At 45.1% G+C, this 72,089-nt stretch overlaps 1 long non-coding RNA gene across 2 annotated transcripts; it reads left to right on the top strand.

Annotated features, from left to right (window-relative positions):
• The first annotated feature begins 12,887 nt into the window (after positions 1 to 12,887).
• Positions 12,888 to 43,631, top strand: LOC129386387 (uncharacterized). Of its 2 annotated transcripts, XR_011893631.1 has the most exons (4): positions 12,888 to 12,993; positions 37,989 to 38,055; positions 42,091 to 42,170; positions 43,477 to 43,631. It is a non-coding gene; the product is annotated as an uncharacterized lncRNA (long non-coding RNA). The 2 variants fall into 2 exon arrangements; XR_011893630.1 differs by lacking the exon at positions 43,477 to 43,631 and having other exon boundaries at positions 42,091 to 42,824.
• Positions 43,632 to 72,089: the final 28,458 nt, after the last annotated feature.

Raw genomic sequence — 72,089 nt, 5'->3', positions numbered from 1 at the left:
CAGCCTATTTGCGCATAGATCGTGGCCTGCCGCCTCAGTGTTATTGATGCGTTTACTATACATATCAGGCTAGGCTACTACTTATCATAGAATAGCCGTGCACTCAGAGTCTAAATGTATTCGAAAGAAAATATTACATACTAGACACCTACAAACCATGACACAAGTGCAGGAAAGCCATTAATCATGGGTACTGTTAAGCTATAACCCGCGAAAAAAATCTTGCAGAACTCATGTCCCGATGAATGTAGACGTCAATGCGATTAGCATTGACGCAATACATTGATACACCGTATTGTAGCCGCTGAGTGAGTGAGTGAGTGAGTGAGTGAGTGAGTGAGTGAGTGAGTGAGTGAGTGAGTGAGTGAGTGAGTGAGTGAGTGAGTGAGTGAGTGAGTGAGTGAGTGAGTGAGTAAAACTTCATTGAAAATAAATAAGGCACGATGGTTAGGGCCCCTATTGCAGGGCACCACTGGCACGAGCAGCTCGCTGGGCTTTGTCCAGAAGAGCCAATTACCTCTCCCGGCCCTCGTCCGCAAGCCATGCCTTCAAGTACCTATTCCTCATTAGTGGAGTTTTGTGTATTATGGGACTGTTTATGCGTGAAGGCCTCTTAGGACACTCCCAAGTGGTGCGTTTTAGTGTGGGTGTGTCAGTGCACCACAGGCACTCGTTAGTGAACCTCGTGGGGTGGATTCTGTGTAGGTGGTGCTGGTTGGAGTATGTATTCGTCTGAATACGATGTCAGTCCCTCTCCTTTTGGCTGTCTGAATTCGAGTGAGGATGTCCAAAACGTCTCCACTCTTGTTTTTGCTGTAAGAAGATGTCGCGAGACTTCGGTGGAAGGTTGTCACTGTTCTATGCCATTTCTCGGATGTTTAATTCTCGAACAATGCGCTCTGCCCTCGCGTTCCCTGCCAGTCCCTCGTGTTCCGGATCCACACGATAGTGTTTTGACCTTCTAGTTGATTGCCTATAATATTGATTATTGATTGGGGTGCCCCCCCCCCTTTTAGAAACAGGTAGCAAGCCACCTGTTACTCGGATAATACGACAGCCGAATTGGTGGGGCGCTGGGCGTCTTGAATGACCAAGGCGATGGATGCAGCTTCTGCCACGCATGCCGAGAAGAGTTTGAAGGATGACTTTATTATGTTGCTCTGACACGTAAAGACTAGAGTGAAAGTGGCGGCGCAGGTTCGACTAGCATCCATGTAATGCACTTCCGTTCCCATGCCAAAACTTTTGTGAAGAGTCTTTGCCCTTGCTTTGCGTCGTCCGGGAAGGTACTTGGGGCCACCGCAGTGTGTAATCGAATGTTGCGGTCTGCTGTGCATTTCCTCTCCGCAATACTGGGGTCTCCGGGTAAAGCCTAACCTCGCCAATACTTCCCTACCATGAGTTGAAGAACAAAGTCGTTCTATCTGAGCATATAACGTAGTGACTGCGTACTCGTCAACGGATTGTGCAGACCTACTCCCTCGCATCTATCCGTACTAGTGCCATTCGGGAAGACCAAGGGTGGCTTTGAAGGGTTCTATGATTATGGCGTTCGCTTGTATTATCGCTTGGTTCGTCAAAGCCTCATATAAAAGGGCGTATGTCAAACGGTAATTACGAATGCTGGACCAGCCTTATGTTCTCTCCCTCAGTTAGGCCATCCCTGCTTCTTGCCACTCTCCGTATCGTTCTGACCACGTTTCCTGTGACCTCTATTTTTTGAAGGATGTGGGATGTTCCAATTTTATGCTGTGTTTGCATCCCAATAGTCTGAGTGTCTCCACTTCTCGAATCTGCGCCCCGTCGAGAGTCGGAGTGATTGGCACTCAGTCATTCTTTTTTGAGTATTTCGCACGCACAAGTATGAGTACCGATTTCTCTGGTGCATACACCAGGACTGCATGTAGAGCCTTTTGAAGAGTTTCTTGGTTGTCGCCATAGGACCTGTGGTGAGCCCAGAGCGTAATGACATCGGAATATATCGCACAACCGAGATTAGGGTGCTCATCTAGCTTCAGGGCCAGCTTTATCATACCCACATTAAACAGCTGAGGCGCGAGTATAGCTCCATGAGGGGGCTGCCGAGGCACGCGCTGTATGAGACGTGTATGAAGACGAGCTGCTCTGTCGCGACTCCGAGCTGACACATTGAGCAACATGCGCAGCCGCATCGAAGTGCCCTGAACGAGCACGTGTGAATTTATATTCATACAAGATTCTCTGAATATACATGATGCGTGGTTGAGTCCGGCAAGCACCGCAAAGCGAGAGAGAGTCAACTTTTATTGGTGCCAGCAATCATGAGGGCGGATGCAGCCTCCCTCCGCCTAGCAGACGGCCGAGATCTCCTGGGTATTAGCGCCTGCTTCGGCTAGCTGGACGGCCTAGACCTGGTCCTACCGGTCTGAGCTGAGCAGCAGGGTCTCTCGCTGCTGCTGGTTTCAAATGTTGTGGCCCTCGAAAGGGGGCACCTTATAGGATGCCCATAGAATATGTGGCAGATACTCCCTATCCATACGTAATTTACATTGTTCAATTTATTGCCAGGGATAGAATCTGCTGCAGGCCACCGGGTTAGCATACATATTTGCTTGCAGGAGACGCTACGCTACCGCCTGTTTCTTCGTTAGCTCTGGATGAGATGGTGGGTAGTGGGCCCTTCCCAGCCCATATTAATCAGTGATTTCTTTGTAGCTTACCATGCAGTCTCCTCTCTTTCCCGGTTGGGCTGGCTCACTTGTTCGGCGAGTAAGTCCTCGAGCTACGTTGTGAGCCGCCTGTTTGCCGGGGAGAGAGAAGTGCATGAGCACCCAAATAATTTGGATCGTCCCGCGATGATGATCGCTGTTATTATGCAGAATTTGTAGCGCCTCTGGTGAAATTGCATCCTTTTCGAAATTATGAACTGCGATTTTTGAGTCGCTTATGACAATGCTAGCTAAGGTGGAGGCCACCGATAAGGCTATTGCTGATTACACTGCAACTTTGGGATGGTCCGTGTTAACGGTTCTGCTCGCTGGGGGTTCTCCGCCCACATCTAGAGCTATGACGGTCATCCCTTTGCGTTCTCTATATTCCGCGGCGTCTACGCACGTCATGCCCTCTACATCACGATATTTGCGCTCAATGGGGTGCGCCTTCGCCCATCATCGCTCCTTGTGGTGCCCCGGGTACATGATTTCGGCAGTGGTGGAATTTTAAAGCTATTCCCCGTCTCTAATGGAATGCTCGGTTTCTAGCCATGTTGTGCTTTCTAGTGAATATTTAGCAGCCGTAGAATGTGTTGCCTCGTGGGGCTGTGTGAGTTCTTTTGTATTGGGCGGTGGTGTGCGCCTCGAATAGTTCGTCAAGCGTGCTTGTATCCCCAATTGTAAGAATTTGGCGTTATCTGTTGTGACTTGGATGTCAGTTGCAGTTCGAACACTCGTCTGCTGATGTATCCTCTTTTTTATGCCACGCCAAATGTTAGGTACGGTGCCACATAAACGACATGGCTGATGACGAAGGCCTGCACTAAACAAATTTGGCCGACTTCCCTCGTGACGTAGAGTTTATTTACAATCCGTTTGATTAGCTTTAGTATCTTCTGTACGTTGTTTTCTAGCGCATTGATGGTATCGAGGTTTCTGCCTTCCGAATGCAAGCACAGTCTCAAGACTTTGATCTGATCTAGGTGCCGGGCGCCCGTTCGCTTTGATGTTAATGTTCGGTGTTCCTTCGTATTGTTTCTTGGTTGGAGGCTACACCAGCAGGAGTTCGGATTTTTGCAAGGAGATACTGAGCCCCCTTTCTGCCGTGTAGCGTTCGACGGCCTCCGTAGCCTGCTGGAGAGTTTCCTCGATTTGGCCCTCGCTGCTGCCGGTCACCCACAACGCTACGTCACCGGTGTACAGGCTGTGGTTCAGGCCGCGGATCTTGCTGAGGATTTTCGGCACACCATTCATAGCCTCACTTAAGAGAAAGGGTGACAATACCGAGCCCTGCAGCGCTCCTCTACTACCCTGTTCTATTTCGTTCGAATTGGTTAGTCGCTTAGGTTTCGGAGAACTTTATTCGTCATGTCATCCGGGCCTGGCGCCGATCTTGTGCCTAGCCTGAGTATTTCGACCCTCACCTCGGCCTCTATGATTTGCTCGACCGTCGGGTCACAGGGCTTTCCCTGCCATGTACGCGTTCTGCAGTTCTCGCGTAATGCTTCCTATGTATCTGTTCTGTATGTCGCGAATAAGTTGCTCGTCGGATCTCGCGTAAGTGTAGGTGATCCTGCTGAGGCTCTGCTTCTTTGTCGTTTTGCTGCCCTCAGGGTCTAAGAGACATCGCAGGATTCTCAACGTTTTGCCCAGCCCGAGCTGGCTCTCCATGCTGTTACATGTGGAATCCAATTGCTGTCGGGATAAATGGCTCGCGTGATCCTCAATCTCCCTGTTTAAGCGTGTTATTCGCCGCCGGAGGGCCTGATTCAGCCTCCACCGCCTCCAGCGTCGCTGTAGGCTGCTGCGCGCCTTCCACAAGTGGAGGAGTTGGCTGCCGGCTGCTTCAAACCCTGCTTCCACGGGAATTTTTCGAGTAGTCTACTTTACTAACCTGTGTATCTGTTGTGTCCCTTTATCAATGTCTGTAATAATGTCGGCGCTATCGACGTCTGCCAATGAGTTGTGTGCATGCGCCCATCTGAATATATCCCAATTCACCGTCGCCAATTTTCTACCCTTTATTTTTGTTGGTCCCGCGTGTACTGTTGTAGCTATAATGAATAGGTTGCTGCCCAGATCGTTTTGTCTGTTCGCCCCCATGTGAACCTGTATATTCTTTGTAACCGTGAGCTTGGGTGTGGTGCCCAGGCTCATGCTGTTAGCTGTGCACGTGGGTTGTTGAGGATTCGTAATGAGTGTGAGGCCCTCCCGTTGCGCGTATATCCAGAGATTCCGTCCTTTGATGGTTCCACTGTGATAGCACCACGTGGGGAGCGGGGCTTTAAAGCCCCCAACTACCACTACCCTTGGAGAGCTGTAGATATTTAGGATAAACAGGCTGCCATGGTTCTTGCGTGCCTTTTCGCTAGAAGAACTGCTCCAGCTTTCTCGGCAGTTCCTCGGCAATCGGCAAATCCTCGGCAGTTCCATTGACAGATCAGATATTCAGTGCTATTGTTATTCGGGACCATGTTTGTTCATAATTGATGGTCCCCACGGTGGCCATACTGCTTTCGCTACGGTAGACCTCTGATATGGTTTCATATTCTTTATAGGTCCCACCGGCGTGGGCCGATTCGTCGCCAGGGTGTTTTCTAGTGCTGTACTTCTGATTTCGAACCTCTCCATTCTGTTTTCGATTGCTTCCATGCGTTGCCCTAGTCTTTCCATATGCGTATTGAGCATTTCAAGTTGCTTCTCGATTAGGTCTGCTAGTCTCAAGATTTGTTCCTCCATGCTCAGTGGATGTTCCTCCGCCTTCCGCTTCTGCGGAAGGGTTGGTGCCGGAGCGCTTACCTTTATAAGTGTAGGGTTGTGTATGGCTGCTCTACCGTCGACAGATGGAGTGCTGCTCCAATCTCGTGTCTTTGCTGCTTCTAGCTGTACTGTTTTGGCCCTGTGCCATCTATTTTGTTGCAGTACCTGGGAAAGAGTTGCCTGAATTTTAGCTAATTGTCGCTCTAGGGTGGATCTGCCACCATCTAGTTGTTGTTGGGTGGGCGAGGGGACCCTGTCTGCCGACCTCACCTTGTTTTGGTCTTGATGCGGCAAGCCAGGACCCTGCTGCGGCGCTGCGATGGTGCTGCCGCCGACGGCCCGGTCCGGGGCCTGGACTTGCAACGGGTCCGGGATCTCCATCACCTACCACCACCTCCGCCACCCTCGAGCAGCCTCGGGTGGGAGTGGGAGCTGCTCGTGCTGCTGCTGTCGAAGCCGTTTCCTCCGTTTCCGCCATAGTCTCGGTTACCTCCTTGGTTGTTGTAACCGCTGGTGTCGGTGCTGTTGTGGTGCGGCGGCTCTCTCGGGCGGCTCGTCTTGTCTTCGACGCGTAGTCTCTGCAGCTGTTTCTGAGTTCTATCCTACTGTGGTTTCTCTAGTATGTATGGAGTCCTGAAGATCTCCGTGCACGTCTTGTCTTCCGGGATGTGTTACTTGCCGTATAATTGGCAGTTTCGTGTACATCGCTGTTCTTCTGTCGGGTTGGGTTCACCACATCCGCGGCATTTCTCGTGGTTGGGATTGGGGCACACGTCCGGGGCATGCCCCGGAGAAGTTTAAAAAGATTTCTTTTGTCATTGAAGAGTAAAACATACCCAGAGGTTCATATTCAGATGTGATGCATGTTAGCGTCAAAGTGTTCGTCGGAGAGCTACAGATACCGAGTGTCACATACCCAATGACCCAAGTTATTGCAGAGGTTTTTTGAAGAGTGGTACATGCCCAGTTGCACGTTCCTAGTGGCCCAAATCGACAGGAAATATGTTAACTAAGTGTGGCACATACCTAGCCTCTCAGATACCGGTGACCCAAGTTGCGGTGAAAATAGGGTCATTGCATAACGTCACATAAGCACTGGCACATGCCAAGTACCCCAAGTCAACGTGAAACGGGTTAACTGATGTCATTGAAGTGCGCCACATACACAACGACATAGGCTCAGTTACCCAAGTTGGCCGCAAGGACATTCATCGAAGAGCTGCACATATCCAGTTGGCCAAGTTGCACTGAGGTTTATTGAAGAGTGCCACAGACGAAGTAGCACGTACCCAGTGCTTCAAATTGGCACCAAACATGTTCATTGTACTGATAGATAGATAGATAGATAGATAGATAGATAGATAGATAGATAGATAGATAGATAGATAGATAGATAGATAGATAGATAGATAGATAGATAGATAGATAGATAGATAGATAGATAGATAGATAGATAGATAGATAGATAGATAGATAGATAGATAGATACAGCGTGAGGTGCCCTAAGAATGAAAATAGCATCACTAGCAGAAAGCTGCATAGTTGTCCCGTAGCGCTGCTGCATTTTGCCAAATGTAATGCATTGTACGCTCAGGCTGGTCAGGGCGCTGTGATGAGAGAAACTTGGAGTAATGAAAACCGCACAAACAGCAGTAATGCTGCGCATGATTAATCGCGAGAGGCATTCCGGAAGGAGCAGAAAGTCACTAGGGTGCGGCACCATTTACTATTCCTCCAGTGGCGCCAAGCGACGTCTAACGAGCTCGTTAAAACGTATCGTTGCAAAATTCGAGCAGGGAAAAGCCACATCGCACTTCACTGCTTCCAGTGACTCACTGCGTCCCCCGAGCCAGTGTCAGGATCGCATACGCTTGATTAACTGCCCCAAGCGCTACTATACGACACAGCATAATTTTCCAAGCTTTCTGTCTCTGTAAAAATGAGCAAACGATAGCCCAGTAGGCGTATTTCGCATTAGCATACAGAACAAATTACGTAGAGCGGGAAGTGATAAGGATGGTTTCAGTTGAGGATGGCGCAGCGTTTTAAAAAGCGTAAACTAAGAACGCTTATGCTCTTAGGCTAGCGAGAGTGAGTGCGTTACATTCCACGAAAGTTCTATGAAACAAATGCCAGGATAAATGATTTGAGAGCTGCCTCTGAGAGTGACGTTAATCAATGCAGTAAATGACTAACTCTGAGAAGTTCACCGCCGAGATTTTATCTCCTTGGGCGGGGCACCAGTGGCAACGTCCCATGATTATTGATGTATCAAGCTGACGTTCACGAACTTCTAAGTGTACTTGCTGTTACTGAGTCTATACATTTTCCTTGTGAAGTTCCACAGGGGTGTTGAAAAGTCAGCAAAGATAAGAAAGAGTGCGGAACTTGCCGACCACAACTTGTAGCAGTCAGTGTTTCAACATCCACCACTGAAAACGCACTACTCATTGATGATTAACTTTTTCGTGCCAGGATCCCCGTCGATGTCGAAGAAAGTGGATACGGTAGAGAAACCTATACGACCAGATGTCCGTTACAACTGCAGCTTCAATGTCTACTTGTACATACCTATGCACGTGCTGCTAAAATGCAGTTTCAGGTTTCAGCGTTTGCATGCTACGATGTCGAAAATGAAGGGAAGGTGATCGACCAACAACGTCAAGGCTTCGATTTATGAGCAGCTTTCCTTAATGTTGTCGGTGATGAACCATGAGTGATTGGGGCATCTTCCTAACTCAGGCCGATTGCTCTTAAGTCGTGGGTGCTGTAAGCATTGGGGGCTCAGTCCCATCGCTCGTAATAAGTTGTCAAGATTGGAGTCGGGCATGAATTAGATGGTAGCTGGCCTATGCCGTAGTCCAACTTATCCACGCTGAGGACGTTGTGGTAGGGAAGGACTGCTTCTCATCGAGAACGAGGAATATGGGTTTATTTACAGTATCTACATAAGGACGTTGCAGTTCATCAGTCTAGCATGACTGCGAGAGAAAGTACACTGAGCAGCTGCAAAACAGCAGTTTATAAACACTCGGTCCTCCCTCGATCCCAAGGTGAGGGAAACGTTCGACCAGGCACCGTAGACGAGCTGACTAGGCACCGTAGGCGAGCCGACCAGGCACCGTAGGCGAGATAACCAGGCGCCGTAGGTGAGACACACACACATTTCCGCACAGGTTCATGGGCCCCAACCGAGGTCAGATGGTCTTCGCAGAACTCGGGGCTAACGTCAATAAAGGCACATTTATTCCCCGAGCTGACCCCCGCAGAGCGCCTGCCGGTTGCGCATTGTCTTGCGTCTTGAACGGCGCGTGGGAAGGGGCCTCGAACTACGTTCCCTCGGGGACTCCCTCGTTCACAGCAGACCAGGATGGCGGTGGCGGGTTCAGGCACAAAGCCTGCTTCGTCGCACTCATCTTGGCTCCAGCGACGGAGAGTCGAGGACGCGCGTATTGTGCTCCACACACAGTCGACTTAGTGACGCCGTGGCTAGAGGTTGGCGGTGGCATTCCAGGAAAAGTTGACGCCTGCTGTTGCAACTGGCTGGCAAAACTTGCACGTCAGCGGGCCGTTCTTAACAGTGCCCGACCATCTGCCATAAGGTAGGGTCGTTACACATTTGAAGTTTGATGAAGTTCAATAAAACTGGCAACTATCCTTTCCTGCGACGAAGCAACGTTGCTGTGGCACTTGTGGCTAGGAGTGGCGTTTACTAACACTTACACCTACCGTATGGATATGGCCGATAGCCGGACGTGCGACTCCCGTAGGTGCGCGGAAGCACCTATCGAGCACATATTGTGTATCTACCCTCGCAAAGACATCCAACGCATTTATATCCAGACAACCTTACAGTGACTGGACTCAGTCCATTCCTAGAGCCACAAGTTAGTCGGGTCGTGGGTGCTTCCATGACTGGCACAAAAAAGCGATGTGCGCACCAGTGCAGTACGTTAACTACACCGCCATGAGGGACCGCTTATAGACATACTGCGCATCCTCCCACGTGCGCTGACTGATCATTTTCTTCCTATTTACTTCTTCCTACTCACTCTTTCTCTTACCCCACCTTAGGGAAGCAGAGTGCAGGCTCATCTTGTTCACCTCCTGCCTTCCATCTGTTAGCTTTCTCGCTGTATCTGACAATAACTGAAAATTGGGCGAACTTGAATGGCCTCATCGTCACGGCCGCCCAAACTACGAGGACCCAGGAACAAATAATTCAAACAGAATAAGCACTGCACTTATAATAGGGTACATACGACTGGTTGATTTTCTGAGTTCTCGAGCACACCACAATTTCCTTGTGCGTTCAGAGGTCCGTGTTCTATTTAGAATGGTCAGATGCGCTCACACCGTATGGCTTGTAGCGCGACCGAGATGAGATAGAATTCCGATCATAGGGCTTAGCTAGGGCATACATTATCCTAGGGCATACTTAGAGCCTCCGTATTACTACGAAACAATTCTGAGCGTAGTGGGACTCATTAGAACATCGCATACTTTTTGCTGACGGAAACTCTCCGTTTAATTAAGACAGACATTACGATTGCTCCCCAGTGACACATCATTAGGACAGTACATAGGGTATTTGCGTCATTAAAATTTAGCTGAAATCCAGCACTCGTCCTGCTAAAACTCTTTCTTCCTATTGCCACGTGTATTTGTCTTTTACGGTAACTGTCCTTCACCGGCTAACAAATGTTGAAAGTTATCGCCACGCTCAAAACGTGCCTTTCTGTATCGAAAGCATCTCGAATGTGGTCGCTGGTTCTATCTGCTGCGTATACGTTGTCGCCGAGCCTCGCGTAATCTGATTGCGTGCACGGCGGGAATAGTGGTGTACATTCGAGAAGTTTCGTGATGAATAGCGATTATGCAGGAAGGTTCGATGGGTCATGTATAAATAGCTGATGCGTTTCTTCCGCACATCAGATATCCAACGATGGAAAAGTGTGCTCGCCGCTATCATTCTGCGGATTTTTACTCGTTTTTCTGGGCGCAGGTTTGCCCCATAAGGGGTTAGTTCCGTGAATCGCGTTGTGTCAAAGGCCAATCCATATAGGTCGCGAAGCTTCGGGCGAAAAGCGGTTCAGAACCAATTCAGCAAGTGGGGTTCTGGCAGCAATGACTGAAGGGCGATTATGTGAAGTGGGAAGAAACTTTAGGAAAGGAAAAGCGTTTTTTTATAATTTAGGCGAGAGAGCGTTCGATAAGTTCCATGAAACTATCATTCCTGATCAATTTTATACGCGCTTAGCGAGGAAGAAAACAATGACTCTCTTTTGCTCTATCTTTAATAAACACAATATTTTCGGTGCCCATTGACGTTCCTATCACTTGCAATGCAATGCAGCTCTTGAAGTTTGTAGAGAGGCGCGCTCGCAAACTTCACCTGTTACAATACTCCCTCCTCACACGTTGCGTTCTTTTGTTCACCGACGATTGCCTGAATTCTCGTGGTGCTGGTGGTTTCATTGTTTCTTGACCTGTTCAGTGAACAGTAGTGATTTACGACGTCCGGATAATTGTATAATTTATCTGCTTTCTCTGTGCCTTGGCTGACTGAGGGATTTGGAGTCTGAAGATGCGGCCAGCACTCTACACGCAAAGCTTTCCTCGGCGCGCAAAGAAACGATGTTCGGGAAGGCGTGCGATCTCGACATCTTTCAGGCTGACCTATTGCTGCATCGCGTCCCGCGCTGAAAGCTCGAAATACCCATTCGAATCGAATGGCGAGGCATTAGACGATAAGTCTCTAGTAGCAGGCCACAATAACTAATTCCGTGCCTATGAGAAGAAAACCGACGTCACTTCTGCGTTAAACGTATATGGCGTAACTTTTTCTTTTCACGCCGGACGTGTTCCCTCGTCACACAGATGGCGCTAAGCTCCACAAACTGTCCATGAACCGCCATGTTTTGTACATGTGGACTTCTATAGAAGTCTCGCTTTCAGGTACATTAAGCATGTGCCGCTGTGGCTGCTCACCGTCACTACAAGGTGACGTTTCGATGTCGCAGTTTACACTGCCCGTAATCATAAAGCTTTATATATGCGGGTTCTGGTGACCACAGTAATTACGCACGCTTGCCCTCGACCTTTTGCAACGTAGCAGTTGCCCGATTGTATGTTTAAGACGAGAAAATGTTCCTATGCATTCCCTGTGCCCCAAAGCTCTGTGTTATATTAATGCAAACATTTCTTTCGCATTGCGCACTTCTGTTCCATTTTACCAGTGCGAAAAAGACTGAAAGTAGACAAGGGACCTAAACACCACAAACACAGTACTTCAAGTGAAATTTACTACAGAAAAGGCTACTCGAGCAAGAACGTAAACTGTAGAGAATATTTATCGAGCATTCATGCCACACATCCTTTGATAAGGTATTCCATTTCTCTTTTTTGTGAAACCCACAGAACAGCTTCTTTCGCGCTGGTTTTCGTCTCTACTATCTAGCGTGCAACCTATTTCAGATTCTCTTAGTCACTGGTGATGTCATGAACGGCGGCCGTTCTTTCAGCTCGCGGAAGCGTAGAATTTTATGGCATTTACGTCGCATGACGCTGTTGTAAAGCCGTTCTTGGAACAAACAGGTGCCGTTTGAGATATGGATTACGCTGCGGTCAGTGATAAGAAAATACAGTGGAATTGTTTAGCGACAAAATTTATGAGCACTTTTTGTGCGATTAGCATTCTTAGTATGCTTCCCACACTTTCTATTAGGTAAGTAACTACCTATAGATGCTTCAAACCCTTTTCCCACAAATTTTTCTAGTAGCACGAATTCTTGACGCAACATTGCCAAAATGTTGTGAATGTCGTCAAATGTTACGCGACATTTTACAATGTTCAGCAATAGTGCGCCAACGTTTATGAGCGGCGCTAAGACAGCGTTGCATTTTTATTTTGCAATGACCCACATTTGGCCACAAGGCTACAACAAAGTCGCCGCAACCGAATATTTACCTCAATATCAGACTTACTTTGGGCGTATCTACAAATAAAAACGTTTCTCATGTATCTAATTTAGTAATTAACTGGTACACACCATGGCTGTAACGTTGCCCGTTCTGAGCACATGTGTGCACATGCACAGGCAGCATCTTCAAAATAAATTTATTCAGTGCGACGCGCTGACTGTACTTCCGAGATAAATTATCTTATTCACATGCTATTTATCATATTAGGCGTTTATTCGGGTGCAGCCGTGCCGCAGGAACATGCTCCATAGAAAATCGGAACCGAAACTTAATGCATAAGCATACCCTAAGCGTTTTAAGAACTGCTACTGGCAGTATATTATCACTACATCATGTAATTATACTGTTTGAGTTCTTGTTTGTGAATTTTGCAAACTATCAGTCATTCGACCTAGAATTGGCAATGGCTAATGTCGGAGCCTTCGCTCACTGGGAGCAGTCCTACGGTTACTGACATCATCAATTGCCTCCATGCTTTCACAAAGTGCGCACTTCCCCCGGCCTTCGCGGCGTCGCGGCGCAAAACTAGAAGTGTCACGTGCTTGCTTGGAAGAAAACGGTAAGGCTTTTGTCAATATAGCATGCTTTAGATGCCCGGTTGATGGCCACTCTCAGAATATTCTGTGCCATTTGTAGAGGACAGCACGACAGATGAAACAGAGAAAACCACAGGACGAGCTCTCGTCCTATGCTTTATTTTTTCTTTCTCTTTCGTCTGTCGCAATGTCGCATAGCAATGGAACAATACACGATAGCTCAGCTTTCAACCTTGCTAAAATCCTGTGGTTTGCTCGCTTCACTAGGACGCACGTAGGGATAAAAGCACTGCTGCATAGAACGCCTTCCGCGGCGTCTGAGCTGCTGCTTCGTACGAAGTTCACGCCTGCCACGGACCGAAAACGCAACGGGTAATGCGCGCGATAAATGAAGTATGCAGCAGGCAAAAACGTCGTAGGATAACTGAAGCTGTTCGCACTGAGCTCGGTAGCTATTTCAAGTGACATGACGACTCTCGCAGTGACGATCACCCGGCAAACGAGACAATGCAGGGAGGGGGAAAACTTACGCTTGTGCAAGCTAGCGGCGCAACTGCTCAGCATACTTCGTCGCCCCGCTCGACTATTTAACTGGCTCATCGGTCACAGACGAGAAAGACGCGTGTGGCTTTTCGTGGGCAGTGTGACAGGTGCGGGATTTGTCTTTGTGCGCGTTATATCCGCCTTGCGTAATGGTGTGCGTGACGAACAGTGGGTATACAATCGTAAACCATGCACACTTATAGCGCAAGGTGCGCACAAACGCAACCGCCAGCGCTGAGTATGTAAATAGAAACAATTTTGAGCCCGTAAAACGCCTGACAAATAGCCCGGGGTATTCGACAGCACCTGGTACGGAGTTTTCTGTTAGAGTTTGCACACTTTTCCACAGACGTATACCTGTTTCCTCGACCTGGCAATAACAATTTGTGACATCAGCACTCATCCAATGTGAAAAACCGGAACAATGTTTTCCCCATGACCAGTAGCAACTAATACACTATAATTAGGAAGCTGAAATAGAATTATTGCACTAAGGACATTCCATTTATACGGACGTTGTGACAATGATCTATACGTTTGTGTTTTTCATACAGATGTGACAGGTTTGAAAAAACACCAATGCAAGCAAGTCTATACATATAGACAGAAATCAGAAAGGTGCAGTGAAAACACCAAGTTTGTAACTTGTGCTACGCACACAGTATAACAATAAATATCATTTAATATGAAGACAATTAATGCGCCAAATTGGCATCACAGTGGTTAGAGTCCCTTCTGTTTTTCTTTACTCGACCTTGAACGAAAGAATCACTGATAGCTCGTTCTGTGCTCCTGTCAACGGCGTGTAGGTGAACAGATAATCGTCAATAATTTCCAGGACATCATCATCTGCATAACAAGACAGCGTTATCGCCACCGCTAGCTCAATATATCTCGCAATGTTTAACTTCCATAAGCATGCACGTCAGCGCTACGTCTTTCCCACGTAAACGCGACTGACAAGTTTTAGCAATTCACACTTTGCTGCACTGCAGCGAATTCAAAAGAGGAATAATAAAGGGGCGCCACGAGTATTCTTTCTGCGCTTGTAAGGCCAGCACTCAAACTGCAGTGAGCGATCACTCGACCTGTTGCAACACTTTAGTTCACGCGTACGTGAATACATTTTAGTCTGCACTGTAAGTGATCAGAGAACCATTCCCAGGTTATCTAATCTGTGCTGGCGACAAGAATGACGCGGTCGGAGCCAACAGCCCTAGGCATCTTCCGCGAAGCTAGGTGGATGACGGTGAGCTATAATCTTGATGTATGCCTTGTTTGTGTGCGTATTCTTCGCCTACGGTATGCATAAAAGTTCTGCAACGTATTTCCATCATGAACAATGGGTTAGGCAGTATCCCCAGGATAGAAATTGGGCAAGGTGCCGCTGAATGTGGGCTGGCCAGCGCTTCGAGGGCAAGGAGCTGACGTCGCCTGGCTGGTCAGTGCGCGGATGACGGCGGGCTGGTGATACCCCAGAGGACCGTGATATGGGCAGAGTTTCAGGGCCTTTGTTACCACCTCTTCCGGTGACTTCGCCCTTACATGGAGGAGATGCTTGCTCTGCACAATAAATATGATGAGGAAGCTATAAATAAGAAATGTATGTGGCATTGTTTTCATGTTGAAAAATCTCCACACTGCGAAAACAGAACTTTGAGGAAAGAGGGAGAAGGTTTGATTCACAATAAAATTTGTCGCAACATGTTTGAGAGGCAACATTGCTTAATATCAAAACACGCATTACACATTTTTATAAGGCGCTGCATAGCACGATAAAACATAAACATGAAACGCACAAAATCTTCGCGCCTTTTTCACACCACAGATTCAACCACACACCAAATCAGTGTCTCGCTTCTAAATTAAAAACCAACTATATATTGGTCAACATAAAATGCAATTTTACTAGTGGAGTGACGAAACAGCATCCGTGGGCGAAATTTCACATGTCAAATTTGAGCGGTTCCGTTAGGAAATACCAACAAAGACAGACATCAGTCGCACTGAATCTGAAATAAAAATTGCTACCCCTAGTGTACCGCTTGGCGGAAATGATGCTTGGCGTAGAACAGCGAGAACAAGCGCGGCTCCTCAGCATGACTTGCGAGATCAGGCAGCACTCGTGGGGCAATCTAATCAAAGTCGACGAGTCGAAATTTGCGTCATATCCATTAACCGCCATATGTAACTGTCCTACGCTAAGGAGAAAATCAAGGGCTGCTAATTAAAAACATAGGCAATTAAAATCGCGGTAGCTAAGCCATGTTTGCTTCATTATTAATAAATAAATATCCTACCATACCAATCGTAGTGGCAGCAATTCATAGCATTCGTCCCAATACCGCATTAGATAATTTTTCATCCAGTTCAGAGTGTTTCTATTCTGTAAAAGTTGATGCACCTATGGCACAAATTCACCAGCATTCCATTCACGCCGAAAGAAAGAAGAAATAAAAGGAGGATACCAGAATGGAGTCATTCTTTGAGCACAGTACTTAATTAAGGTGGCATCAGCATTTTTCCTCAGTGAAGACCACCATCTTATTTTCGCTTGCCTATTTTTTCCTAAAATAATTGCCTTTCCCCACTGCGGAAAATTCGACAACTATCCAGAGGCTACACGACGGTACTTAATGAAGAGGCGTGTGGTCGTATGGGTATTTAATCATTTAAAATAATTAATTAGGAAAAATGTGCATCAATTTATTACATTTAGAGTGTAATGCTCAATTATAAATCGTTTTGTTCTAAATTCCTAGTCTGCCAATATTCATTATCTGCACAACACTGCACCGCCATTATAGCAGAGAATTGCAAACACAACATTGCAATCGCTAAACGAACACTTTGGCTCAGTTCGTCTGAAATTGAAAAATCGATGCAGTGCAGGGCCGCGCTAGGGAAGCAGCCGCCCGAAATGTGATAACTTGCTGTTATTAACAGTGATGTACACACAAATAATGTAGTTCTAGCGACGAGAAAAGGCTTTCCAGAAGCTGGGAAAATTTACGCTATAGGGGAGATTCTGCGCATTTGGTATTTTTTGTACTTTGGTGTGGGGCGTAAAATCAATAACGGGGGGAGAGAAATCGACCAGCGTACTTATTTAGTTCTGCTCAAACTATTCGCGGCATCCTCGAGCCTTAGCTTCGCGCTCGTTGATAAAGCCGGGAATTTCTACGTCGAAATCACACTTACACCGACGAGCAGTTGATTGTGCTGATTGTGTCATGATGGCGGTAACGCAATCATATTATTAGTATAATATTTAGGTATTTTAATGAGTGCATGCGAAAGGCGGTGCAATCTAAAATAAAGGCGGGCGGATGGGTTTGATGCGAAATTCGTTTTTTTACCATCTATGGCCACTACTCACCGCAATCAGCGAGTTCTTTTTCAGCGTCGGTATGTGGCTTAGGTTGGACAGTGTTCATAACAGTATAAAATCGGCATTGGTTGAAGCGAGCAACATTCTTGACATAGTCTGGTGTAATAAGAGAGAGAGAGTTCTACCTTACCAGGCTCAACAGATGAGGTAATACACAAAGCTATAGAGTCTGTATAAAAAATAATGAGGCGCCAATTAAACGCACTAAAAATAAAACTGAAATTCTCCTAGCAGCAGATCGTGTGTTAGCAAACGGAATATTTTTGTAATAGCAGCTATGTGATGATGACATGCACTCAGAAGGCGGTCAGGAGACAGAAAACAATGGCAGTTAGATTGTTTCGCAGCGCAATGCAATAACCTTGTATATCACGAAGACTAGGCTACCATGACATCCCTCTCAGTGCATAGCCGAATTATTTTTCTTATGCGGAGCTTAAAAGAATTAAGTAGAATTAACTTAGCATAAGGCATGGGAAAGAACTGGCGACGCTATTTCAAGAGTTGGTATACTGGGAAGAATATTTCTGCAGGTGGAAAGCGTAAATTTAATAATTACTAGTTGGAATCGCTCTCTTCCGAATTCACAAAAAAGTGTTCACGGCATGCTTTCTTTCGAGAAAAATCTAATGGGGCTGGACTATTTTACCAAAATGACACAGTCGTCAATGTTTTTTTACCCGAAGTCAGAATGGGAAGAAAAAAACACGGTTGAGGCATTCCTATGACACAGTTTATTGCGCAATTTTACTGTCAATCTACGATGTGAATATGAGGCGCATCGCAGTGGGGAACTCTGGAATAATTTTCACAGCCTATTGACCTTAATTGTGTACCCAATGCATTGCACACTGGCTTTTTTTTGCTATTCACGTCCATCTAAATGCGGCCGCGGCAGCCGAGATTCGAACCCGCAATATCGTGCCTGGCAGAGGATTCTATAGCTGCTAAGCCAGCTTGTCGGGTGTGCCCAGTTCTACGCGCATTCTCGGCACATACGCAAGTTCAACTTTGGCGCAATGGCTATACCGTTAACGTACTAAGCACCGACCTGTGCGGTCCCATGTATAAGGCAAATGACCGCAAGTGTGTTCATGTGCCCAGAAATTTGTGTACGTTAAAAAGCCACAGGTGGTTAGTCCCACACAGTCTTGCACTGCGGTGTTTCGTATATGCACTCAGCCACATTGCTTAAGCTTTTAGTATTAGTATTGTGTTATAGAAAGGGACGCTCATACCCCAATTACCGCCGGCTAATACTCTTCGCCGGCTCAGCAAAACTATCAAAAACACTGTAAACCACTAGGACGTTAAACTCATCAAATAATTAATTTAGGGGGCGGCCTACATTAGTACCATGGTTCACGGTGTTAAACAAAATGTCCCCACTGGTATTGTGTCCCTTGTCTGCGTTTTCTAACATATTGGCGGAGAATTTTATGTACCGTATATTGAAATATGGACATATTGTAGGAACAGCTTAAACTATGTACTTCCAAGCACGATCTGCAGGAAAGTCAAAGTTTATGCAGGCTATGAGTGCCCTTTTTTGAGTAAATCCTCCGAAAAAGAAGCAGTTGTGCATCTTGCATGCCTTCCCAAAAGCGGTTGGGCTACATTTCCATCACCCTGCAGGGTACTGAAACCACTAGCAATGAACAAATTCTGTTAATTTTTCTGCAGCAGCCTTATGTAAGGAACCTTAGTCCCATTGATGGGGGATATTTAGGTTGCGTTGAGTATGCAATTTATAGTAGATTCAACAAAGTTTCGTATATTAATACACTTTAAAGTTTTAGTGAACATTGATAATGACAGGGCTAGCAGGCCAACTATCAAGATATTGTACACAGATCTTCCGATATTTTATGAGCATGAATGGGGCGAAAAAGCAAGACTGAATGATCAAATCCGCTAAGATAACAGCTAATCTCATGAACGTATAGTAATGTTGCACAAAATTCGTCAAACACTTTTTCTAATGGTTTTCTTTAGTCATTTTGGAACAAATAATTCCCTTGCTCAAGGAAAGAACAGACGTCGATAACATTGACGGCTTGTAGCTGAAATTCCTTCCATGTTTAGGTCAATTTAGTGATAACCAATTTAAAAAAAATAATTTGAGGTTTCTACACGAGCCACTTTTTGCTACTCGGAGGAAAATTATTCAAAAATAAATATATTGGTCCTTACTGCTTGGTTACTTGCGGCTCCTGAGTGGAAGTTCATAAGCTGTTTGGTGGCGTAAGGCGATTTTACTCCTTAGAAGCCGCTCATACTGTCAATTAGCGACAAAACTGTCAATGGCTAATAAGGGCCGGAAAACACTGCACATCTAGGGCTATCTTTTAATGAAATATTGTTTTGTTTGCCAACAAAAAAAAATCGTGGCCTTTCTTATTGCGTCAAGAATGGTCTAGCGTTTGTGTAACGCTGTGGTAAAAATTACTGCCAACAAAATTTTTGATACATCTCATCTGCAAAGCATAGATCTATTTATGTACTAAAAGGAAAAAGAAATGACACCGTGCAATTCCTAGTAAAAAATTGTCCTTGAAGAAGGACGTGACAGAGCAAAGTACAAAATAAATCGCTAATGGATCTCACCACGAAATGTCTCAAATGAGCTTAGTGGAATTTTTCGCTAATAGATCGTCACATTTAAGTCTCAAATAGAAATGCTTATGTTGTTAAAAACTTTGTTCAAACAAAGGCTTATGGGTCGCATATTACACATAAAGAGCAATTGCTTCAATCCTAATGAAATGAAAAGGAAATAATATCTTTCACATCTAGGCGGAATCTGTGACATGACTAGCTAATAATTACGCAGAGAGCCCATCTCTAGAAACAACTTTTTGAATCAATGTATTTTTGATGGTTGTATATCTACAGCTCGTCACGCAACAGGCAAAGTGTTGTTAAACTAACAGGCTATCTTCATAATTTTTACACATGAATTAACTGCACACACAACCAAAAATGCGGAGGTCGCATGCGTTCTAGGAGCGCTTTTCTGCTACGCATTTAGTAGGCAGCAAGCCACGCAGCAAAGTTTGAAGGAGGAGGAGGAGAAGGAATGAAGTGGAGAAGGCTGGGCTGTTAATCCGGAAAGCGTCTCGTTGCCTACGCTACGCTGTGGGAAGAGGTAACTAGCACTGAAAGGCGCGAGAGAGAGAGAGTCTCGAACATTCTTGTGCACGTCGTATGCATGCGAGAACCACATGCGCGTCAGGCGTTAGCAAGAAAGCAACCACGGCGGTGACGTTATTATGAGAACGGCATAAGTGCTGAAAAGTACTTCTATGTACTCTATTAAACTAACGTTAAAACCTCTTTCGTTACGTCTTGGGTCAATCCTATGGGCGGTTCAGTCTAACACGGCGACTCAAAGCGTTAGCAGCCACGAGGGAAGAGAGAAACCGGGACGGTCACGCGTTTATAAAGAACCCTTCCATACTCTACGCGACGCGCGCAAGGAAAAGTTATAAAATGAAGATATGGAGGATCATAGCAATCTCCCGCAGTATCTTGGTGAACAAGGTGTACGAGTTCAGTAGTTGTATTTGAATATTGCATTAGAACAAGATTATTCTTGTGTTCAGGTACGTACTCATTATACCGATATTTTTACTACTTTTCAAAACGAGACCAAAAAACCTACAGCATGATGCCAACATCGTCACACACTCGTTATCATCCCGTTCTCGTCATACGGCCTTCGTCTTTCCGTTGAAGTTATTCTTTCTTCGTCGTTCAATCGTGATTATGACGCTGTTGCCATGCCATCACCACCATTCAGTCGCGGTCATGCATATGTTGCCATGCCATCGTTGTGATGGCGTCGTAGTCGTTCGGTCGCCTTCACTCAAGCTTCGTCATGTAATTACCGTGATACTAGTGTCGTCTCATCAACATAGGCATACAGTATTTACCATGCATACAACCGTCGTCACGCAATCGTCGTCATCCCTTAATTATCCTGATGCCGACTTCGTTACGCTGTCATCGTCATTATATTCTCATCGATTCACAATCCTCATCCCATTGTTCTCATGTGGGCATTGTCATGTCGCCTTGGAATGCACCTTTGTATGCTTAGAAAGCGGGCGAGGGGTCGAGAATCGGGTGAGAGTGTAGTAGTTCAAAGAAGAACGCAATAAAACATAGAGCACACTACAACGTTGAGGAAGAAGCAGGACCTTCAGGATACTAAGCGAATGGGTGAGCTCGAAATCGGGAACATCCCCCTTCCCAACGATAGGGCAGACCACCGGGCACGTCCTTGTTTAGCCTCCCCACCTTTCCCTCTTCGTTTCTTTATGTCCATCGGGAGTGAAAATATCTAGTTCACCACACACGGCTAACGCTCAAACATTCACCTTACCTACTCGTAACCACCCTGTGAGTTTTGTTTTCTTTTTAGAGGGTAGCTCTTAGGGGCACCCGTTCCTGCGGCGAGTGTCAGCTTAAGCGTAACCGAGCGAACAAGCACAGCGAAGGACAAGAGAACGACCGCGGAGCGCATCAGACAATGAAAGACGCAAGGATGAATGCGGAGGAGAAGGTTATGACGAAAAGGTGAGAAGAAAAGCCTAGTGCAGTGACGATGGCTACGAGATGGTGCTAGGGTAGCGCGCGTCGTCAGGCAGGTCAGTTTGCGCCGGCTGCTGTGAATCGCGCTCACGCGTTACCCCAGGAACTGCCTCTCGCAATCTATAGATAGCCACGCAGTCGTGCCGCACTTCGCCCTGTTTGCGACGTGACGCACGAGACAGACTCTCCGCGCCAGCGAATACATGGCGAATTGAAAACCCGTATAGAGCTGCACACATATTTCGCTATAGGAAGTATCGTTATCGTCGGTGAATATTTTTCAGCTTCTATTCATTCGACTGCTTCAACTAACGTTAATAATAGGCCAATAATCTAACCTTTCATGGCATTCAACGGCATGTATATTCGCATGTATCCCGCGCGATAGCCTCTTGTACATTTAACACCCCAGCCCAGTGACGCCACAACGCGTGGGAGCCAAATGTCTATTGCGGCAGGTCATTTGTAATTGCTTGAGCATGAGTAATTGTCGAATGACGCTTGCTATTTGGCTTCCTCCTGACAGGCAATAGAAGAAAGTGGAAGTCGCCATAACCATGTCCTTTAAACTGTGGCTAAATACTGATAAGTGACGCACACTGAGCGATCCTAAGTTTTGGGTGTCCCTGGGCATGTCCTGACATAATACAGAAGGTTGTGGCAGTATATACTAAATAGTGTTGTTTGATTGCCCCCTCAGGATGTCTATACTGCTTTAAATAAAACGGAGTACCTCTAATTTCTTATGTATTTTCGTGATCACACAGTCATGGTCACGCTGTCATTTTATCTTTGCCATCACCTCAGTAACGTCATCGCACTGTCATCATGTATTTGTCGTCATACCGTTTTCGTCGTTCTATCGAAGTCACTCTTCGTCATTCTATCCTAACCATACTGTCGTCCTTCAATCGTGATTAGGCCGTTTTTCTCATGATGTCCTCGTCAGACAGTCGCTATCATGCATCGACGGTAATGCCGTCATGGTTGTGCCATTATTGTCACCCTAGCTTGGCTTTCCGAGTCTTGTAATGCCGTCGTCGTCATGCCGCCACCGTCATAGAGGTTTTATGATACAGTCATGATTATGCCGTTTTCATCATCATCTCGTCACCATCCCATGGTCCTGATGCCGTTGCCACGCCATTGTCGTCATTGCATCGTCATCGTGCAGCCTTCGTCATGCTTTTGGTGTTATATTGTCGTCGTGATGCAGTCGTGGTCACTACATGGTAGTCATCGGAACTTCGACATCCGACTCTCGTTCTGCAGTCGTCGTGAGGCCTCGTCGTCAAAGTCTTTGTCGCGCCTTGTTTCACCACTGTCATCAATTAAGTAATGCCATCCCATTATCACCCATCCGTCGTCGTCACACTATCTTTGTCGATCCATCCGCGGCATTATTTCTTCGTCTCTCTATCGTAATCATGCTGTCGTCATTCAATCGTGAGTATGCCTCCATTGTCACGCCATAGTCATCATAGCGTCGTCATCAGAAAGAGGCTATCATGCACTCGTTGTCACACCGTCGTCGTCATGCCTCCGTGGTCGGGTCCGCGTCGTCGTTCCTGCTTCGTCATCATGTTGTCATACCAAAGCCGCCATACTGTCGTGATAATCTCATTGTCATGTCGTCGTCGTCATGCGGTTGTTTTCACACCATAGTGAGAATTTAGAAATTGACATCTCATTGTCGCAATGCCGTTCTCGCTATCACGCCTTTTGTCGTCCCATCAATATCATCCCTCCTTAGTTACTCCATCGTCACTGCGTCGGTGCCATGCAAGCTGCGTCATGGCGCCTTCCTCATGGGTGACATTGGCAAAGCGAGTGCCATAGCAAAGTGGAACCATATCGTAGTACGTAGCGTATAGTCGAAGCAACGGAAATCTCAGAATTACCACTACGCGAGGTAAATCAACTTCACACCAGAAATATGATTTCTCGCTACATTGCTCGAATGCTGTAGGTATTACCATCGACAGTCATCGTAAGATGACTTCTGCCGGTAGCATTTTAATGCCAATTTCATTTCATTTCATTTCATTTATTTACCTTAAAGACCCCACTAGGGGGTATTACATAAGGGGTGGGTGTACATAAAAACTATAACACTCAACTTTGTGACAACAGGTACTCAGTCACATTGGTAGAAAAAGATGATGGACAGGTGAGAACGACGATATTGCGAGGAAGGCCGTTCCAGTCTTTGGCTGCACGAGGAAAAAAAGATGCTGAAAAATGAACAGTTCTCGTACCTGTACGGGAAACTTGCAGTTGGTGACCAGTGCGAGGAGATATGTATGCGGGTGGTGTTATGTAAGGGGCACTGTTAAGTGATGAATGGTAAAGCTTATAGAATAGGCAAAGTGTTGCTATGCGTCGGCGGAGGGATAAAGCTTGCAGCCCAGATTCCGCTTTGAGGGCGGTAACACTGATTTCGTGAGAATAAGATGAGTGAATGAATCTGGCGGCACGATTTTGTACCGCTTCAAGGTCATCTACGACGCATGCTTGATGTGGGGACCATATGGGTGACGCATACTCTAGTTTTGAACGGATAAGTGACTTATAGGCTAGTAATTTAACGTGTTGGGGAGCGTTACGAAGGTGACGTTTCAGAAAACCGAGAGTTCTATTTGCCGATGATATGATGTTTGTAGTATGTGCATGCCATGAGAGATCATTGGACAAAGTAACGCCTAAGTATTTGAATGATGTTATTGCTTGTATAGGTTCGTTAGCAATTATGTACGGGAATGTAACGGGGTGCTTTTGGCGAGTAATGGAAAGAAGTTTACATTTAGTCGGATTAAGGGTCATTAGCCAGCGGTCGCACCATTCCTGGACACGGTCTAGATCATGCTGAAGTTTTGCTGCATCGCAATGATTAGAAACTGATCGGTAAATTACACAGTCGTCAGCGAACATTCGCATTTGGCAAGATAAGTGTTGAGGCAAGTCGTTAATATATATTAGAAATAGGAGAAGACCGAGAACAGAGCCTTGGGGTACACCACATGTTACAGGAATAGGGTCAGAGGTATGATTATTAACAAGGACGTGTTGGGACCGGTTAGACAAGAATTCTTTGATCCACATCAGAACGTTGTGGTCCAGGTTTAACGGGGTTAGTTTTAAAAGTAATCGTTGATGCGGCACTTTATCAAACGCTTTTGCGTAATCTAAGAAAATGGCATCAGTTGTGCTGGGTTCTTTTGTGAAAACTGTGCTAAAAGCAATGTTGAAGGTGTTAGCGCATTCGAGGTCCGCGACGGTTTCTCCCAATTCGTTGGTTAAAGTGATAGCGCGCGATTCGATAGGGTTGATGATGTTGGTGTCGAGGTTAACATGCAAGTCATGAATGAAAATGGCCAGTTGGGTCTCGCATGAGAAGCCCTTTCGAAAGCCATGCTGAGATGGGTGAAAAAAGTTATTTTTATCGAGAAATGCCATGATATTAGAATAAATGACATGCTCCATGATTTTGCACGGGACGCTTGTTAAAGATATGGGGCGGTAATTTAGTGGGGAATCTTTTTTACCAGATTTGTAGACAGGAACAACCTTCCCCACTTTCCAATCATTTGGCAAGTGACCTACAGATAGTGAATGAGAAAAGAAAATACACAGACACGCAGTAATGGTATGTCTGGTGTTCTTTAACAGCTTGGAATTGATTTCGTCGACGTCTGTCGATGAAGAAAGCTTGATGTTATCTAACAATGATAAAATTCCATCATGAGTTATTGTGATAGCAGGCATAGTAGACAGAGTTTTAGGTGGTGTCGTAAGCAGAGTTGTGCTGGGTTCTTTTGTGAAAACTGTGCTAAAAGCAATGTTGAAGGTGTTAGCGCATTCGAGGTCCGCGACGGTTTCTCCCAATTCGTTGGTTAGAGTGATAGCGCGCGATTCGATAGGGTTGATGATGTTGGTGTCGAGGTTAACATGCAAGTCATGAATGAAAATGGCCAGTTGGGTCTCGCATGAGAAGCCCTTTCGAAAGCCATGCTGAGATGGATGAAAAAAGTTATTTTTATCGAGAAATGCCATAATATTAGAATAAATGACATGCTCCATGATTTTGCACGGGACGCTTGTTAAAGATATGGGGCGCTAATTTAGTGGGGAATCTTTTTTACCAGATTTGTAGACAGGAACAACCTTCCCCACTTTCCAATCATTTGGCAAGTGACCTACAGATAGTGAATGAGAAAACAAAATACACAGACACGCAGTAATGGTATGTCTGGTGTTCTTTAACAGCTTGGAATTGATTTCGTCGACGTCTGTCGATGAAGAAAGCTTGATGTTATCTAACAATGATAAAATTCCATCATGAGTTATTGTGATAGCAGGCATAGTAGACAGAGTTTTAGGTGGTGTCGTAAGCAGAGTTGTGCTGGGTTCTTTTGTGAAAACTGTGCTAAAAGCAATGTTGAAGGTGTTAGCGCATTCGAGGTCCCCGACGGTTTCTCCCAATTCGTTGGTTAGAGTGATAGCGCGCGATTCGATAGGGTTGATGACCTTCCAAAATTTTCTTGCGTTATCATTTAACAATTTTGTCAAATCGTTGTTGAAAAATTTGAACTTAGCATTTCTCACAGCAATCAGGTAGTGTTGGAATCGCACCGCTGGCACGAGTTGTTGGGGTCTCGGTGCCGACGCCCGTTATTGCCAATGGGTCGCAAGCCCCAAGGGTAGCGTTGGCCTGGCGGCCTGGGGCACTGGAAGCATCCGAAGGTCCCGGCAAAGCATGAGAAGACTGGTAACAGAACAACTTGTTTATTCTAACATAGCAAAAGAGCGGCCGGTCAGGTCGACCGAAGTGGAGAGACGGGAGAGCACGTAACTCAACAGTACAAATCGGAGCCTCTCTCCTGGCGTCCGGGGGCAGCTGCTCTTATACTCTCGGCGTCGCGGTCCAAAAGGGAAGGTCACGGGATGAAGGTCACGGGATGAAGGTCACGGGACGGCGGAGCATGAGCCCACGACGGCGCGCACGGTCGAGCCGAGAGACCTGCTGAACCGAGTGCAGTGACGCATCGCCAACCCGCCCACACGACGGCGCGAACGGTTGAGCCGAGAGACCTCCAGGCTCCTCATTCGGGGAACTCCGCTCCCCGGCTGCCGCGCTTTGACAAGCGAGGGCACACACACACACACGCACACACGAAGACACGTGGCACTGAAACACGCCTGGACACGCTTGGCGGGGAAGCGTTGCGGCGGCGTCGCACGGGCCAAAATGTCCGCCGCTTTGAACGAAGCCCCGGCGTTCGTTGCATCCGCGCCGGCATTACCGCGCGTTGTAGGCGAAACGTAACAGTAGGCATTCTCGGCAGTATAGTACCGCTGCCACGCATTAGACGAGGCTCTTACCTTAGCAGCACGAAAGAAGCGCTTTTTTCTGCCTTCTAATGTTTTAAGTGTCTTAGTGTACCATGGCTTTTGTTGATTTTCACGGAAAGTAATTTTCGGAATGAATTTGTTGGCCAAGTTCTGTATATTGTATTTGAATACCTCCCAGCTCTTCTGGAGAGGCATGCTGTAAAATTGGGCTTCAAATAAAGGGAAAAAATTTCTAAGCTCGTTGTTAATTGCGTCATAGTTACCTTTTTCATATAGAAGGATTGTTTTCTTACGTTTTTCGCGCCATAGCATTCTTTGCCTACTTCTGCAGTTTTGAGCCAGCCAGTGGCTGGCTGGCTGGCTGGCTGGCTGGCTGGCTGGCTGGCTGGCTGGCTGGCTGGCTGGCTGGCTGGCTGGCTGGCTGGCTGGCTGGCTGTGGCCCAACTTGTCTACCTGCTTTGGCCACTAGGAATGTGCTCCTGGTAGTCACGCATGTGTGATCCTTACATTGTCTTCATTCCACCTTGATGATATCATACTCTCGTTCATGGCGCCCTAGTCAAGAATTCTACCCTGATCTAGTGAGCCTAGTTGTCTAATAGCTTGGGCCACTAGGTACGGGCTTGTCGTCGGAATGCCGTCGTGGTCATTGCATCGTCGACATGCTAACTTGGTTATCCGACTATCGTCATGCCATCGTCGTCAAACAGTTGTCATGCCGTCGTCATCAAGCTGTCATTCACTTCTGTAACATCATTTTATTGCCATCATGCCACCTTTTTCGTTCCATGGACGTCATTATTCGTAATTTCATTGTGAGCTGGCTGTTGTCATTCAGTTGTAATTATGCTGTCCTTATCATGCGGTCAATCTCAGACGACCGTCGTAATGCCATTGTAGTGGTGCCATCATCGTCACTCCAGCTTCGTCATCCGATACTAGTCATGCCGTCATCGTCACGCCATCGTCGTCGTAAGATTTCATAGTACAGTCATCATCACGCCATTTTCATCATAGGCTCGTCCTCAGCCCATTGTCCGCATGCCAGTGCCAAGCTATCATCGTTACAACATCTTCGTCATGCATTGGTCATCATACGTTCCCTCTCATACCGCCTCCGGGATGCCGTCGGGGTCGTTCCATCGTGACCATTGTAACTTCGGCATTCGAAAATCTTCATGTCGTCGCCGTCACGCTGTCATTACATCATCTTCATCACTTCAATATCGCCATCCCATTGTCGTCATGTCATCGTCATACCACATTTGTCGATCCCTCTCTGTGTTTTATTTTTCGTCACTCTATTGCTATCATGCTGTCGTCATTCACTCGTGATTATGTCGTCATTTACATGTCATCGCTTTCATTGCGTCGTCATCACACAGACGCTATACCCGCCGTGGTTGCTAGGTGGCTATGGCGTTGGGCTGCTAAGCAGGAGGTCGCGGGATTGAATCATGGCCACGGAGGCCGCATTTCGATGTGGACGAAATGCGAGAACACTCGTATTTTAGGTGCACGTTAAAGAACCCCAGGTGGTTCAAATTTCATGAGTCCCCCACTACGGCGTGCCTCATAATGAGATTGTGGTTGTGGCACGTAAAACCCCATAATTAAGTTTTTAACAAAGACGTTATGATGCATCCGTTGTCATAACGTCGTCAACATGCCATCTTGATCTTACCATCGTCGTCATTCCCTCTTGTAGCTCATTGCAACTTCGACATTCGACTCTCTTCATACCATGGGCATGACGTTATCGTCATCATACAGTAGTTCTAACCACATTCTCCTCGTGTCGTTGTTGCCACGCTATCTTCGTTATACCGCCATTGTAATTTAGGAACCTGCATCTCATCGTAGTCATGCTGTAGTCTTTATACGCCTTCGTTCAATCAATATCATTCTTCTAATCTATCGTCAGGATGGTGTCGTGATACAGCCGTTGTTATGCATCCTCGCTCATGGGCGACCTTGGAAAGCGAGCGTAATAGCAAATTAGGACCATATTGGAGTATGTGGAACATAGTCAAACCAACGAAAGTATTAGATGAACCTCTACTCATGGTAAATAAATGCGTCTTCAAGAATATATTCTTTCGCTACGTTGCTCGATAGGTGTGCACAGTACCGACGGCATTCATAGTGAGATGAGTTCTGCCATAATTTTTATATAGTGCGATTTGTCTTGTCATTGCGTACGCCTTTGTCCTGACGCTTACTCTTACGTCCCACCATGCAGCGAAGCTTTCAGCCCATACGAAGTGACGCTTTCCGGAGAGCACACATTCAAGAAGTTTGATCCAAAGAATCACAGGAACGTGCCATTTCCGGGATGCTTTTGTTCGGGCTCTCTCTACTATTTGTGGAATCTGGCACCCTTCTCATTTTTTAGCTTCTGCTCCTCTCTGATTCCATTACTGATGCATGTGAGCACTCAGGCTTCAGAATTTTGTTTACGTTGTCCATGAACAAAGAGCAGCTCAATGGAACACGTGCTTGCAAGAAAAATGAAGTGTTTCTCCGAACATAAACACACGACGAAACACTAGGCTTCTGCCAAGGAGGACTTGGCGCTATCGGAATGCTTGAATTCCATATGCTTTCTTCTGGATCATTCTTTCGATTTCTGCATTGCAGCGTTAGCGACTGCGAGCATTCTTTTCCTGCACCACTCCTATCTCACCCTTCGGTACTCTTCGTTTAGTTTGCGTCCAATAAAGGTATTTTTACTTCGTAACCTTGGTACCTCGATGCACTTTTGCTTTTCACTCCTGATGTATATTGATGTTTTCTGTATTGCACTACGTGTCCATAGACATCTGTTCCATTACTTATGGTGTAAGAATGCGCAGCCACTTCAAGAGAGAGAAAGAGAAAATATTTATTTAACATCACCCTGTAGTACGGGTCGTCCGCTGTGCAGAAGGTTACATAGCGCCTCCTGTCCTGGATAGGTCAGGTGATAGGCGGCTGACATCCACATTTTGTGAAATTTACCTGTGAGACTACAACAAATACAAGCTCGAAGACAGAACTCATAAAGCAAAAACTGGCAGGCACCAAGTGTCATGCAACAACCACTTGCTTTATTATTGCGTGGCCTCCTTGCATGTAATTCTGCAGTGACGACTTCGTGGGTATGATGTTTGGAGGACGCACGTCGATAAAGAGGGGTGTTCAAAGTAAGCCAGCGTGATACTAGCGCTCGAGCCTCTCATTACTGCCAAGGAAATCAGTACCCTTCCCTACATATGGGCAAGGCATTGATATAGACAGGGGCGGATCATAGGTAGCCTCAAAGAGAGGCTACCCTGACTGCATATTGTCAGCACTGAAGTTGCGGTATGTGTCTCACGAGTGCGGGAAGTAGGCGCTCTAGATTTCCCATTCAGTATTGTTTTTGTGTTCGTACGCACTGATATCTTAAGACATGGAAATATTGCAGGAGTCGGTACACACCAGTAGACTCAAATCCACAAATAATTACCAAGGAATGTGGTTAGGAAAATGCTTCACAAATACCTTGATCACGCGCTGCCGTAATGCGAGCAGTTAGAAGTTGAAATCGCTCTTCGCGGAACTACAAAAAAAGCTATATAAATGGCAGACCAAAATTTGCTGTTTGTATACGTATTAAAACCGGTAACGACGAGTTGTTTTACGGTTTCGCAATTGTTTTTCTTCAAGGTTACTTCTCTGTATATCTACGCAAATGTCGAATATTTTGCAAAATTACCGCAACCTGGGTGAATCGGTACACATTGACGTTCTGATATAAGGGCCAGCATAGAATCGATGCAGAAAAGCGGAAAAACATCTGCAATATGAACATTTTGTGCATGGTGATTGTGAAAGCGCAAAATGCACAAAATAATTAAGTGGACAGAACGAGTTCTTGAACCATCTTGTGTGTTTTTACGTCCCCATAATTTTCAATGTGAACCCATTCGATGTGAGCTCATTCCGACAATTTACTGAATCCGCACATCCAGACCATGGCGCGTTCTTCCTGACGCACTCTCCGATGGCATGCAGAAATTATTCCCGAGCCTTAATTTCGTAGGCCGCACTTCGCTTCACGGGCACGCGGGGGCTCGCGCTCGGGTGCGCACTAGGATCCACGAGAAGGACGCACCCCGCAGTTTCACCCCTAGCCGATATTCATCAGCCTACCCGCACATCCTACAACACTACCACCCCTCAGGAAGAACACTTCTACGGGCACAAAGCTATCAGGCCAGAGGAAACCGTAGTAGGGCGGAAACCCCAAACAAACGCATATCTACATTTGAATTTTTACCAGGCCTTACACCCTGCGCTGAATTTTCATAAATGCCTACACTGGGATGAATGAACAACGCTCAACCACATGGTATAGGCATGCGGAAGCACACCAGAGCTCCCACCCATAAGGTATTCCACCTTGCTGCAACGGAAGGCAGTGCTTTCTACCTCAGGCTCAACGGACCAGCTCGAACTGGTGAACCGAACGGGAAGATTACTCGAAGCCACTGGATTACTGGACTGAAGGGACCACCCGATGCAGAGTGGAGGAGTTACCTATGCTCGCTTCGCTTCGATACCGCCCTGTATAAAGTTTATTCTCCCTCTTTCTCCTGCTGGTACTTCCGAGAAAATTCTTGGCGCACAATTTAGCTTTTCTACTCAAACTTGTATCTATAATTTTTACAATTACCCAGCATAATCAATAATAGACGGCTTTTTTGGTATGACAACATAATAACGACCGCACCAATGTGGTTCCCTCCCTCAGTTCTAATTTAGTAACGTTTTCGAGCAGTATGCCCTATTATGTTTGCATTTATGCATTTACTTAAATTGTGTGCAAGTATTAGACAGTCAAACGCTTATATAACGAAGTGCCAAACCTTCTAAAATCATTCCTTATAGACAAGAAAACGGTTCAAAGAAAGATCTAAACCTCAAATGATGAGGAATAGTCGAACAAAGAATGTCGCTTTAACCCAACGTTTTGACAAAGAGAACTTATAAACTCTCATTACTTAGTCCCCTTACTAATAATACTTATGACACATTGTCAACACCTGTCCATAGCATGAGGTGAGAGTAAGCGATGGCTTATTTTATCATTCGGCTCTTGGCGTCAAAAGGGAGAGCAAATATACGTAGGCCAAACTTACATCGAAGCGGGCGTTCTTAGCTAGCGTGGGTGCTACCATGTTGTTACATAATCATCGTAACCTTAGTCGTATTAAGCGGTATAAGACACATACGCGCGGTGAACCTAACATGTTAATAGTCACGCAACGTAAAAACTTTTTATTGTGCACAACGAACCATCGATAGCTGCAGTTAGCTGAACATCATGCGTCACATTGCTACTAATATTAGGAATACTGTTTAAGCAGAGCTGCAAATGTTTGCTACAACACGTCAACTGCACTATAGCCATCATTTTCACAGAACGTATAGTGGTGAGAGCTAGAAATCTTAATGTTTTGCATTTTGAACGTTCTTCCCATGTATGCACTTTCACTAAAATCATTCCTTATACAGACAAGAAAACAGTTCAAAGGAAGATGGAAACCTGCAATGGTGAGGAATAGTCGAACAAGGAATATTGCTTTAAGGCAACATTTCGAGAAAAGGAACACTCTTCGTCCCCTTACTAATAATTACGACTACTAATAATAGTGGTCTAATTTCTTTCGCTTTCCCTAAACATTTATCTAGATGTGCATAAAGAAGCTGAATTTACAATGCTTGTGCAACTTATTTTCCTACTGCATATCCATGTAGCACCTCACGTGTACAGCCCCCCTGTGGCACTGTACAGCCTGCAGGATCGTCCCAATCATAACAGAACAGGATATGATTTTGTTCACCGAAGTAAGGCAGCAGTAAGGCATCGTTGCCTTGCTGCTCTCGTTGAACATGCAACTTCTGCTGTTGCCCGTGCATCTGGTCATGCTTTGCCGAACTGCAAACGCTATTAGATTGTCAGTTACACGCTAAATGCTTCGCATAACATCAACCCCTGTTGTCGGTGGTATCTGCACTATTTCTCGTGACATCTATTCTGATATTGTCTCGCTTTTTCTACAACGCACGCTTTTGTTAGCTGATTGTTTCCTTTGGCGCTGTGGTGGGCTAATCTCGGAGATAGTGCAGTCTTCTGCACCCAGGGGGTATGAGCCACTGAGTGCGTCATCATACCGCTGGATATGCGCCATCGCAGTGACGCTGCCGTCGTGTCGCCACTGTCGTCATATGGTCGTCATTATCCGATCTTCACGCTGTGGTCGTCAAGCCGTATTTTTCGCGCTATAGTCCTCGTGCCATCTTTGTCACGCCGTCGTCATCATACAGTGGTGGTCCCTGCTGTGGTAGTCACGTCTTTCTCAATAACATGGGTGCGCGCAGAACGGCCGGCATTCGAAGCCGACAGACATAAAAGCTTTCTACAGTGTTGTGTGCACGAGCACGTGTTTTGAAGGTCCAAGTCGGGCGTGTCTCCTTTGGCCTGCTATCTCTGCACTTTTATTAGTGATCATTGCTATAAAGTCATCGCTATAAAGCGCACTTTGATTTTCTACCAGTCCTTCCTTTCGAATGGCTTATGGGTCGCCAGGTACTTCACTGTTTGCTCCAGTTTATAGCAGAAATTTGGATAACAACATAATATAAAAGACCGATAGGCGCAGCTCCATTCTGCATTATATAAAAGGAAAATAAGTCACGGCCGAAAATCGGCGCATTTATTGTCTGCTCATAGGTATCTTTAAAGAACACGTACTTCCAATAGCACACATGCACGCTTCTTTAATTTTCCTATATTTCTAATGTTTGGGATATCCCTTTCGTGCGTAATTATTAATGCGCTGATTTTCGGCCGATCCCGAAGATGGGCTAAATTCCACGTTGACACATGCAGTATACAAGTTTTAAATGTATCTTATAATGCGTTTTGTACTTCCATTATACACTTGTCCACACCATTCCTCGCTTGACAAACGTCGAACATTGGCTTCCTCATCGCGACATCGCTGCGTCGATATCTGAAAGTGTGTGTCAGCCTTAACTGGAGTTTGCATTGTAGCATGTCTTGTGAACGGCTTAGTGCATGAACATAAACATTGCAAGAAATTACATGATTTGCAGGATTAAATTAAAGCGAATTGTTACTGGGTTTTGGGTGACACAACTGCGTTAGGACGCTTCGGTGAATTTACAAGTCGCTAATGGTGGAAAACCAGTCATAAGTACTGCCATGATTTGCAATCTTTCTTCCATGAGCTAGCGGTTGAACTATTTCAGACGTTGAAAAATGCCCACTTGACATCAAGTTTAGCAAAGTGTTTTTCCTCCACTCTCATGAGGTTGTCCGCATGCACCTCTTCTGTGGTGTTTGTCGGCGTCCCTTTCATGCCTAAGGCTTAGTCATAACGCACGTGGTACTTAATTGTCATAGTAAATGAAGGCGGAGTGTCGTTCAGCACGTGTCAGCAGTAAGTTATAATATAGCAAACATATGGCTGGTATTCAACTGAAAATTTTGGAGTTCTTTATCTCCCAGGAGACCATCCAACAGCAGGGGTATCCTAATGATTGTAGCGCTCGGCTGCTAGGCTCAAGGTTGAAGGTTCAATCACCTTTTTCGACAGAGGGCATCCAAAGGAGCGTAACGCTGAAGCTCCTGCGCACAGGGTATAAGGGAGCATTAATAATTCTAGACGAAGCAAACTTACTCCGGTTCTGCCAATACGGCGTTTTAAACAGCATAGGTGTTGCTTGTCGATGTAACACAGCTTTTTTCATTGATATTCACCCGTCTGTGCTGCCACAGTCGAAAGAGCAGCCGCACGTATTGAATGACTATGAACTCCTTGGAAGAAATCGCCCCTACTTTCTGCGCACCTAACTCTCATCTGCATAAATGGTACTTCGGTAAGCAGTTCATATTTTTACTCGCGCATCTTAAAAATGTGTTGAGGCACGCCAGAATTCTGAAACAAACGTCACTAACCTAGCTTCGGATTTATGCCTTCACGCTTGGCTCATCGGAGTCAGAAGCGTTTATTTTTTTTTTTTTTTTTTTGAAGCTCAGCAAGCGCTCTGCCACGAATTATTCAGGAAATTTGCGGCACGACAGCAGGAAAAATGATTTCAGTTATAAAGGTTTCGTGCTTTCCACGATTTATGAATGGTAATAATCATAAAAGAGGTCGCAGGTATTCCCGGTCGCTATCGGAAACGATAAGCTTTTTAAAGCAAAGCCGTAGCTACGGGTGGCCCAAAGACCATGCAACTTTTTATAAGGTATTAACAGCCAGCCCTAGTAATTTAGTGAAGGCACTTTTCTTCCTTTTTACTTGGTAACATACTTTCCTGGCATATTAAAGCAAAAGCATTAATGGCCGCGAATTTGCGATTTCGCCGTGGCCGTTCTCCGAGGAGGCACATGACGTCACTCCACGTTCCTCGGGACACTGCGTTCCTCGCCGTTGCGTGTGCGTCCGCTCGCTTCGCCAGCTGCGTCGCATGCCTGATAACATGTCGGAGGATTGAAAAGGAGAGCTCGCGTGCGCCGCAACCACAGTTGAGGCGGCAGTATGGACGACGACAATTATGATAAGCAGGAGGAGGCCTGGAATCGACATCGGAACCAGATGAAGAGGAAACGAATCGCCCAGGAAACAGACGAAAAGTGCGCCGAACGAATGGCTAAACGCCGCAACATAGCTAGACAACCAGACTTACCTGGACTTGTAATCAAGATTAACCTAGGATAACCATGCTATGCCTTAGCTTTCGCTACGTATATCCTGAAATAGCCGAGCTAAGCCACTGCCAATTTTTGCACTTCTTTGTTTTTTACATTGTCTTAATGTTGTGTTCACCGTGAAGCTATTTCAACTTTTTTGGGGGGCAAAGCGTAAGTCCCAAGTGACAAGCACTCTTGTCACCATTTAGGAACTCCGTTTCCGCAATAAGCAGTTACAAAAACAAAGAGGATAGATAGAGATAGCAAAGAAAGGAAAGGCAGGGAGGTCAACCAGATGAACGTCTGTTTTGCTGCCCTGCACCGGAGGTAAGGGAAAGGGGGAATATAAAAAAAAAGGTAAGAGCAAGGAAATTATCGATGTGTGTGCAGCGAAGCATGGTAACAGGAAAGTCGCAAAGCTACTGATGTGCGTTGAATACATCCGGGATGGCCCAGGGGCCAGTGGTCGTATCGCGAATAGGACACCTACGGGTAAGCCACAGGGCTTACTCGAGCCTTGCAGGTACGGTATTAAGGGCGCCCAGCGTTTGAATTGCACTTCGCACTGAAGGAGTATGCAGCTTGCTTAAGAATATGCGAAGGGTATTTATGTGGAGCTGAAGTGTCAGAACTACATGGCGGTCTTCGCGCAGTTTTTAGGGAGTCGGCGCTGTGTACTACGGCGCGCTGTAACCTTTGATGTGGCTGTGGCTCCGGCTGTGGCTTCGGCTGTGGCTTCAACTCTATCTTCAACTGTGGTAACGGCGGTGGTCCCGGCTATGGCTCCGGCAGTGGTTTTGGCTGTATCTTCAACTGTGGTTTCAGCTGTGGCGGCAGCTGCAGCGTTGGTAGCACGGGCCAAGCTTCAGTATTGGCGTTTTCCGGCACGACCTTGTTGCCAGATTTATACTCGACTCCACCAGGTCTAGGGGGCAGAGGAGGAGTTGTCGGATGTGACGCGCTCGTCACTGAGCCATCTGCGTTCTTTGAATTCCGATGGCGTCGGAGGTGTTGCTTTCTAACGGCCCCAACAGCTTCCCGACGAGATAAGCACTCTCTCGCCATCTGCCTGAACACCGCCCTTTCCTTCTTCATTTTGAGACAGTCCTTTGATGTAGAATCATGGGACCCAAGAAAATTGGTGAATCTGAGAACCATGGCTGCACAGGTATCTGCAACGAGGGGCCCTGCGAAGCGCAAGCAATCTCTCGCGTTCTCGAACACAGCGTACATGCGTCCCAGCCTCATGCAATTGCGGCATTGGAGTGGTCTTTAAGCTGTTTAGGCGTCCTTAAGCTGTTGTTCTATCTTTCAGTTTCTTGTTGTTTCTTCGTCATGCGTTGCACTTAGGACAATCCTTTTTACTTGGTTTTCTTGATTTTACGTTTTTGTAAGCATCACATTATCAATACTAAATCTCAGCGTCCTATACCAGTCATATATTGCCATATGTCCCTTTTTTGTGCTGATATCACGCAGAGAGTTTTATTTCTCTAGCAAATATAAAAATCACACATGCAGTTATGCTACCACTGTCTATGTACGTTACATAAATGACTCTGCGCCAAAAATAAAAAGAAAGACACATCAGACTTTTGTCAAAGTACTGTATATACTGAAAGCACGTTCACCACAGTATGGCTGCAGAGTTGCATTCCAGAAAATTCGCACTGGAAACGTGGTTTGCTCCTAAAGGTGAAACAACTGCTCTCAATAGTCATGTCATTGTGTTTTAACGAATGAAGCAAATGCGAGCCCCCACCAGATATTTACTACCACACTGCTCCATCTTGCCGTCAGATCTTGTTAACATAATTGTAATGAAATAAGTAAATAATATTTTTAAAGCTGAAAAATAAAGCGCTCCTAATAATTTTATTTTACACAAGGACCTGATTATGTGAATTCACGAGGCGTTTAAAGCTGTTATTCGAGTGTTTTGATGTTATAAATCATTGTAGCAGGAAAGAACTCACGTGCGTCCTTACTTTGTGGTCCCTCAGAGAAGCTAGGCCAGCGTATGTCATCATAAATTCGGTGCGACTGCAAACTGCCAGCTAACTCTCGGAAGTTTAAGGTTTTCTGTTGACATGTCAGTTTTGAGATGGTCTCGACAACCGGGAATTTTTTTTTATGTCTTGTACCTACGAACTCCAGACATAAAAGATAGGTGCGAGAGAAAGCACATATAAATTTTTATTTCTTGTTTTACTTTTCTATTCTCCATCATGGATAATTCGTTCTCAGAAAAAGAAACAACAACTAAAGACAATGTGCCCACAGTGGCCGACAGTTTAGATAAACCGTTTCTTGAAGGTATTCCGAGAACGTGGGAGATGTGCACAGCTTTACCAATTTGTTATTTTTCCTTCGTCTCTATACTGCAGCTGCTGTTCTGTGATAACGTCACGTTGAAGGTTCCGAGCCATCTAACAAAAGGCGCCGAAGAAAACGGTAACCAAGCTTCGCTGTTTTATGATGTCTTCTCCTTGCAGGTATTGTTGGTCATAAGGAAAATGTGCAGTGGAACAGTAGAGATTAAATAGCTTCAGCAATTTCATCGCTCGGATAACTAAGCTACTTATCATCAGCAACCACACAAGCGACTGCTTTACCACGTAGTCCGTGGTCGAAGGCAAGGAGTTGGCGATTCGAAGCTAGTGTGAAAGAGGGCGGGGGGACATAACGGGCAAACACTTCGGCTTCTCCACAGAAGATACATTACGACTTTATTACCAAAGTCTATGCTTACATCCTAAATTTTTTATACAGAGGCCGAACCCGTGTTGTGTATCGTCACACCACGATATAAATGTGAGCAAATGAATCAACGGTAAATATTCTATAACGTAAATTAAAGTAAAGTGTTTAAGCTTGGAGTAGTCAATACGCGTAGAACCCCCAAGCAAGTCCACCTTTTTTTTTTCTTCGCTTACGTGTACACATATTCCTGGTACTAACAGTGCTCGTTCTCATGCCTTACTTCCTAATGCCACTTGTTCAATATATCTTCGGTCAACGGCGATATACAGATAAGAAGAAGCTCATTTCATAGCGTGAGATGGACATAAAACTTACAGAATGATAAACTATGTAAATTGGTAGGAATTCATGTTTGAGGTGTCTTGCGCGCAATCGCGCACAAGAGGAAGCAAACAACACAGAACTAACAAAAAAGCGATTACTTTCAATTACCAGACTTGATTGAAACAACCTTGGTATACCGCCAATTGAGACAGCGCGTTGTTTGGTTGGTATATTTCATTTTTTCGTCCTTTGCAGGGTTTCGCTCGAGCCTTCAAACATCAAAACTAGGGTCAAGATGATCTTTCCTTTATGTATTGTCCTTTGTCACTCAGGTCTTTCTGAAGTGTATCCCATTTTTTCTTATCCGTATTGCTTCCGGTATTCAGCACAATAATTATTGCCTGTGACTTCTGTTCCCTAGCTAGTAAAAAAAAAGGGATGTGGATAGGAGATCATGAGCATGTAAAAAGCTCAGAAAGTCGCAGAAAGCATGCAAAGCGGGAGCTAGTGCGGGAGATTGCGTGCTAAGTAAATAAAATGGGTTATCTATTTATTCCATTTGATATTGTCATTTGTTTATTCAATATTATAGCAAGCTCACTTGAAAAACACAACAGGGAATTTCAGTCTGTTGTATTTTGGGACGTTGTTTCAGTTGTCTGTCGTTCTGTTGTCTGTCGTTCTGTTGTCTGTCGTTCTGTTGTCTGACGTTCTGCTGTCTGACGTTCTGCTGTCTGACGTTCTGTTACCTATAGTGTGACATCCTGTAGTCGAAAGTTCTGTAGTTCTTGATCAATATTTAATTAAAAATGACAGAGACCTCTTTAAAGCTATGTAAATTTGTTAGTAGAAAAAAGAAAAATTTTAAACCAGTTATAAAGAAAAAAGCTTCCCCGCCAGAGGTTCGAATTTGGTACCTGACGATCCCGAGACCAGGATCTTACCACTGCGCCACGACAAACTTTTTTTTTCTTCATTACATGAAAAACAAAACTGAAGGTGTATTACAAAGTGGACACATCTATACACGTAAAACTAAGGCAAACACACATATGCATCCAACAAGTGCATCCAGTCTGGCGGAGGTTCCTGCGCAGCGTACACACTTCTTATATAAGCAGCACTTTCGCGAAAGAAGTATCTTGTAGATCACGGGCTTTTGGCATGGCGATCACACAGTCTACTTCTCCATAGGCTATATAAACCAAGCACTATGAACATGTCATAGGGAGGACCACCCGTGACCATACATGGCAGAAAGCTAATTGAATATGGAGTCATGTTAATGTCCCCTTTAAGCGTCCGTTGGAGAATGTCCCAAAAGAATACAGCGTGCCCACAGTCTATGAAACAGTGATCTATGGTTTCGGCACGTGGACAGAGTCGACAGTTTGTTGACCACGGCACAAAGCAACCCCTCGAATTCAACCAAGTTTTAACAGGGAGTTTTTCCAAATGTAATTTAAAGAAAAATGTTTTTACTCCAGGAGGTACACACATTTTTCGGACGCGCTTAAGTACACCCTGATAAGGTCGGCTTAAATAAGGTGCACGAAGAGTCCACCAGTGCCGCAGAAATTGCTTTTCCACTCGCAGTGAACACGTACTCCAGGCTGAATCTAACTTTCAGGAAAAGAAATATGTCAACAACCTCCTTGAGAAAGCCCCAAGGAGCCTGTGGGACATCTTTGGTATTTGATGACACTACTATATTAGGAACATAATTAACTAAACGGAGTTGCAACATTTCACAATAAAACGGATGGTCACTGCACCACGACGAACATGTCTCTAAGCATACATTTTAGCTATGTCAACAGTAAGAATCTGTCTGCGTTGATGTTTACATTTGCATTTTAAGAGCCAAGATGCGCTTTCACTCCACCGCGTCAACTGCCGCGTCTCTAGAACAGTAACTGTTCTTACCATCGACAGGTAGTGCTAGAACATCGATTTTGCTGTACGATATCCATATTAAATAAGAAATTGAGAAATAGACTACGGTGACTGGGGACACTGTTAGGGTTGTTACTGCTAATTTCGACAGTAGTCTCTCGCTCTTTACACTTTTGAACGCGCATATAATTCGTGTGTTCAATGCAAAATAGCTGCATAAACATTCGTGGATGAGTGTTCTTTCTGACAGCATACTGGCTTGCCACGGCAGTGCTGTAGCAGAATAATGAGACCCTTGCGAGACAGCTTTTCACACAACTTTGTGAAACAACCCAAAACTTCTTTATCGCTTCGCAAAAGCGTATGCAATATTTTTGGGAAATTAATTAATGTGTCAGTGAAACGGGCACATGTAAGTCCACAGGCCTGTGTGCCACATCTTACCAAATAAAACAAAACGGATACGCAGCCATTCCCGTAGATGGTATGATTTTGATGAGTGGCCGATTTTGAAGAGGCTGGTAGGGCGTTAATGGTGCGTCGTCATCCCGGCACAATTATAACAATTGGCCACGTCGACATTAATACCGGTGTCGGTGCTCTCAGCGTTGCCGGCTTCAGAGAAGCACGATTGCATACCGCTCACGAGAAAAGTACAGCGTACACCACCGATACGAAACTGACATACAATTTTAAAGCGTCGCTACGGAAAGCGCTTCTGTCGTGGCGTCAGAACTTATGTCGCTGCGACATAAAGTGGCACATTTCTAAAGCCACGACAGAAAATGTGTAGACCCGACAGAGAGTTCTTGTTGCGACGTCAGAATCACTGTTGCGATAGAAAGTTGTTGTTGCGACTTCATAAACTATTGTAGTCGCGACAGAACGTTTCTGTAGCGACTTTAAATGTCTTGGCCATCGCGACCGAATGTTTCTGTTGCGACGTCAGAATTGCTGTTGTAAAATCAGAGTCGCTGTCACGATAGAAAGCTGTTGTTGCTACTTCAGAACTCTTGTTGTCGCGACAGAACGCTTCTGTTGCGACTTCAGAACTCTTCGTTGTCACGACAGAATCTTTCTGTTGCGACGACAGAATTTCTGTCGTAACGTCAGAATCGCTGTCACGATAGAAAGCTGTTGTCACGACTTCAGAACTCTTGTTGTCGCGACAGAACGTTTCTGATGCGACTTCAGAACTCTTGGTCTTCGCGACAGAATGAATCTGTTGCCACATCAGAATTTCTGTCGTAACGTCAGAAATTCTGATGTCGCAACATAATCATTCTGTCGCGAAGACCAAGCGTAACATCAGAAATGTCTGTCGCAACTACACAAATATCAGGAACTTCTGTCGTACAACAGAAATTTCTGTAGTCGCAACAGAAATTCCTGTTGCCTTTTTCAACTGGGAAGTGTTCTCATTTTTTTATCTCTTTTATTATATTTTCGTTAGTATACGGAGCATAGACGTCTGCACTCTTAATTGTAAGAAATTACAATGCGGGTACTAACAGCCAAGATTATACGTTTAAGATACTGACCCGATTTCTCATTCAATTACACCAGTTTACCTCGTCATCCTGCAATGACAAAACGGCAATATCTGAGGAGAACCATAAAGCTCACAAAGAAATTGAAGAGCGAAGGTAAGTAGAAAATAATAAGAAGTACGACAATAAAGGTGTGAAAAAAAAGAACCTTAAGTCGTTTACGACCTGTGCCTGCCCAACGAGGCAAAAAAAAACATAGCTGCCTATTTCAGTAGCTAAAGAGTGCGGGAGAAAGTTATGAGAATTTGAACTCCATGGACTTGTGCCCTATGGTGCAAACAGAGCGATTGGCGCTATGCTAATAGGATATCACTATTTTAATTTCTGGTGGTGCAGGCATAAAAAATAAGGTGCTTGACAAGTTTGGAGAATTAGGCGGAAGAAAATAAAACAAAAGTGCTATCCTTTCGCGCACCATAGGGGTTTCGCGCCATTGGCTCTTCTGAATTGAGCGAGGACATTATGAGATATTTATTAAGCTGTGACGTTCGCAAGTAAAGTGTTTCGCATACTACTATTATGGGCAACCAATCGTAGCAATAATTTAGACTATGTCGTTTCCGAACCAAACTAGGCTACCACAGAAGCTGCGGCCGCTGAATGCTATAGGAACAGTGAACGCCTCCACAATTACGCCTGCAAATACATATAATTGAATTGTGTGTTACCCATGAAATAAAAGTACGTTTGAATTATATGGAGGAGAAGGCCAGAAGTGACAGGGCAACCTGGCACAGTTACCACCGTTCCGACCACCTATACCTTGAGACTAGGCGGCGCTCTCTAGGGAAAGCACGCGCCTAAAATAGTTGGCATCCGGCCATGACTACGCATCTTCGAGTACGAAAATGGACGGAAGACCCAAATAAATGATTTGCCCTAAAATGACAGAATTAACTAGAAAAAAATACTTGGGTTTAGTAATGGAATGACGTAATTGAAGTTGTTGCAGTGAAAATATTTAGGTATATTGTTTGCAGTTTGGTTGCGTAATGCCGTAGACAACCAAGACAATTACCGGTGCATCTACATGGGTAGTGCAGACCGGCATATACTTCATGCCCATTCGATGAGGATGTGACGTCGTGTGTTTTAGCCATGTCGGGCAATAACGTGGTTTCCCTGCAACGGAAGCCCGCGGAAGACCTCGAGAGAAACCGCTTCTGCGTTGAAAGGTCATGGGCAGTCGACTATCTTGAACAACAGCCGGCTGGCTCTTATGTATTTCACGAAATTATACTCATGTACTTGATGCAGATAGGCATTTGCAGAAGTGTATTTCTCTGCCCGAAATTCTGGGCGCTGCTCACACCCACTGCCACCCACACCTATCGGCCAGTCGAGTAGTCCTGACAGAGAACAGTGCCAGACGCCTGAAGTTATGAATTATTTTACTACGCAGCATACGTGCTGGAGAGACGGACGCTGGACAGTTACCTAACCAGTGTTGACAGGCGACCACTGCTTGAAGGCACTGTTTTCGGCCCATGGACCGATATTACAACTACCAGGAAGACAACGAAAGGGACGTTGTAGCTCTTGCACGAAACGTGACTGTTCGAGCGGATTTAGTAGGATCGCTTCTGATTGTACACACGAATTAACTCCTTATCTTTTTTTATCTATATACATAGTTTCATTCCCCTTCCCGCTTCGCCAGTGCAGAAACGAGGATCTAGCGCACCAGCTCAGAGCAACTTCGGTGCCTTTCCAGTGAGTAAAATATATCTGTCTTCGTATAAGGCTTACTCGTACATTACAATAAGCCGAAATTTCTGTTTAAAGAACAAGTACGAAGAAGATAACTACAATCAACATTAACAGCGAAAGAAATATAATTATATATTCCTGCGAGCGGCACTGTAATTGTATTTTCAACGAATCTCCAAGGTATACCTCGACGGCACTGTATTTTGCGCTTTGTCCACACTTTCACGAGGGAAGCTTCTGTATGGAAGAACATCAATTGTTCGAAACAGCGAGAAACAATTTTTCTCAAACGTATTTCCCTGTTCTCAATGAGGCTGTGTATCCGCGCCTGAAAAATATGCAAATTTCATGTCCAACTACGAAATTGCATGAAGGCTAACGTTCAACAATGGAAGGCTAAAGCACAAACCCCATGTCATGCTCTCGCGTGTGATCCGAAGCTTGTCATACAACTGTATCCGGCAATTTTTCGACGGGTTCCATGACATTCAAACTCCATCAGTTAAAGTAATACTATTTTAGAAGTGGCGTGCTTTGCAGCGTAATCAGTGGATAACCATTTATTCATTGCTTATGCGGCGATAGAGGCGGTTATGTTATGAACGCAGCTCGGATGCACTATGACCGAAAGAGAGGCTTACAAAGAATAGAATTTTCATTGGGCACTTCGACTGCCTACGGAGGTGCAAGCTTTGGTATAGGGTCACTAGGCGTTCTCTAAAGGCAGCTTATTTGTAAAAGAAGTCATGCGGGCTCACTACATCCTTAACATTGCGCAATAAAGCCTCTAGCTGAAGAAGACATCTTTCAGCTTTGGTGTTGATACTTCTTGTTTTTCTTTCAATATTGTCGCACTTCGCGTCGAAACGAATGCAGCAAGAAAATGCAAAGAAGCTTTATTATAAGGCAGCATCTGTTCTCGCGGCAGCCGGGAGAAGTCCTGAAACGAATTTCTCCCGGTACTCACCTCCTACTGGCGCTCGAAACTCGTGTGACAAACGGCCGAGAAAAACTACCTGCAGGTGTGCCCGACAGTCCGCAAGTGTGTCCTAACCTAACCTAACCTTCCGAGAGCCAGTAGGAGGTGAGTGCCGGCAGGAATTATTTTCCGAAGTTCTCCCGGCTACCGGGGGAATAGACGATGCCTGGTTATCACTTGTGCCTGACACGAATTTACATCAGTGCACCACTGAAGAACGCACAAAGGCAATATAGACACGCCAATTGCTTCCCTTATGCTGATAGGAGGTGACTCGGCCCCTGAAATCTCAGTATTGACACGTGTACTTATATTTAACGGGCAACCACGTTTCGCCGCCTAACAAATGTTATCGCACAGCGCGGGACGCGTCTGCATGTATCCGAAGTTTCTGGAAAGTTATCGATGCTTCTATCCGCTGTCTGTTGTCGCCGAACCTTGTATTATCTGATTTCATCACGTGACTCGAATGTTGTAGAACTTTGTGGAAGGCATGCGGGTCCCAACGATTAGTCTGGAACATTCGACGACTGTTGTATAAAAGCCGACACGCTTGACCCGCTGATCAGATTTTCGACGATCGCCGACTGTGTTCGCCGCTTTCGTTGTGCTATAAGTGTAGCCTGTTTTGTGGGCACAGGTTCACCCAATAAAATCTAGTTTTGCCTTTCACAGTATTGCTACTGTGTTCTTAACGTCACCACCACGTGACAGTATTATTACCCATTGTTTCGGTCTGTGTATTTCAGCCCCCACTATTTTATCGTCTCTTTCAATACGCATTCAGTTCTGCAGTGTTCCGCCATGCATATATGGGAATTACGGGATGAGAAATAAAGCGGTGGGATTGATAGAGCTGTACTGAAAAGGATAGAGGCTCGACCACACGCACAATAAAGAAACAGGAAAGAAGAAGAAATCATGTGCTATTTCACATTGTGAAGGCGGATGATCAGCGAAGCTGTGTAGCACACGAGAAAGAGGTGACACAGAATTTTGAGCAACGGTAAGAACATATTTATTGTCTTGATCGGTGGCCACGGTGACGAAAGGTACTCACACACAATAATGTTTATACACCCGCATTCATTCGTGTTACACATTCGTTATATACATTCGTGTTTTCATTTCGCGATAAATTGAGACAAAGAATTTGAGACCGAAATCACCGCACCGACTGGCATTGGGCCAGTGCCATCAGTGCCTTCGCAAAGCGATAGGCCGTGCGGGACCGCTGGCGTGATGAGCGGCAGCGGAGCCAGGTGTGCAAGAAAACGATGACGACGAATGCGCGAACAGTGGCACGAGCACGTTCGCATGCACTGTTACGCCAAAGGGCGCTAACGAGCAAGCTGTGGTCGAAGATGACGACGATCGCGAGAAGAGTGGCACGAACCATTGCTGATGATGATAGTTTTTCTCACAGGTTTGTTGGCGGACACGAGAAATGCACGGAACCCTAACCATAAACAGCTTCGCCGTAAAAAGAAAGAAAATGCCGAGCGTGTAATTCACATTGGCTCTCTTTACAGAACGTTGCAGGCTTTCCTCACTAGACTTGAACAATGGCTGGAAGGAATGCACCTGTCTGTCAGCGTTAACAGGAGTGCTGTGCTGGTCTTTCGGCTGAGGAGTCCAATGTATCTATCTTTCTGTTGTCAGAACAGTCTTATCCCCGAAGTTGAACGAACCACGAACCCTGGGATGATTTATGGCAGTAAACTTAATTGGCTACCACATATTGGGTATGTTGCTAAAAATGGGGGGCGAGCATTTGGAATATTACGGCGGCTGAGCAACAATCGTTCGGGATTTCCAAGAGACACACTACTAATGATATAGAGCACGCATGTGCGGCCAGTATTAGAGTTTTGGTGTGTTCTGCTCTCTGTAGGTGAGGCTAACAAAATTTGTGCTATTGTTTTGATAGAAAGGCATGCGCTGCGCCTCTGTCTGGGCGTCCTCAAATTTGTGTCGAACTCTACTGTACCTGGAAGTGCGAGCGCCTTCGTTAACGGCTTAAGTTTCTACTACTAACATTCCAAACCTTTCTGCGACTGCATGAATAGCATGTTAGAAGACACCAGACAGTATTTGTTAGTCAACCCACTTTATCTTTTTGACGTCAATTGGCCCTTTTTCATACGCCACAGCTTGTTTTTACGCAGGCACTACCCGAGCCCTTCAGTGTTAAACTTTAGAACTTCTGCAAAGCATACTTTCTAGAAATTATTTTTCATAACATCTAGCCAAATAATGAAAGATTTTTATCTGCATGAGTTCTGAATGACTTGGTGGATGATGACTTGAGCCATATTCAGACCAACGCCATAATAGCTACGATGCCTCACAGAACAACGAAAAGGCAGGGGTAGTAATTTTTTCTTATTCGCTAGATTGGTCCCATTCGATTAGACTTGCTCATTTTACTCCTATCTACACAGCAGATACTTAGCTGTAGCTTTAGCAACACGCAAATTGAAGCCCTTTCATTCCACAGTGGATATTATCACCGGCTCACTCTCTCTCTGTTCATCGCCTGTATAGTTACTCCAGAATTTTGCAAGCATTATATCTCTTTGCTCCATCTCATTTGTGTTTGGTTCGTTTAAGTAGGGTGCCTGTGCACAAAAGTTTTTCTTTGAATGAGTGTGTAGGCTATTTAACAAAGGCTTCCGTGGGGGTCCCTTTAGTATGTGATGTTCCCCCAACTGCCTATATTGCTGCTGCAAGGTTTAGGAGATTTACAATGACGAATGACATTTAAATATAGTGTGGCTTTGCATTCTAACCACCAGCACCTACTATTATCTTGGATGCGTAAATTTTACCCAACACGCAAATTAGAGATTAACAAGACAACGCTGTCGTATCCCGCCACTAAATTTCTATGCACAGAGGGCTGGTTGGACGGCACCTCCATGGTGTATACAGTGTGGGGAACCAGAAACAATTGACCACTTCTTCCTCAAATGCCAACGATTCTCTTTACTAAGAAAAAGGGTGCGCGAGGAACTTTTAAACAAGCTTGCTTCAGCATGAACGACCCCGTCTTGCTTTTGTTTGACGCTTCCAGATTGGGGTACAGCCATCAAAATGTTTGTAATGCTACGAAGAATTCATCCTTGACTGCACTCGCCCACCTTCCTAAGGCAGTATATAGTAATAATTAATTAGAACAATGGGAAGAATAATTTAAAGCTATTATATTTCTCTGTCTGCTAAATCTTTGTTTCAATAATTTTCTCCAGACCTCTCAATTCTTCTACAATCCCCCACGATGGGTACCTTCTATTTGTACACCATTATCCTCACCATTCGCTTTTGTGTTTGTATCCTCGAGCACGCTTTTGGGGGAGTTCGTGTTGAAAGTCTCAGTTCCACTTTGTCTTTTTTTATTTGTGTAAAACAACAACGTGAGCTGCAGCAACCATCGATGATGTGCAAGAAACTAATCTCGAACAGTGAAAACACGGGGAATGCGGGAGAGGGAAATTCAAGACGATGAGCAAATCGAGAACAATGTGAAAGCAGGAGCCTACGTTTCGACAAGTGGACTTGTCTTCTTCAAGGCGACGTATGCTTTCCTCGCCACAGTACATATAGGTGGGGTTCTTCAGAGGGGAGAGGGTGTAAGGCGGGTGGGTGCGGCAACAAAGGAAGGTGTGTTAGCGTGTGGAATTGAGAATAAAGGAATGCTGTGCACAAGGCCAAGGACAGCCCCCTCCCCCCCCCAACCCCCGTCTGTCAACCACGTGTCAACGCACGCGTATTAGCCGGCGTGTGAACGGCGTCTGACACGCCGGCTGAAAAAAGAAAGAAAAAAGGAAAGGAAAAAAAAGGGGGATACGCCAAGAAACGAAACTAAGTGTTGTTGCCCATAGCTTGAAATTTAGCACAATGAATAGATTCTAAAGCTCCCTTTGAAACATTTATGCCTATTGGTTGCAATGTCTTGAACAGGGAATACCATAGACGCGAGCTGATTGCGCGATTGCAGCCCCTCGCCGGATTTCCATCGACTGACCACGCTTTAAATACAACTAGAGGCGGTCATTGCCAGATACTGTACTGTGCAGAAATATTTTCGGAATTTTTATCCCAATATAAGGAGTGAGGTTCTGAATGGGCTATAACCAGAATGGCTCCGCGTCGTCCATGTAAAGTCCCGCACCGTTTTCATAGCATTCAGGCACCCTGTGGTGTGGCACTTCAGATCATTTTGGTCCCTTTGGAGTCCTTTAACACACCCTATACACGGTACACGAGTGTTGTAAAACTGCGGCCCCTATCGATATGCACCTTCCGCATCCGGAATTGAACTTGCCGCATCGAGTTCAGCAGCGTAGTGCCGTAGCCACTGGACTACCGCGTGTTGTAATTCTAAAGGGGTGTTAAGTGGAGATAAGAACTTCGCATTTATTACCGACGCAGTTATTGAGACTCTGAACATTAGGAAACGTGACAGGTTGAATTATAAGCAAGCATTATTTATGAATTCCTGAATAGCTCTATAGGTCCACAATCAAGAAAGGGGCTGACAGATGGAATAGCACACTGTGGTATAAAGTTTGTAAACAGGGATAAGGTGTCTCAGAAAGGCTGGCCAACTTTTCGATAGGAGGACCTATCTTCGTCAAAGGCGCCCTCGTCATCCTCGGCATGTTAGCTTTAAACGGTTAGTGCAGTGACGCCACGTGCGGGTGTTGTCACTCGCGGCTGGTTTTAAAGGGAGGTTTTATATTTATTTACGTGTTTCACGTGTTTCTTTAGCGAGAATTAAGTCTGTCAGTGCTAGAGGCAAGCTACATTTATTATGAACTCTGAGATAATCAGGACTGGTGAATTGAGTGGCGTACTCTGAAAGTTAATCGTATCCTAAGAAGCCAACAAACAAAGACAGCAAGGACAACATAGGGGAAATTACTTGTACTTACTAACTAAATTAAAGAAATGATACATTACTTTATTTAATTGAGTTAGTAAGTGCAAGTAATTTCCCCTATGTTATCCTAGGCGTGTTTGTTTGTTGGCTTCTTATGATACGATTATTAAAGATCGGGCCCCTCGGTTAGCCCCCTTTCTTTACGTTCAATACGGGGCGTCGCGTTAGCGTGTCCGCTTTCTTCTCTATTTTTTTATTCCTTCTCTCTTTCGATAAATATTTATTCCCTTTAAGGCCTTTTTCCTGTACTTACAGTGGCTGATCTTTCTGTATTTCCGGTTTATCCAGTTCCTAGCTGGCGTTTTTCCTGGTGTGCGAAATGGGCGTAAATCTTCAACTGTTCTCCTGAAGCAATATCTAATTTCTCTCCATTAGATAATATAGCGAAAAGGTGAGAGGTCGTAGATGCTGAGTCAATATCTAATTTCTCTCCATTAGATAATATAGCGAAAAGGTGAGAGGTCGTAGATGCTGAGTTTCTTCACGATAATCGAACATGCAAAGCAACCTGCTGTTTATCTGGTATTATCCATTTTCTGTAGAAGTGATACCCTTCTTTTAGAGGGAGATGCGCACTAATGTACTGAAAATGGCCAGTTTTACTGGATAGTTAACGCACCTAAAAACCTTCAAGGGGGGGGGGGGGATAAAACCTGGAAAACAGAGAAACAATAATCCGCGGACAATGAAATGAAACTCGATAGGAATTCCAAAGCTTTCAGTTCTATTTCAATGGCCGGTCGTCAACGTTAATTATATGTCTCTAATGAATCGCCTCACTCCTGGTTTTACGAGATCATAACTTGCTCATTAAGCACCTGCCAGACGTTTCGAAGAGCACGAAAGTAGCATGCATTTAATTTTTAGTGCATAAACAACGAAAAAGTCCGTGGACACCTTAGCACTTATGAATTGGGAATGCCAAAGCATTAATGTCTAATTAAACACCGTTGAGCGGTACTTCAAGCTATAAACTCCTCGTGGGCATCCGAGCGTGTTGAGACGCTTGGCCAACACCTCCTAGATAGCACAAGGCTGGTGCTCCTTGATCCGTGACATTATGGTATCTTGCTCCACTGCCATAGAACCTATAGGAGCCCGCCATGGTTGTTTAGTGGCTATGCTGTTGGGCTGGTGAGTACGAGGTCGCGAGGTCAAATCCCGGCCACAGCGGCTGCATTTCGAAGGGGATGAAATGCGAAAACACTCATGTACGTAAATTTAGGTGCACGTTAAAGGACCACAGGAGGTTCAGATTCCCGGCATCGCCCACTACGGTGTGCCTCTTATCAAATCGTGATTTTCGCACGTAAAACCCCATAACTTAATCTAATAGGGCGCTACATACTAAGGGGCGTTGATTTTGACGTCACCGCTTGCGTCACGCCACGCTTGGCAATGTATATTTTGGTCCAAGTAGCATGATGTCATCAAGCAGAGTGCACAGGCGTGCTATCTAGGAGGCGCTGGTTTAGTACAGTTGGTAAGGCAATCTATTTCCGAGCGCGGGATTGTGAGTTCGAAGCTCGCTTCCACCAACGTTTTTAATTCCGAGTGTGTTCTGTTTTTTCACCCATTTATTTCTTTGTAGCGATTGCCGAGGCGAAGTTAGAACGCAGGCGAGAGCTTGAGCGCACAAGGAATGCGCAGATAACACAAGCTGCCGACAGTGAGTGCGAAGGTGACCTGGTGTCGAGGCGATGCGCTCTCCCATCACTCAACATCTGACGTTCCAGCGCGAAAGCAGCTGTTCCCTTTAGAACAGCTCTGCTCCGTCGAGGCGCCCACGTGACGTAGTGTCGCACCCACTGACAATCTAGGTGCCGTTTTGCTGCTACAGACGCGGGAATTTTGCTGAATGGGCGATTTGATGTTTTCGCATCAATAACAAAAAAAAAAGGTCGAATGGTTAGAGTTTTTGGCTTCGGCGCTGGAAGACCGATGTTCGATCCCACCACCGGTCAAATATTTGTGTACAACCTTAGAGGCGTACTTCACCGACTAAACTCAAGAGCCGCTAGTTAAAGAAACGTCACTTCGAGAAGCGAACGGGCTCCTTTCAAACACCTGTACGCATACGTCTAGGCGCCACAATCTTCGGCTTGAAAGTATGCTATCATCTGAAGTTCAGCAGTAGTCTTTCAATATATTTCTCCATTGGTTGTGGCTGTGGAGTCCTTCGAGCGAAAACGGTCACTCGTCGTAAACATTGTGTCTTGCACGGTTTCCCCTTCTTCCAAGGCTGCGGAACCTGCCGTGGTTCCTATATATATATATATATATATATATATGTGCAGATTTATTTGCCTCATTCATGACAAGTTGCGGTAATTAGGTAAGTGGGTTCCAGTCCCACCTCGATTTATTTACGCCTACAACGACTGAGTCCTGTCATTCAAACGAGACCACTCCCGCTGGAATTTGCAAACGTACTGCCAAGCTACGGCTCTGAATGCCGCACGCCAGGCTAAACATAACTCGGATTGTGTCATACAGTGCGCGACAACAATGCCATCTGCATAAGCAGCACATGCATGATCGAGATATGTCTTCTTTCCTTTACACCACGATGCCAAAGTAGGGCACGTGGGTGGCACAGTTGGAGAGAGCTGAGAAATAATGCTATGACATCCTACACAAGGTTCAAGCAGGCCACGCTCTGTGACCAACTTTACTTATATTTTACACCAGAATTCTTTACAATTTGAAAAAAAGAAAATAGCACCCTGTAGCCAGGCTACTCATCACATAGCATTAGCGACAAAGCAGGCAAATTCCGTCATCCCTTGCTGTGGAGGCCTTCACGCCTGCTTGAAGCCCGTGTACCGAAGATGTTCGCAAGAATCTGCAAGTGAAAAAGTATATTTGTACTTTCACTACCATCTGAGACTCTACGCCGTAGTATATTTATCTGTTTGTAACAACCCGCACACTTAAAATACCATCAGCCGACTACAGTACTCTGACGTTTTCCCCACTGTCGTCGTAAATTTATCTAGGATATTCGTATCGCACGCACAAACTGTTAACCTAGCTCATTTTTTTCCCGCGTGGAACTTGTTGCGAAAAATGTTAAGAAATTACCGGCAGCTACCACAATAATACATCTGCATTTTTTCCTTCTTTGACTTTGTTAGAAGGTTTTCGAAAGCATATCGTTCCCTTTGTTGTCTTGTTGTTGTTTGCAAATTGAAAAGAAAGCAAATCAAGATCGGAGAAATGCCTAATGTCGGTCGTCGATTCGCTGAATATAATTATCAAACGTTGATGATCCTGACATAGCTCAGACCTCGCTGGGAATCTCTCCAGGCAATTAACTGCAATGCGCCTGCGTCGCGGCCGCGTTTCGCGTGGAAGTTTATAGGCCGCCACCTCGTAGTCTCAGCAAAGAAAAAAATGAAGTCCACTCAGGGCAGCTCGTTAAGGGTCGCCTGGCACCAGCGCAGAGACACTAGATAGAGTGTCACCCCGGCCTCGCTCTCATTCTCATACACTTGGTGCTCCAAAGAAGCATGGTTTGCATTCGCGGGATTCCCATTAGTCTATAGTTTTCTCAAGCAACTGTAGAGCATTCGCTCGGGGAGCATGGCAATTAATTACTAGCACATCCAGGAAGCACTTGGTGATCTAAGACGAGGACAGTGACTTTCTTTCTCGAACGAAAGGACAGTGGTATCTCGTATCTATTTACATTGCGCTTTCTTTCGGACTTCACTCGGATTGGCCTTTTATCAACTGTCGACGTGTATATATATATATATATATATATATATATATATATATATATATATATATATATATCGGAATGAATATGTGGCTGACAAACCCCTTTGTCTTCATGCTCCAGGTGCTTCCTGTATTCTTGGTGGCTGGACCGAGTGCCCTCGTCGCCTCCCGTCCAGTCCACATCGACGAGCCTCAAAGCAGTGACCACGCGTTCACGGACGATAACTGGGCTGCGCGACAACGTCTGCGCAACGACGCTCAGGCTTCCATTCCGTTCCGTTTGGATCACCACTTCTTCATGGCTGCAGCGACATCGGCAACCTTATCGACATCAACCGCTTTAAATAGCAGCTGCTTCCACGAGTACAGCATTGGGCACGGTCGCATCGGAATGAATATGTGGCTGACAAACCCCTTTGTCTTCATGCTCCAGGTGAGCAAACGTTTTGGCAAATGTTACCGTAGTAATTGCTTGATTCTTCTTGTGCTGCCGTGCCCAAGGCAAATGTGTTCTTTGCTTCGAAACTGCATAGTGTCTTTAAGATACCTGTTGTTGCTGGGAGGGGATGTAGAGAGCAACCCTGGTCCCAACATGCAGGAACTTGCTGCTGAAATTAGAAAAATGGCTGCCGACATCACCGCTATCAGAAACGAAAATAAGGGTTCAAGTGAGTCGTTAGCAAGTATTCACTCCAAACTAGATCTTTTAGGACAACTTGAAAGTCGTATGTCAACCATCGAGGAAAAGTGCATACAACTGGAAAAGACCATGAAATCATTTATGCGTCAAATTGACGACCTAGAAAACCGAAGCAGACGGTCGAACCTAATTATTTACGGACTAAGCGAACTCGAGGATGAAACATCGGAAATCCTAGAACACGAGGTTAGCACTAAACTAATTAAAGAAGTGCTTGGTGTAACGTTTTCCGGTTTCGAGCGAATTCACCGCTTGGGAGGGAAGAAGGCTAACAAAACGCGCCCCGTGATCTTCAAGCTGTTCGATTACAGAGACAAAGCCAAGATACTTAAGAACTGTTTTAGACTGAAGGGTTCCAAAATTTCTGTCAGCGAAGATTTTTCTCTGGCGGTACACAATATAAGAAAAAAACTTTGGGATAGTTGCAAACTTAATAGAGAAAAGCATGAAAAGGTCAGACTCGTTTACGATAAGATCAAAGTAAATGATGAACTCTTTGCATGGGATGAAGAATCAGGCGAGAAAATACCAGTAAAAAAAGAGTCTCCTCGAATTGCCGAACGGCAACCTGCTAAGTTAAGAAAAAACTAACTTTTCTTAATATCAACGCCAGGAGTATAGTTAATAAGACGGTAGAACTTGAGGCCTTGTCTCTTGAACATGAACCGGATATCATAACCATTAGTGAAACTTGGCTGTCATCATGTATCTTGACAAACAATATATTTCCCCCAGGTTATATAGTTCTTCGTCAGGATAGATGTACACGTGGCGGTGGCGTCGCGATTTTAGTGAAAGACGACATTCAGACCACACCGCTACCTAACATTACCGGCGCAGAAGCACTCTTTTGTAGGATCACGATCGGCGTATATTCCCTTTATGTTGGTACAATGTACAGAGCACCGAATTCTGGCCCGGAGCCATTACATATCTTGTCTGACTACATGCAGCGTCACCTTCAAGGGGACAAAAAGGTTGTTCTTACGGGGGATTACAATCTACCAGGTATAAGATGGGATTCGTACGATGCTGGTGTTATCGATAAGGACAGCGCTGAGGCGACACTTGATATGGCCTTCAATAGTGGTTTAAGGCAAATCATTCAGCGACCCACACGTGTCGCTTTGTCGAGCAGCACAATTCTTGATCTGACTTTTGTGAGTGAAAACATTCCTGTAGAGGACATATCATGGGAAATAATTGACGGAATTTCGGACCACAAGGCAACCAAATGTTGTCTATCACTACCGTCGTCAGCACGCTCAGAAAAATTGATCACACGAATATATGATTGGAAAAACGCAGATGATGTCGGCATTCTTGACTTTTTTGATTATCACTACCCCAATTTTTCTTGTCTTTTCCATGATAATTCTGTGACAGTAGATGAATTATGGGCGAAATTTAAGACCTATGTACACGAATGTTTATCAAACTTCGTACCCATGAAAAAAAAGAAAGTGCACAAAAGAAACCCTTGGATCACAAGGAATATAATACATATGAAACGTAAAATGTCAAGGCTGAGGAAACTTAAGGGTAAGACATCAAATCCCTGTTTCTCTGACAAAATTAGAAAATTGGCACATGAGTTGAAAGTAGCGATAAACCAAGCAAAACATACGTACATGAACGTCACACTTAGCAACTTCATCAAGACGGCTCCTCAAAAATTTTGGAGATATTTCAACGCGAACGTGCATAAGCAAAGCAATCTGCCGCAGAAGGATGCTTTCCAAAGAGCAAATCAGTTTAATAACTTTTTTAAATCCGTTTTTACACAAGACAACGGAATTTCACCAGATTTAAACCACCAGCCGAGGGGAACCGGCGACATACTTGGTGATATAGAGATAACAGAATCAGGTATACTTTCACTGCTGCTTAACATCGACATTAAAAAATCTTGTGGCCAAGATGGGATCCCCAATACTTTCCTCAAGAGATACGCAGAATGGGTCTCTAAATACCTCTTACTTATCTTTAAAAAATCTCTAGAATCGTCTGACGTACCCAAAGACTGGAAAATAGCAAAGATTGTCCCGATTCTCAAATCAGGTGACGCAACAAGCCCATCAAATTATAGACCGATTTCGCTAACCTGCACATCTTGCAAAATTCTCGAACACATCATACTAAAACACATCGTAACCTTTGCGGAAGATAATAACTTGCTTAGCATCAACCAACATGGTTTCAGAAAAGGACTGTCTACTGTTACGCAACTGACACAAACTGTGCATGATCTCGCTCTAACAATTGATAACCGCGGGCAGACTGACATAATATTCTTAGATCTATCGAAGGCCTTCGACCGGGTATCCCATCCTAAACTCCTGGGCAAACTACAACACATTCTCGGATCTGGCAGCATAATAAACTGGATAAAAGCTTATCTTGCAGGTCGGCAACAGTACGTAGAAATTGAAAGTCAGCAATCTGATTGGGTAGAAGTGTCATCCGGAGTACCACAAGGAACAGTCTTAGCACCAATTCTTTTCTTACTATACATCAACGACATGGCAGATAACATAAAATCAACAATGCGCATGTTTGCAGATGATTGCATTATATATAGGGAGATTAGGAACCATAATGATCAAGTAATACTAAATCACGAGCTTGCGCAAGTAGCAAATTGGTGTCAGGCATGGCAAATGAAGATTAATTTAGACAAGACTGTTTTTATGAGAGTAAGCCGAAAAAGAACCCCTCTAGAATTCACCTACACGATCGAACAGCAAAAATTAAAGATAGTCGATGATTATAAATATTTGGGCATTGTCCTATCATCCGATATGAAATGGGACAAGCATGTGTCACACATATCTTCTAAGGCATTTACAACACTTTGTTCGCTTAAACGCTCTTTAAAATCTGCCTCACCAGACACTAAGATGCTAGCCTACACCTCATTCGTTCGTCCTATACTAGAATATGGTATTACCTGCTGGTCTCCACATACCAAACAATGCATAAAACGCCTAGAAACAATACAGAGAAAAGCCATCAGATTCATTTATAATAGGTACAACCGTAATGATTCTCCGACAGAACTCCTCGATAAAGCTTGTCTCCCGACTATTTACAAGCGTGCGAAATACTTACGTCTCAAGTTTCTGTTCCACCTCCTTAACGGGGTCTACAAATTAAACAGTGGTGCATATGTATCTTTCACTGAGCAGCGAAACACTAGAACTAAACATCATAAACATTTAATTGAATACAGGTTCCACACAGACACATTCAGGTATTCTTTCTTTCCCCAGACAATCAGAGACTGGAATTCATTGCCTAGTGATATCATAATTTGCTCACCTGACGATTTCCTTCCTATGATGGAAAAATATGTCTATGAATGCGCATCTTGATTTACCAGTATCGCCTGCAGACCCCGCATTTTTTGGTTTTGATGTACTTTTTTGTTGTTTATCTTATGCTTCTGTATTTCTGTTCATTAACCTTTAAACTGACTCAGGAAGGTCACACCCTTTGTTGTATTACTCAACTACGTCTACTTGTAAACCACAATACTAACAAGTGTATAAGTTTGTCATTCTTATTTTGATGCAATGTATCTTCCCATGTCCTGCAACAGCCTCAAAATGGAGGCTAGCAGTATGTATGAAATAAATAAATAAATAAATATATATATTTCCAGGAGCAACAACTTGATCGATTGGGTTAACTCATCTATACTGTAAAGTCTATTCAGGTATTTCTTTTTCTCCTTTTCTCGTCCATCTGATGAAGGCATGCTGTCCAGAGCTAGTGGATTGTTGCGCCGTTAAACCCATAGATCGCATCAGTTTTGCGACGTTTTTACTTTCTTTCTCACTTTCAATGCTGAGTGCGGGATTGCGAAGTGTTATTTGCTGATTGGACTCGGGTGTTGCTAAACTTCTTGAGCATGCTGAAAACGTGAATGTTTGCGCAAGGAGCCGGTAGCAAACAAGGAAAAAGGAAGATAAAACACACGAGCGACATTCAATACATTCGCGAGAAAATAAAATGGATGCTATAGGCACCTTCAAAAGGAGCCGTTGACGCTTACACCAAATACCTTTTTTCGAAAAACTAAGGCAATACTGCGCTTCAGGACAAAACAAAATAAAAATTGTTGTGCTCTTCGACACACACTGGTTGAAGGTATGCATTTAAAGTTGTGGAAAAAAAAAGCAACACAACTTTCCACAAGGATGGAGCAAGAGTAGCGACGTCAGCTTTGCCTGCCACATTTATATCCATAGCTACTCGTCCGATTGTCGGTTCTCAACTATACTAAATGGTTTTGCGCTTGTGCGCCGCAGGTATCGCGCTACGCCTCAATGAACGACTCATCACGTATACTGTAAATTCCGCGCGAATAGCTGTCATGGGGACATGTTTCTATTGCAACGTTAGATGGTAAAATTACCTTGGATGACATCATGGCGCCTGCGGTCTCGAAAGCTGCATTCTTCTCACAAGATCTCCTTAGCCAATGATTATCTTTTAGGCTGACTGCATTATATCGAAGCGCCATGACGGGTGCTCAGAGATTTGCACGAAAAAGTAAACTGAATTAGCACTAGAAGCACAACATTCTCTTGCTAAAATTGCCGACTTTTTTAATGACTTTGCAATGTCTTTCTTAGTAATCGTTTCTTAAATTACCTCTCAAGTAAAATATAATAAATGGGGGCGATTAGAAGAAAGCTTGAGCTCGAGCACTATGGTTACGAAGCCCCTGTCTCAACATATATAAAACAACCCCCTTTCAGAGGATTAAGATGAGCCTGGTGCTAACTACTGGCGGATCTAGACTTGCAGATGCATGCAGCTCTTTTTAACATGCGGGGATAAGCATGTATGGGAATGACAGATTTGCAGATGCCATAGCAAAAAACTAACTAATTAAAATTAAAATTACTTCATTGATACATAAAATTGATTGCTGTTGCCAATTGCTGCGCCACAAAAGTAACTGCGAAATCTTTAGTAAGTAATCGATTACCTTTGCGTTAATTCCTTCCTCCAAACATTTATCAGCATTGTACAGGCACAGCAAATAGAACGAGCTCTCTTGACACTTTCATTGCATCCTCCTCAGCCCTTTACACATTGCTTACCTGTACGAACGCTAAGGCATATTTTATATGTCACGCGCCATCTAACGGCTCGCCGCAAAGCGCTACCCGCCGTCTTTGTTAAGGCACGGAAAAACGAAACTGCTATACTACATAGCTACACGCATAGCTGCAGCATTCAGCGTTCTGTGTTGTATTTCCGATGTATTCATTGCTGCTATAAGCGAAGGGAGAGATCTGTCGCACTACAGTCGACATCTTAGGGCTGCTTTTACAATACAAGCTCTTATGGGCTCGTTCTAATTGCCGTTTTGGTTGGCGGTGGTGTTCAGTGCCCCAAACGGTGTCCGGTGTCCAGTGTCCGTCGCAGCTATACCATAGCGGGCTGGAATTCACGCAATGCCACAGGCGCTCCGCGAATTGTCGATACGTGCGCGCTTTGCATTGCAACTGTGACCAACTGACACATAATCAAAAGTGACAAAGGTAGAGCAGTTCCTTGTCATGAAGAGCGATAGACGGTTCACTGATACATGCCTTCTCCCTAATGTTTATATTGTAAGCCTGAGCGATTTCTCTTGTCAATTGTCTCGTCTGTTTATAAATGACATTAGTTTTTCTTTTCAATATGGCGACAACCGCACGACTTGCAATGCGCCGGGAGATGAAGTGGCGCAACCCCTTGAAGACATAGCTCATGCTCCTTAAGTCGAACATTCACACAGCGCTTCGTTTCTGCCACGTACTCTCTACCACAAGATAATGGAATGACAAATACAACCTGTTTAACTCAAGTGAAGTACCCGTTCAAATAAATGACATTGCACTTTCACTTTACTTGCATGTGCGACCTATCTTATGTTTCGCGGAAAAACAAACACCGATGCTGTACCTTGAGCCGACATTTTAAAGCTCATGCGCCAACTTGTGTACATACGGTACTACTGCATTCTTTTCTCAGTTTGCTATAATTTAGTTTTACCACCTTGGTCATTAATACTCTTGATGCCATGAACCATACATTCGCAAACAGATGTAGTAATCCCTTCCGGGAAACCAGCGTCAAGTAAACGATTTACCTGATCAGGACGTTCGCATTCGGACGATGCATCCTTTGAGGGGAAGAAAATCCTTCTGTAGTGCGGCCGGGACAGCGACGAATAGACGACATAGCGCCATTTAGAAGAAACATAGCGAACAAGAAGTGACTAGCGCGCGGTGTTAAAAAGTCCATTCTGGTTATTGTTCCTGCGAACTGAATGCTTTGGACTTTCCACTTGCATTGTGTCCTGACAAGCAGAAAGAGATGTGACATGGGCACCGCGTAGTCTCGCTACCTGTGTTATCTCTTCGCAAGGCGTCACGGCACTTCTTCGCAAGGTACGAACCGTTGCTGACGAAGCGACTCGCAGAGCTACGCACGCGGCGGCAGCAAAATAACGTCGGGCTCAGTAGGCCATTGCGCACAGAGCGGCGCAAGCCGCAGGTTGCCGTCGACGTGGACAGTCTATATCGTTCTCGAAAAAAAAAACGACGCAAAGAAAGACTTCTCCGCGAAGACCCTCTAGTGCGTGCTGCTGAAAGTACGGCCCGGCAGGTTCGCCTCCGAGATCCTCCAGTGCGTGATGCCGGAAGTGCTGCCCGGCAGCTTCACCCAGAAGACCTTCAAATGCGTGCTGCCGGAAATCAAGCATGACAGATTCTAAGCGGGCGAGCTCGCATGCGCTCATCTGCCAAATGAGGCCCGGGAGCTTCGCCGTATATGATAACCGTCAACATAGACGTAATAAATGGGCTGGTCAAAGGTCCGGTTGGGAACCTCGCCCACACTGAGGTAGACGATTCAGGACTCGCAGGAAGATTGTGGCTCAGGTTCGACTGTAGTGCCTGGGGAAGACTGGCATGGCTAAAGGCGGCACCGTTGCGCAGTGCACTCGGAAGCACGGTCCGCCCCGATTGGGTACCGGAGACACAACACATTACATGTCACTGCACACCGTTTCCCGGGGTGCAGGCTAGTGCAATAACGATTCATAAGTCTCAGTGTGGCTCATATGCTAGCGTTGTTTACGAATGCAACAAAGGTCATCTCCAGAAACTTGTGTACGTAGCACTGAGTCGAGCCGCTTCACTTGATGGCCTTTACATCACGATCGCTGAAGACGACTTCACGTTTAACCACGCCGCCGAAAACCCACATCGAGCACTGCGTGACGAATTCCATAGACTGAAACAACACCGCCTTGACACAATCATGCAACGTTGCTTTGCCCTGGTCGACCAGCCCTACCGAATTGTCATCTGCTCTCTCAACGTACGTTCTCTGGCAGCCCACAGTCTTGAAGTCATGCAGAAGGGCAGTGGATTGGGCGAGTTGGTGCTCCATGGTAACAATGAAATTCAAACAGCGCTAGATGACAGGACCAGAATGAGGAGAAGACAAGCACGGCGCTTAACTTACAACTGATTTATTTGAAGTAAGACGTCAATTTATACTTACAAAAACTGGGCACGCATGCGCCCGGTCATACATCGAAGGTCAGATACAAATTCCGGACAGCCAACATACGCACGCGAAGTACCTGCCTTGCAATCTATCCTTTATGCAGCAATGCCATTTCTTTAGCTGACAATAATAAAGATGTGTTGCTAATGCAACTATTAGATTTTCTGATGATATGGAATGCTTCAGCGACTTCTCTGGTAGTCTTGTCACTATGAAAAAATAACAATTGTGTGTCGTCAAAGAAATGTACGCATCTAGAAGAACTGCAATGCTTTACCAGGTTAGTGTCTTTTTCGTCCAATGAATTGGCATGCTCCATTAATCTAATATTGATGCAACGGCCTGTCTGGCCTATGTAGGTTTGACCACAAGATAAAGGAATTTGGTAGACAGCGGCCTTCTTGCAACTGATGTACTTATTGACATGATTTACCTTGCACGCCGCATTCCGTTAAAAGCCTTCCTCCTTCAGAGGAAGCAGGATGCACGACTGCATGTCGTGCATCCTGCAAGTCGTGCAGTCGTGCAGGATGCAAGTCGTGCAGGATGCACGACTGCATCCTAATGCGAGTGTACCTACTCTGTTTCTCCTAAAACACACCAGAGTGTGTTCAAATAAATGGATGGCAATAAAAACACGACTTTCAATATACTAACTACTTGCTGTTACTGTATTCAATCAGTTTACGATGATCTTCTATGGAGACGCTCCTCCAGATTACGCTGTGGCTGTGCTGCGTGTGCCGCGCGGGCCTATGTTTTTTTTTGTAAGCAGCGGCCACAACAAAGGGCAAGCGTCAACCAAATGTCGACGAAAAAGAAGACAAAGTCTATTTACAAGTTTCTTAAAGTCATTCGATGATGAAATGTTGATTACAGGTCTTTTCCATGTCTTTTCCATGCTTATTGCTCTCCGAAATCGTATTTCAATCATATGGTAGCTAACGCGCAAATACGATGATACCCATCGGGTCTCCTCCGCCGGGCTGCAACGTAGGAAAGGCTTCTTGTGTTTTCAAGAAGTCTCAGCGGCTTTGGTAGCGCCCCCAAACGCTGCTCGATAAGATGCGGTTACTGGTGGGCACGGTACGAATCACGCATTTGGGCGGGCAGGGCGCAGCGAGCTTCGGCCATCTTCTTGGTGCGGTGCACGCGTTCTTAACGAGCCAACCACCCCACTCAATGGTTGGCAAACCCAGTTCCCTCACTGCACGATGACCGTCTAGACGAACTGATTTAGCACTCTCACAGACCGATCGAACGCGCGCAGCCTCGGTGCGCTTGCGTTTCCTATATTCAGTGTCGACAGTTTATTTATTTATTTATTTATTCCATGTACCCTCAGGGCCAGGGGCATTAAAGAGGGGAGTGGTTACATCAAATACAGAAAAAAAATACAGTGCAGCAACATGGTTAATAGTACAGAAATAGATGGCTCTCGGTTATACAATGTTATCTGAGTGTTCTTGGGGTGCTGGTTAATAAAATGAAATACGGTGCGTGCAGTGCAGTAATACAGCTTTCCGGTAATACAAAAACAGTGATACAATTGGCAGTACAAAAACATGAATGCAATGCTTCTGCTTATACAATGTTATCTAATACTGCCATGAAGTGCTGATGGTCAACAATAGTGGCGGTTGAGGCGGGTAGGCGATTCCACTCAGCAGATGTACGCCGAAGGAATGAATGAGACATGACATTGGTTTGGCATAATGGAATTCAAACTTTGTTATTGAGATCTAACCTTGATGAAATGTATTGAGGCGGGGAGCTAAGTTCATCGCGAAGGGAAGGATGATGAAATATCTTATGAAAAAGTGAAAGCCTAAGGCCTTTGCGGCGAGGGGCTAAAGATGGCAAATCAGGGTTTAATTTCATTACAGAAGTGCTGGCAGTTCGGTTATAATTAGAATAACAAAACGAGCAGAGTTATTTTGTAACATTTCTAATGAGTGAATTAGGTTTTTCTGAAAGGGATCGCAAACTGCTGTGGCATACTCAAGCTTTGAGCGGACTAGTGACTTGTATAACATTCATTTTAGGGAAGACGGTGCCTTAGTGAAATTGCGTTTTAGGCATCCCAGCATGCGGTTAGCCTTTTTAATTACGTAAGAAGCCTGCATGGACCACGAGAGGTTTCTAGTAATATGGATACCAAGATATTTGTACGATGAAACAGGGTCTAAGGGGAGATTATTAACGCAGTAAGAATGAAGCTGGTTAGTAGTTCTGGACATGCGCATAAATTTACATTTTTTTATATTGAATTCCATTGACCATGACTGGCACCAAGTAGAAATAGCGTTAAGGTTGGATTGAAGAGAAGATATATCAGTGTCGCATATTATTTCCCTGAAGATTACGCAATCATCGGCGAATAAGTGAATGTTAGAGGAAACACAAGAGGGTAGATCATTTATCTAAATTAAAGAAAGGAGGGGACCAAGTGCGCCCTTGAGTACGATCAAGTACGTACCCGTGAGGTACGCCGGACTGTACTCTGCTTGGTTGTGAGTTTGAGTCATTAGCAAAGACAAACTGTGAACGGTTAGAAAGAAAGCACTCAAGCCATGCAAGCAGTCTGGGATCAATGTTAATTCGATGCAGCTTAAACATTACAAGGTTATGGCACACTTTGTCAAACTCTTTCGAAAAGTCCAAAAATATTCATTCAGCAGATGAAGAGCGGTCAAGAATGACGTTTAGCGTATGCGTAAATAAAACTAGTTGTGTTTCACATGAATATGTCTTGCGGAAGCCATGTTGCGATGGTGAAAATAATGCATTAGTTTCAAGAAAGCTAGCGAGATTAGAGGCAAGTATATGTTCTAACATCTTACATGGAATGGAAGTGAGCGAGATAGGGTGCTAGTTATATGGAGAATGTTTGTCACCCGACTTATGGAGTGGGATCACCTTCCCGATCTTCCATTCAGCAGGCAAAGAACCCTCATCTAGCGACTGTTGGAATATCATTGCTAGAAAAATTGAAGAGTAACAGCTAGTGTTTTTCAAAAATTTCTGTAGCGTTTTTCAAAAAATTCAAGCGTTTATTAAATCGTGTCCTGGAGCCGTAGACAGTTTTAAAGATGAGATAATTGGTACGATGCCTGCTGGTTCAATGATTATGGGAAACATTGCTTGGTAATCGTAGTCGTGCGTGGATGGAAAAGTAATGTGTGTAATTGATGAAAAGTTGTGCATGAAAACATCATTGAATGCGGACGCACATTCATTAGTTGGAATAACATTTCCAGAGCTGTCGATTAAGGTTATCATGTCATCCGCCTTGGGGTTAATGACGCGCCAGAATTTCGTGGTGTCGGTTTTAAGCGTTGATGACAAGGTATTGCCAAGAAAGTGACCCTTGGCCTGTTTAAATGCGGCTACATACTCATCTGCCGCCAGTTTGTATTTAGTCCAGCGGTTTACGCAAGCTGAACGTTTGGCTAATTTGTGCAGGCGCTTCTTTTTATTAGACAGGCGCTTGAGACGGATGTTATACTATGGGTCGTTTAGATTACATGCAAGGGTGCGCAGTGGGATATATTTGTTTGTAAGTTCAGCAATTTTTGTAGCAAACATATTCCAGTTGGTCTGAACGCTATGGCTGTCGAAGTTGTTTAAGAACACCTCTAGAAAAGCAGATAATTTGGCGTTGATGGCTTCAAAATTTCCTTTCGCGTAGTCTCGAAAAGATTTGAATTTTTTACCGCTTTTTGGTCGCAAAATATTTGTGTCATACGAGAGTGCCGAATGGTCGCTCAAGCCGGGTAAATAGGTGATGTCGGAAACTAGGTCAAGCCGCAACGTTAATACAAGGTCGGGTGTGTTCTCAAGGGATTCGGTAGTTCGTGTGGGTTGAGTAACAAGTTGCGAAAGTGAAAAGACAGAACACACGTCTAAGAACTCATTGGCTAATTAGGAAAAAGGGTGTAAAGTTGGAGGTTCAGTGTTCCATGTTATGTTCGGTAGATTAAAATTACCAAGCAAAAATAAAGGTAATGTAGGATGACGGGATGTAACAATGTTAATGATATCATGCATCTCATTTACGAATGTGGGGAGGCGGTGACAAACACCAATGATTATCTTCTGGCGATTTATTTCAATGATGGCCCAAACCGTTTCGAGGTCAGTATTGACATGAATGCACTGAGATGGGAAATCTTTAGAAATGGCTTAGAGCACGCCGCCTCCATGACGCATTGTACGGTCACAACGATACAGTGAAAAATGGTGTGCAGTTTGAAGAATTTCGTTATCTTGAATCTGTGAATGTAGCCACGTTTCGGTAAGCACAAAAATGTCGGCATTGCAGGTCTCCAAGGCAGATGCTAAGTAAGTGCGCTTATTCATGATGCTTCGAATATTAGTAAAGAACACAGATACGGTGCGTGATTCTCGTCCACATCCCCTCACGTTTTCCTAACTGGGCATGTGCTGGGAATCGCTGGAAGTTGTCTTTCGACGCGGCGGCACATTGCCGTTGAGAATTTTTCAGGGGATATTTATAGTGCGGCGTGTTCACCAAGCAGCGACCGAAAAGGGCAGATACGCGACGCCGACGACCCGGAATCATAGAAATTTGACCGCTGTTCTGCGCGGTGCGTCCAACGCGCCCCGCAGCAGCGCGGCGATCAGCCCTTGCCGCAGCGCATGCGCACAAGTACACGGCCGGCGTGCTCTTTTTTTTGGTTATCGAACACGCGAGTGAGCACGCTCTCTTGTGTGCACCCGAACTAGAGGGTACTAGAATAAGGTTGAGTAGGACGGGCGGCCGGGGCGGCGCATGCTTCGCAGTGAGGCACCCGATGACGATGAAAGCTGTGGCGGCGCTGCGATCAAAGTGCATTGGCAGCACAAAGTCTTTACGTCAAGCACCACTGCAGCCTAATGCGAGTGTCCCTGCTCGGTTTCCTCTGAAACAAACCTGAGTTTGTTTAAAAGAAACAGCATAACAACATGTTCGTTGGAAGGGAAAAAAAGAAATCGGAAAGCTGGTGGAAGAGGAAGATACGAGAAGCGATCGCCGAACGACAAAAAGCATCCCGAGAACACAGGCATGCAAAGAAGCCGCAGTCTGGCTAATATCTATGGACAGGAAGGCAAGAATTAAGATTTGATATTTAGTGTTAGAAAATCAGTTATGGTATTCAATGAAAACAGTCTATTGTTCAAATACTAGTGTAAGCGAAGATTAAACGTAAATGTGAACGTTTGCTGTCAGAAATACATAAGAACAAACGGCGGCAGCTAGAATATTTTGGAACCACATAAAATTATTAGGGAGGAAGTCAACAACAATACAACAACATATCCTAGACGAAGATGGAAACAAACTGGAAGGGGAAGCGGCATTAAATTACACCCGAAAAATAACAACCGAATCTTTCCATGGTAATGACAAGGTTGTATTTGAAGAAAAGAAAGAGCATGAAAGAGAGCCAGGTGGAAAAAGAGCTGGTGATGACAAATTTGAACTGGAAGAAAGCCGAAGAGAAAAGTCCTAAGTGCACAGCCACATGGCTAGATGAGGTTCCCGTTAGGCTGATTAATGAACTAGGACCAACAAGTAAGGAAGCTCTGGTGAAAACAGTGGAAAACACTTCAAATTAAATCAAATCAAATGAAATAAAGCTGCAAGCACGGGCAGAGAATCACGGCACTTTGGGAGAGCTTAAAAATGGCTTCAGAATAGGTAGGCGTTTGGATGATAACTTATTTGTTCTTTCTCAGTGTATTGAAATACCAAGAGTAGAAAACAGACCGTTATATGTGGCCTTTTTAGACATTACAGGAGCGTATGCCAACGTATACCGCAACATTTTGGGGGATATTCTGGACGGTGAAGGCTGAGTTGACGATCGTCAACAGCTTTTGAGAGATATCTACCTAGAAAATACCGTATGAGTTGAATGGGAAGGGATGAGGAGCGAGGAGAAAGTTGATAACAATGAACTGAGGCAGGGGCGCCCTTTGTCCCCACTCCTGTTTATGATGTGCATGGTGAGGATGGAGAGGGCGCTAGAAGGAAGTAATATCGGGTTTAATCTCTCATACAAACAGGCGGGTGCTGTAGCAGAGCAACAGCTTCCAGGTTTATTTTATGCGGACGACGTTGTGTCGCTAGCTAACAAGGAAATTGATTTCCAACGTCTGGCTAATATCTGTGGACAGGCACGCAAGAATTTAGGTTTGAAATTTAGTATTAAAAAATTAGGTGTTATGGTTTTCAATGAAAACAGTAAACAGACCATGGCAATACATGGCCAGGAAATACCCAGGGTAAGAGAATATAACTCCCTTGGTATATGGATAAACGAACGCAATAGATATGTGGAAACCCAGGAAAAAACAATAATACTAAAGGGGAAGAGAAATGCAGCCATAATGAAGCACAGAGCGCTGTTGGGATACGATAGGTACGAGGTGCTCCGGGGTAGGTGGAAAGGTTTAATGGTTCCAGGACCTATATTTGGAAATGCGGTTCTTTGCTTGAAATCAGGGGTCAATCAGGACTCGATGGGAACCAAAGGTCAGTGGGACGCCTTGCATTGGGCGCTCACAGGAAGACTACAAATAAATCTGTGCAGGGTGATATGGGCAGGACTAGTTTTGAAGTGACGGAAGCTCACAATAAAATGGATTATGAAGAGCGACTAAGGAATATGGAAGAAAGTGAATGGGCTGGGAGAGTGTTTAGGTATCTGTACAGGAAAAACATTGATTCACAGTGGAGGAAACGAACTACGAAGCTTACCAGCAAGTATGCGGCCTGTAGGGTGGGCAACACACCCGCCGTGGTTGCTCAGTGGCTATGGTGTTGGGCTGCTGAGCACGAGGTCGCGGGATCGAATCCTGGCCACGGCGGCCGCATTTTGATGGGGGCGAAATGCGAAAACACCCGTGTACTTAGATTTAGGTGCACGTTAAAGAACCCCAGGTGGTCGAAATTTACGGAGTCCTCTACTACGGCGTGCCTCATAATCAGAAAGTGGTTTCGGTACGTAAAACCCCACAATTTTTTTAGGGTGGGCAACACAGCAAAAAGAACGTCAAGCGGAAAGTCAGAGGAGCTGAAATATTTTCATGGGTGGCGGCAATGGAAAACAAACCTCCCATGAGTAACTACTTAAGAGGAAAAAACGAAATCAGGAAAGCAACAATTTATGATAACTGAAAGGGAAGCCCATTACTTTTGGAAGCAAAATCGGTATGCCTTATAACACGCGCCTATGAAGCGAGATATAACAAGGAAGAAGAAGCATGTGCTTGCTGTGGTAAAGCTAGGGAAACGATGGAGCATGCTTTATTGGAATGTGAAGGCGTCTGCCTAGCGGTCGATTTAGGCATCACTGGCCTCCTTGAAGCCCTTGGTTTCAGCGAGAGCAGGGGAAAAATAAACATGTCCGCATTAGAGATTAGTAAGAGGTGATTAGAGAAATGGTGGAAAGAAGGCAGAGAAACCACAAGAAACGGAGACGTACAAAAGCAAAGTTCGCAATAGCGGGTCAGAAAATTAGGTTCTGGGAGCTCATACTGTCTTTTTTTTCTTGTTTAACCTAGGTAGGACATTAGGCGGTATAATAGCAGGGGCTTGGTGGCGCAACCCACAGCCCTATTCCAGAGGGGACGCGCATAACATCCATCCATCCATCCATCCATCCATCCATCCATCCATCCATCCATCCATCCATCCATCCATCCATCCGTCCGTCCGTCCGTCCGTCCATCCATCCATCCATCCATCCATCCATCCGTCCGTCCGTCCGTCCGTCCGTCCGTCCGTCCGTCCGTCCGTCCGTCCGTCCGTCCGTCCGTCCATCCGTCCATCCGTCCATTCATCCATCCATCCATCCATCCATCCATCCATCCATCCATCCATCCATCCATCCATCCATCCATCCATCCATCCATCCATCCATCCATCCGTCCGTCCGTCCGTCCATCCGCCCGTCTGCCCGGCATCATATCCATCGGTTGGATCAATGTCGCATAAAGGTCGCGCCGTTGTAAACTGCTGGCGATACTGCTCGGCGGATTCATTCGTACTACTTATTAGTATTTTGATCGGACTGCTCAAATGGTGTTCCTGATTACATATGACGTCTATTGATATCTTAAGAATATATATTTTTTTATTTTTTACTCTTTTATTTTTTACTCTTTATTTTTAAGGCCATGCGGAACTTGTTCATGCATTGGGGCTTCTGTGTCGCCTTTTAATCTACCATGTTATTGTAGTTCCGTTGTCGAGCAAACATTTTACTGGTTCTCTAGGCAGCATGTGTCTCTCGTGCTTATTTTAGCGCATACTACAGGGAAGCTGTTAGCCTCTTGGTTGTGGGCATGTTTCGGGTCCGTCCGTGAGAAGAAAAATATCATCATCAGCAATGGCTTATACCCATTAAGCAAAGAAAAATGCAATGGCTCATCCCCTTCGTATTGCAGAGGCTACGAGCACTCAGCAAAATGAAGCGAGCAGTGCATGCATTCATTAAAATCACCCATACAGTGCACAGAACAGCATATCTTTAAAATAAGAACAAGCTCAAAACAAGCATCCAAACCATAAATTAGGCAGCGCATGCCGCTTTGAGCAGTTCTGATGGTTTTGCAACAGCTTGGATGAACATTCACTTTCGCAGGGCCAGGACAGCGACTAATTTTTAGTTTTCCATCAGCACGCCTTATAAAAGCTTGCGGCTTGCTGCTTTTAGCAAATAAAACTTATCTGCCTGATACGGTACCCTGTTATCCGACTTACCTGAAGAATACTTACAGAAAAAAAAATGCAGCGCAACCTTCCGTTCATGTCTGCGTCTTCCTCGCCTAACAGAATGCGGAGTAATTGGTACGGGGTATCTTATTGCAGTCGAACCTCGGCCGCCCAGAACAGTCTTATTTAACTATTCTATATATTATTATTGACCCGTATAAGCCGCGTAATTTTTTTTCTAGTCCGTGCGTAATGTTTTTAAGCCGGCACGATAACTTAATTAGTGGCTATGGCATTATGCTGCTTAACTTAGCTCGCGGGTTAAATTCAGGCCGCAGAATTCAAGTGGAGCGAAATGTAATAACAACAGTGTACTTTTATTTAGGTGCACGGCAAAGAAACCCAGGTGGCTAAAACAAAAGTGGGTGCCTCATAATCACATCGCGGTTTTGCCACGTAAAAGCCCAGAATTTGCGTATTTGGGAAATGAAGGTGGCTGCGTCCTTCGGCACTTCTCTAGTGCGTAAGCAAAATGAGCTCATTGTCGAGTTTGATTTCTCATAAAAAAGTCGCAGACCTGCGCAGCACACGCAGCACTGCCACAGCCGTAAGCTGGAGAAGCGGCTCCATAGGAGCTCGATGTTGGACACCACGCACTACACGGTCTTCGTGGCGAAGTCCCTTGGCGTCGTTTTTACGAACGATCTGAACTGTCGGGCCCGGCGTCGACGGCGAGCTGCGGCTTTTGCTGTAGCTTGTATGGCTCCCTGCACAGCGGTCTGCTCAGCCAGACGTTGCGTAGTTGCAGCCACGGGAGTAAATATACGACTCGCTTCTTCATCAGCGGTTCGCACCTCGAGGGGAGGCGCCATAATGTGCACCGAATAGTTAACAGAGGTATCCAGACTACGTGGCGCACATGTCACAGCCCTTGACCCGTGGCACGGTGCGTTACTGCCGCTGTTGCTGCTGATGATTCATTGGCATCCTCTTCGAAACGTGGCCGTGACAAATAGTCGCTTAGTCTGCTTTAGTGAATCAGGTCCAGCTATACATGCAGCATGCAGCTGTTACATACAACTGTTACATGTCAGGCCACCTGTTAGATGCTAACGTAAATGCAATGCAAAGTTTCTATGCGTCGACGCTACGCGGCACGGATGTCGCATCGCGGGACAGACGGTCCGATACTAGTGACAGTGATGATTCAGTGACCTTCTATTTGAAACAGGTGACAGTCACCTAGCCTGCTTGATTTACTTAGACGATGAGCAAAACGTGAACAAGGTGAATGCAGGAGCCAATGTTTCGACAAGTGGACTTGTCTTCTTCAAGGCGACGTGCGCTTTCTTCGCCACAGTATATATAGGTGGGGTCTTCTAAAGGGAAGAGGGTGTAAGGCGGGAGGGTGCGGAAACGAGGGAAGGTGTGTTAGCGTGTCGAATTGAGTCTTATTTCCATCTCCCGCATTCCCCGTCTTTTCCCTTGATTTACTTAGGTATCATATAAATGTATTTTCATACCGGCATTTTTTATACATCTCTTTTACCTACTTTTTCTTTCTCATATTTTCTCTATCTACCTTGTACAACTGACTATGTAACTGATGCATGGAGTGCCACATGGTGTAATGATATGCAACTGCAATAAAA

Source organism: Dermacentor andersoni, chromosome 4 (genome assembly GCF_023375885.2).
Source record: "Dermacentor andersoni chromosome 4, qqDerAnde1_hic_scaffold, whole genome shotgun sequence".
In the NCBI taxonomy this organism is placed as follows: Eukaryota; Metazoa; Arthropoda; class Arachnida; order Ixodida; family Ixodidae; genus Dermacentor; species Dermacentor andersoni.
This window is presented reverse-complemented; position numbering and strand designations above follow the sequence as displayed.